This window comes from Canis lupus, chromosome 35, assembly GCF_003254725.2.
Source record: "Canis lupus dingo isolate Sandy chromosome 35, ASM325472v2, whole genome shotgun sequence".
Taxonomy (NCBI): Eukaryota; Metazoa; Chordata; class Mammalia; order Carnivora; family Canidae; genus Canis; species Canis lupus.
Window position 1 is genome coordinate 8,093,228 of NC_064277.1, and position 59,287 is coordinate 8,152,514.

At 39.4% G+C, this 59,287-nt stretch overlaps 2 protein-coding genes across 4 annotated transcripts; one reads left to right on the top strand and one right to left on the bottom strand.

The window, feature by feature from the left end:
• Positions 1–12,930: 12,930 nt before the first annotated feature.
• EEF1E1 (eukaryotic translation elongation factor 1 epsilon 1) lies at positions 12,931–35,812 on the bottom strand. Of its 3 annotated transcripts, none has more exons than XM_025444796.3 (4): positions 35,653–35,812; positions 30,355–30,555; positions 23,959–24,054; positions 12,931–13,211 (listed from the first exon to the last, which is right to left on the bottom strand). In XM_025444796.3, exons 1-4 carry the CDS (start codon positions 35,794–35,796, stop codon positions 13,071–13,073), a joined length of 582 nt encoding a protein of 193 aa, XP_025300581.3. In that variant the 5' UTR covers positions 35,797–35,812; the 3' UTR covers positions 12,931–13,070. The 3 variants fall into 3 exon arrangements, with proteins under 3 accessions (XP_025300581.3, XP_048961988.1, XP_025300596.3); XM_025444811.3 differs by lacking the exon at positions 12,931–13,211 and adding an exon at positions 19,299–19,992; XM_049106031.1 differs by lacking the exon at positions 23,959–24,054.
• Positions 27,677–28,439, top strand: LOC118353352 (rRNA-processing protein FCF1 homolog). The gene has a single exon (XM_035710447.2). It carries the CDS (start codon positions 27,704–27,706, stop codon positions 28,250–28,252), a length of 549 nt encoding a protein of 182 aa, XP_035566340.1. The 5' UTR covers positions 27,677–27,703; the 3' UTR covers positions 28,253–28,439.
• Positions 35,813–59,287: the final 23,475 nt, after the last annotated feature.

Genomic DNA, 59,287 nt, shown 5'->3' on the forward strand with positions numbered 1-59,287 from the left:
AGTGCATGTGATTATGGAAGGGACCGGCCTGCTAGGCTGCTTTGGATTGTGGTCGTGATGTCAGCTTAGGGGCTGCACGCATCTGATTGCTGCTGTTTGTGAAAACTCCATGAAGTTCATCCCGGGATCTCAGCGAGTCTTCGTGTTTGCTCACAGTTCAATGTGTAGCTTCCCAGTGGCTCCTTCACTCCTGTGCTCATCCAGGGGCTCTTTCTAAGGATGATCCAGCCTCCCCCTGTCCCTCCCCTCCTGTTCAGCCCTCACCCTCAAGGGTCTTGCAGTCTAGTGTTGAGGATGGGATGGAAGCCAACACTTTCAATCGGAAGCCTACAAGTGATAGTGTAGAGGAAGGTGCAGTACACGTGCTCGACACACATCTGTCCTCAGAACTGGAACGAAGAGATGTTAGGTTGGGGGAGGAAAAGATGGAACTTGGGGGATTTCTGGCAGAGGAAATAGCAAAGAGGCCTAAAGTAGATGAATGAATGCATGAAGTGCACATTTGGTTAATTGCACATGGTTGAGTCTGGTTTGTGACCCTTCCAGACTCCATTTCATCTCCTTAAGTTTTAGCAGCAATCTCTAGAAAATGTAATTATTTTTAAAGCGGTCATTATTTTCCCCACTTTTAAGTACTTCTCTTATTCACATTTCCTTCTGCACCTGCTAGTTTAAACTTCCTTTCAGCTTGTCTTCTTAGTGCCTTTTTTTTTTTCTTAGTGCCTTTGAAATACTGAAAAACCTGAGAAGGCTCATAATTGTAGAGGGAGGTTAATGCTTCTTCCACAATAACAAGGCTGCTAAGTATGCAGATTCTAGGTTCCACATTGAAAAATTCTGTTTCGGGTGGCCCCGGTGGCTCAGCAGTTAAGCACCTGCCTTCAGCTTCGGGTGTGATCCCACTCTGGGGATCGAGTCCCATGTTGGGCTCCCTGCGAAGAGCCTCCTTCTCCCTCTGCCTGTATCCCTGCCTCTCTGTGTCTCATGAATAAATAAATAAAATCTTTTTAAAAAATCTTTTTAAAAAAAGAACAAAAATTCTGTTTCAGTAGTTGTAGGGTAGCAGCCACCTCCCTGATTATAACTGAAAAAAGAATTCTAAGGGCAGCCTGGGTGGCTCAGTGGTTGAGCATCTGCCTTCAGCCCAGGGTGTAATCCTGGAGACCCAGGATCGAGTCCCACGTCGGACTCCCTGCATGGAGCCTCCTTCTCCCTCGGCCTGTGTCTCTGTCTCTCTCTTTCTCTGTCTCTCATGAACAAATAAAAAATCTTTAAAAATATATCCATTTACAAGACTGTGATGACTAAAGAAGATAATTCCCACTAAGCACTTAATACAATGATTGGCACATAGCAAATGCTCAATGCATGTTATGACTACAATAACCTCCTCCATCTCTTTTTAAGGCCCTGTGTAATCTGTTCTCATTCTTCCGATCCACCTTTATCACCCACCACTAAAATATCTTGTACTTTTTTTTTTTTAAAGATTTTATTTATTTATTTATTAATGAGAGACATACAGAGAGAGAGAGGCAGAGACACAGGCAGAGGAAGAAGCAGGCTCCATACAGGGAGCCCAACATGGGACTTGATCCTGGGTCTCCAAGATCAGGCCCTGGGCTGAAGGCGGCACTAAACTGCTGAGCCACCCGGGCCACCCATCTTGTACTTTTTAAAAGCACTTTACCATTTATAAAATGCTACCACATATGCCATGTCTTTTAATCTTCTCATGAATCTAGTTGAGGTAGCTATCAAAATACCCATTTTGATGAGTGAACTGAGGGTCAGAGAATATGGTAGAGAATCCAAAGGCGACTGCAGTGATTCCTTCCCTACCTGTGTACATATGCAACATGCTGCTCTTCCCATCAATAGGTGGAGTTTGTTTCCCCTCCCCTTGAATCTGCACTGGCTCTGTGACTTGCTTGGACAAATAGAACACGGTGGAAAAGATGTTGTACCAGGCTGAGGCCTTGAGACCCCTGTTAGTTCCTACTTTTGCTCTCTTGTCAGGAAGTCCAGGCTGTCCTTCTGTAGCAAGGCCTCACATGGAGAAGCACTGGAAGGTGAGACACCATGGGTAGAGAGAGGCTGTGTGGGTGAGAACTGATGCACCAGACAGTCAGCACAAGGCTTCCGATGTGTGAGGGAGCCATTCTTGGCTCTTTCCATCCCAGCCATCAGCCTTTTGGAATGGAGTCACACAAACTGCAGTGGAGCTGATACCACCACAGGAAGCCAGACAACTGCCTAATCGACGCATAGGAATGTGAGAGATAATGAATTTTGTGAGAAACCATACATTTTTGAGAAATAATAAGATTTTGAGAAATAATTAATAAATTCACTAAATTGTGTGTGTTTCAATTATGCCCACCTCCCATAGACAGGGTTTACGATGGGTTACAATGATCCACATACTCCTGGAAGATGGTATCGTAGCTATAAAACAGCAGAACCATAGTCAGAGCTCTGGTCTTGAGACACTACAAGGCTGGTGCACTTCAGTGTAGCAAAGCCCAGTCAGCTAGGGGCTCTTTCCACTGTGCCATGACTTGCCAGGCATATTTCTGCTTCCTCTCTTTATAGACACTCCCTTCATTTTCCAAGGAAAATGCTTTCCTTGCCCCCTCTGCCTGTTTACTTCAGTAGACTTTATTTATGTTGTATAATAAAGAATTTGGCTGATCTTTCAGGTTCCTGGTTCCTTGGAGATCACCTCCAAATCTTTGGAATATCTCAAGTGACAGCAGTGTCTTTGTTATTCATGGTGGCCTGGGTTTATGCCAACAAGGTGACTCTCAAGGGCCCTTAGATGGTTTCAAGATGGTACCTGGCCATGCTTGAAGACCAGCGTGTGATTAGAGGGTTGGGGCTCTGAGCCATGTAATATCAAACTGACCTCCTAGGAGAGGAGGGGGACTGGGGACTGAGTCCAGTCACATGGCCAGTAATTCAAGCATCCATGCCTAAGTAATGCAACCTCAAGAGAACCTCCTGGACACAGAAGCTCCAGGGATCTTCCAAGTTGGTAATCTCTCACTGATGTGTCTAGAGGGTGGGGCATACTGAGGATACAGAAGCTTCGTGTTTGGGACCCTCTCAGATCTTACCCCATGCATATACTCATTTGGCTGGCCCCGATTTGTATCCCTTACAATAGAACCATAATAATAAGTATGGTGCTTTCCTGAGTTCTGTGAACCATTCTAATGAATTATTGAACCCGAGAGGGGTAGAGTGGGAACCTCCAAAATTTGTAGACAGCTGGTCAGAAACACAGGTGGCTTGGGAACCTGGAGCTTATGCCTGGTATCTGAAGCAAGGGCAATCTTGTAGAGGATGCTGTCCTTTACCTGTGGGGTCTAAGCTAACTCCTATAGTCAGTGTCAGGGTTGTGTTGCAGTTGAACAAACACCTACATGACATCCATGACTTGCCAGATAATGCTGTAAGTGCTCTTCACATATTAATTCATTTAACCCTCATATCAGTCCTTTCAGGGAGGCATAATTGTTATTATTATCCGCATCTTCAATGAGGATAGAAGATGCTGAGGCACAGAGAGGTTAAATGACTGGTCCCAAGTTAGATGACTGGTGGCAGAAGGAACCCTGATCCCTGTGTGTGTGTTTACATGTAGATGGTGGGTGAGGAGAGAGAGGGGAAGGGAAGTTGGGAAGAGGGAAGAGAGAAGCCATTCTGCCTCCAACAGGCTGTATGGGCTGTGCGTTTTTTTCATTCAAACACATTTGACAAGCATGTAGTGAGCACTTTCTACGTACCAAGTGCAGTGCTAGGAGCCGAGACAGAGTGGTGAGGAAGACTGCTCAGCTTTTTCCCTTCCTCAGTGAGGGTACAGTCTACCAAAGAGAACAATATTAAATCAGGACACAATTACTTTTCTGCAATTGTGTTGCTTACCGTCTGCAGATACATGTCCTAGCTGTTTGATTGTACCATTCTGCGCACCACTGAGTTATGTCCTTCTCTGGGATGGGTAGGTCCATAGCAAGGAGTCAGAGAAGAGCCACATTAGCAGCGCTGTTGCATCTCCAGCTAGGATCAGGATGTTCTTGGACTCTGTGTCATCTTGCAGAAGGTCTAGTGCTATCTCTTGTTGTCTGGATTGATGAGATCTTTCCGTATCCTTAAATAAAACTTTGAGATAATTATGGATTCTCACAGAGCTGCAAGAAATAATACAGAGGGATTCCTTGTACACTTCACCTGGTTTTCCTCCCAATGGTAACATTTTGTAATTGTTACTATCACAAACAGGATATTAACATTGATACAATCCACTAATCTTATCCACTTTTCCCATTTTACTTGTATTTATGGTGTGTGTGTGTGTGTGTATTTAGCTGTATGCAATTTTTTAAAAGATTCATTTATTAGAGGGACACCTGGGTGGCTCAGCGGTTGAGTGTCTGCCTTTGGCTCAGGGCGTGATCCCGGGGTCCTGGGATCGAGTTCCACGTTGGGCTCCCTGCAGGGAGCCTGCTTCTCCCTATGCCTGTGTCTCTGCCTCTCTCTGTGTTTCTCATGAATAAATAAATAAAATCTTAAAAAAAAAAAAAAGATGTGTTAGGAGGGGGAGGGACAACGAGAGAGGGAGAGAATCCCAAGTAAACTCCATGGAGCCTGATGTGGGACTTGAACTCACCACCCTGAGACCATGACCTGAGCTAAATCCAAGAGTCCAAGAGTCAGATGCTCAACAGACTGAGCAACCCTGGTGTCCCTGGCTTTCTACAATTTTATTATACATGAACCTATAGATAGGTTCATGTCTCTATCATCACAGTCAATATATTGAAAAGTTTCAAAGCCATATGGTCCCCAGGATGCCTTTTTGAAGTCACACCTACCTTCCTCTCTGTCCCCATCCCAGCCTGTGGCAACCTATATTATATCCTCCAATTCTAAAGTTCTGTCTTTTCAAAAAATATTGTGAAGCATATACTAGGTACTTCTGTGTTTTTAAGAAGAGCTGTTCTCATATTCTGTTTTTTAAAATAGCTGCTCTCTTCATATTACACCATACAAGATCATTTTCCAGAGACTCAATATCAGACACTTTTAAACTATGGAACTACAAGAGACTTTTTCCAACTATTGTTTTTTTTTGAGAATTAAGACATCTAAATCATGGAAATAATTTAGTAGGAGTAAAGTTCTGACTTCAGGGTAATATTTGCTAAATCCATATTGAAGCTTACAAAAATCAGAAAATAGAAATGAAATGGGCACTTAATTATATACATATTGAGAAAATTGAAATTTATTCCTTGGTATAAGCGCACCAAGGATAAGCATAATTGGGGGAAGGGATTTCCTAAATTTATTTTGGTTTTCATCGTATCCACTTTGTGAGATTTCCTCTGAAACATTTTTTGTTGACATTACTATTTATCCCCTTTTGTCTAACCTATTTTTGAAGCAGATGAAAAAAATTAAAAATAGAAGAAACTAATAAAAGCAAAGGAGAGAAAAAGATTAGAGAGTCTAATGCAGGGCCACCCCAAAGAAGAACTGTGCTCCTCTGATGGGGCCAACCAGTCAAAACATAGACTGCTCCATCACCACCGCTGGTCAAACCTTCAGAGAATTTGACAAAAAATACCAGTTTTTTTTTTAAAGATTTTATTTATTTGACAGAGAGAAAGGGAAAGTGAACACACATGCACAAGCAGGGAAAGCAGCAGCAGGAGAAGGAGAAGCATGTTCCCCACTGGGCAGGAAGCCTGATGCGGGGTTCAATCCCAGGACCCTGAGATCATGGACAGACGCTTAACCGACTGAGCCCCCCAGGTGCCTCCAAGGTACCAGTTGTTGAGTGCTAGAGCTACTCTATGCCTGACTGTCACCCAAGCTTTGGACAGCTGTAGTACAATGGTCCTTATGGCGTGGTCACCAACCAGATCTCTTGAATCACACAAACTCAAATTGGAGCCCAGCAACTTGTGTTTTGAAAAGTACTAGGTGATTTACCATGCATGTGAAAGTCTGAGAACCACTGCTTTAGTGTAATGTCTGTTACACATTCCCCAAACTTCCGACAATGATAGTCAACTCTAGAGTTCTTTTATGGAAGTGACAGGGCTGAAGTCAAATGCTGAAAGCAGTCAGATACTACAAAGCTTATGAGGCCAACCAAATTGTTAAAAATCTCTAAGTGACTGTGGGATAAGAGTGTGTGTGTTGCAGAAGGTCAGGAACAATGAGACAATAGAGGAACGGTAGCCTATGTTATATGAACAGACTAGTTCATGGACTACACCAAAGAAACTTTGGAATTGGTAATCAGATGGCTGGAAGTTTCTGGTCCTGGTCAAAGCAAGCCTCTGGCCTTATTGTTTAGAGCTATGCCTTGTCATATTAGCGGTGTGGCTACTGTATTTCAAGCTTAACTTGGACAGACAGGCCTGCCAGGCACAAATTTCTCAAGCAGATGATGTTAGGGAGGACAAAAATTATCCACGGCGAGACTGTTAGGACAGATGACACTCAGCAGGAATGGCAAGCCAAATCTGCCGGATTCATAATACAATTGGCTAGCCCTGGGGATCAGTCTCTTTGAAGTGGAAGAGACAGCACGAACGAGCCATCACATTAACTCACCAGGCTGGAAAAGATGCAAGGCTTTCATCCTCCCTGAAAAGAAATGAAAGTTTAAAAGATTAAGATATTCCTAAAGGAATCATGATAATGGAAGCAGAAATCCTTGAGACTTAATAGCAAAAATAGCCAACATCTCAAATTCACCTGACTTCCTGTCTAACCTTTTGGCCTCTCTTGTAAGTGAAAGATGAGTTTTGCTAGATTAGGTAGCAGTTGGAATTAGTTTTATTCACCAGCAGTATTGGGAATAAAGGCAGAGCCTGCAGGAATGTGGGCTCCAGCAACAAGTAATCATTATTGCAAAATCAAATTCCCCATCTCATCTCTGATATGCCTGTATGTAACCCTAGAGCTGGGCTTTGAAGTGTTATAAATTCAGCATACAAGACATGGAGCAGTGGGATATAGAGCCCCTTGTGTACCTAAAAGCTCTGCCCAGCAAGAGAGATATATGATGGTAACTTTCTCCCCATTGCTTTTGCAATAAAATTCACCCAGAGCTCCAGGAAGTTAGGAATGTAATTCAGCTTCAATAAATCAAGACTAAAATTAAGATGGCCAGATATGTAGCAGCCTGCTCAGGTGTATGGAGAATTTGAAATTTAGTGCCCTGGTAATGGGTAGGAGCAGATTATCTAATTATGGAGAGAAAGAAGAAATACTGCTCTCTGGGGTAAAAAGCTAAATGCTCTAATCCATTAAACCACCACACCTCTGCCAAAGCTAGATTAATATTAAAGTTCATGTAACGTCTGACTTTTTTTTTTTTTAAGGAATGAAGTTAAATGAAAAAAAAAAATGGAAAAGCTATACTTCACAATAATCCTAATTTGATTACTTGTCAAATAGTTGCGTATTTGATATTTCAGTGTGATGTACCTGTACCTGGTTATAATAGAGTTCTATTCTTTCCCAACAATAGATCTGCTTAAATTTTTATCAATGCATCTTGAGGCTTTTCTTGAAGGACTTTCAGCAGGGCTTTCATGTCATGCCCTGGCAGTAGGTGATCTTCCCATTCATTCTGCTCCTACTTTCCTGCCTTCATCCCTACAGGACACCTTATGTGCTTATCATTGACTGTGCTTAACTATGGCTTCAGATGTAACTGGGTGGAGCCGATGGAGGACCTATGTTTAACAGAGAGTAAAAATGAGAATGCCCACCTATCTGTTAAAAACCTCAGTCCAATAATCTCATTGCTGAATCTGGATTGGGAGGGAGTGGAGTTTTAACCAGAAAGTCAGGTCATGGATGGGTGATTATGTCATCCCTGAATCTATGTTAACTTGCTCTATCATATCACCACAGCATCTACTTGAGATTTACAGCCACACAACTTCATAAAATACTTCATGACATTTTAGACGCTTTGAATATAACTGTGCCTAAAGGCAAATGACGTTTGATATTGCTTCCTGTCCTATTATTTTTGTTTTAAAATCCGTGTTCATCTTAATGAATGAAAAAATTAGACTAAAGAATGTTCCTTCTCTATTTGAAATTTTGTATCTGATCTTGAAAATACCAAGTGGAAGAGGCAGGGCAGTCAGTTCAACCTGTGTGTAAAATATGGTGACAGACCATGTCCCCTTGACTCGAATTGTACAATTTCCATTCATTCCACCCATGGTTTAATTGAGGTATTAATTAGCATGTGGATTGGTCTATGCCCCCATCCTAAATCCTCAATTAATATAACGTGAACGTGTAGTATCTGGCATAGAGCCTGCAAAATAGTAGATATTCAGTAAGTGGCATCTGACTGTTCTTACTTGCTTTCAAACAATGCTGAGTAACAGCAGCCTCCCAAAGAAACTTTACATGGCTTTTCAGAAATTTGGTCACCGGCTATTGGATTGTAAATGTGAGCAATAATGTCATTGTCATTCTCAGGGACAAGCCGTTTCTGATACATAGTAGGTATTAAATATTTGAAGGATTATTGAATGGTCAGTGATGCAGGCTTCTGAGAATCACAGAAAGAAAATGCTAGTAAAGGGGCATTTGCCTTTCAGAAGAAATGGCATGCACAAAGATTGCCCCACTTTCTTTTAGAGTCCTCTCACTGCTCTTTTAGAAAACAAAACAATGAATAGTATGGTCCTTTTTTTGAACAGCTTGAAAGACGTGAGGACCAGAGAGTTTTGAATTGTAAGTAAGAAGATAAATTCATGTTTTACCAAAATCACACCATCTCTGATGGGCCACAATGCACAGGTGCCTCAGGGACAGAAGAGGAAAGACTTAAGAATTAGTTTAACAGTTCAAGTTCATGGGGCCCCTGGGTGGCTCAGTAGTTGAGCATCTGCCTTGGGCTCAGGTCATGATCCCGGGGTCCTGGGATTGAGTCCTGCATTGGGCTCCCTGCAGGGAGCCTGCTTCTCCCACTGCCTGTGTCTCTGTGTGTCTCTCATGGATAAATAAAATCTTAAAAAAAAAAAAAATTGAGTTTATAAAATTGTAGGTCATGAAATCATAACCTTCATAGCAGTTTGTCTGTACTGATCACTTTACCTAGATTGCATCACTGATCATTCAATAATCCCTCGCATATTTTTTTTAGCATCATACAAGGTAGTTTTTATACATTTTCATTGCCAATTAAATCATGAGATCAGGAATTTTTATCTGTTTCATAAAAGAGATGTCATGGGCATGGACTTCTTCAAGGCCTCATAATATATGGAGAGGCTGATGCAGAATTCCATTCCTTAAGAAAAAAAAAAAAAAAAGCTTTACCTAGCTGTAATTCACATATGACAGTTTACCTATTTAAAGTGTACAAGTCAGTGGGCTTTAGCATATTCAGTGTGTATCTCATTTATTTTTGAAGTTATGTACTCATTTGTTTCACCCAATGCTTAAGGCAGCTTTTTTCCTAAGGTTGGTAAAAACTAATTTCTCAAAATGATTTAAGTGGAACCGTACTTGCACACGGTTAGTTTACAGGTTAAGTTTGAGCCAAACTCTGGTCTGAATCCCAGCTCCTGCATCCTGTGTGATCTTGTACATGTTCCTTAACCAATCTGTGTGCTTCAGTTTCATTCATTGCAAAAAAAGGGTAATAATTAAAGGAGTGAACTCACTCACAGTACTTAGAATACTGCCGGATACATATTAAATGCTCAATAAATGTTAGCTATTATTATTAAAAGCACAATAGATCCTCCTGGCAGCTCTTGAGTATTGCAGAATTCTGAAACAGCTTCTGCATCATGTAAATCGTGGTCAGTGAAAAGTATTTACCGTATTCTAATCCTTTGCAAATTGATGATCTATGGAGTGTCAACACTTTACTGATAAAAATTCTTTTATAAACTATTTGGTATTCAGAAGGCATTTTCCCATTTAAATATTACTGTGAGAGGTACCTAGCTGCCTGCCTAGTATCCCATCTTTCCTTCTTTATCATTGACAGAGCACCGATTTCATTCTGGATGACAATATGTGGGCCAACGGATTATGTTTCTGGCCTTCTTCTCAGCTGGGATGGCCAGAGATGTAAACAGATTATTGCTGAATAGGGCTTCCAGAAAAGGTCCTTCGGTTGTCTCAACTGGGAGAAGACATTTTGCCCTTCCTCTCTTCCTCCTTCTCTGGGTCTTGATCATGGACGTGATGTCTGGTGCTCTGGTAGCCATCTTGGACAAGAAGTTGAACTTGAGAAATGGAACGACTCGTTCAGATGGAGCAGAAAGATGGGAGCTGCTGGATGGATGCCTTATACCAATTGTCAACTGTCTTCTTTCACATGAGAGGAAAACAAACCACTTTACTTGATTTTTCTGCTACCAACAGCTGTATGTAATGAATTGAATGAATTGCAATTCATCCTTATACTTTCCTTGGCCATTGCAAAATGGACTTAGTACTATACTTTTTTTTTTTTTTTTTTTAAAGATTTTATTTATCCATTCATGAGAGACAGAGGCAGAGACATAGGCAGAGGGAGAAGCAGGCTCCACACAGGGAGCCCGACATGGGACTCAATCCCGGGTTTCCAGGATCACGCCCTGGGCCGAAGGCAGAGCTAAACCGCTGAGCCACCTGGGCTGCCCTACTATATTCTTTTGACAAACATACGCTGAGCATCTGTGGTTGCATGCCAGCCATTATTTTGAGGGCTGATATGTAAGGGAAGAGTCTCTGTGCTCAAGGAATCAACAGTCTGGTAGAAGAGACAAATCATCATAGTAGTACAATGACATTAAGGGCCAGAATCAGGGATAGGAAGAGATGGGTTGGTCAGGATAGACCTGACTTTCACAAGGACATGACACAGTTGAAGAGTATCAGGTGAGAAGGGAAGGGCATTTCTGGCATAGTAGGACCTGACAAATGAACCATGATGCAATGCAACATTTCCACATTAGATGCTGAGAACATTATCTAGCTGCTGCTTCAGGAGCTAGGTCTTTACATTTCTGCAATACTGTCATCCTGTAAGTTCCAAGTTAGTGACAAGAATTAGCTAGCACATAATAGCACCAGGTAATATCTGTGGAAGCAATACTGTGTACTTGCATAAGGGCAATGACCAGCGGTTGTAAAGATACTTAAACTCACAAGATAGACATGGGGAGAGGGGACATTTGGCAAAGAGGTAGACAGGTGTGTCATCTTACCCTTTCCTAAACCTGACCTAACCTGAAGAAGGAAATGGCTGGAAAGGAAAAGCTTGGTAGTCCATCTGTCATCCATCCTGTCTGTCCTGCTTACCTCCCCCAGCAGTCCTCTGGGCAGAGAAGGAAGTGTTAGGGGAAGGAAGAATTTGCAGCAGTAAAACATGATATGCATGTTGTAGTAGACCCAGCTGGGGCAGTGTTTTTGCATGAAAAGTCAGACTGGGTCTGCCTCTATGACACACATTCTAACTCCCAAGACTAGATTCCTCTGGTCTCAGTGTGCAAATACAAATTTACAGTTTCTCATTTTAAAGGCGGGATTATAAAATTAAATATGCTCCCAAGGGCAATGAATTATGAGATCTAATCCTATAAAAATTGTCCTATTACAAAATAATCACACACAGTTGGTCTCTTAAATCTGACTTAGTTACATAAAATGGGAAGGGGAGGATCTTACAGAGAAAACTTTCCTGATAAACATGGACTCTATGTTAGGCTTTTCCCATATATATTATCTCATTTTATTTTTATAGGTTAAGGAATACGGTTAACTGATTTGCTCAAGGTCATATAGCTAGTGATAAAAGCAGAACTCAACCAAAGGGCTGTATATTTCCCCAATCTGTTTTTTTCACTTGACCTTTGAACTGTATATTATTTAGATTCACCATCAGCATCAAAATAGTCGTATGAAACAGTAAAACACTCAAAGGCTCTTTTTTTTTTTTTAAAGATTTTATTTTTTTGAGAGAGAGTGTGCACTAGAGAGCATGGGAGAGAGAGAGAGAGAGGGCGAGCACATGAGGCAGCATGAACTAAAGGGCGCAGCAGAGAGGGACAAGTTGACTCCCTGCTGAGCAGGGAGCTGGATGCATGACCTGAGCTAAAGGCAGACACTTAACCAACTGAGCCAGCCAGGCACCCCTAAAAGGCTCCATTTTTCTTATTATTTGGAAATATAAGCTCTTTAGCTCTCAATAATCACTTATTTACTCTGTAAGTTGTAAGATGTATAGATTTGCTAATAACACGTCTCTTTGTTCTTTATTGTGTTTCGGCAGCAGCCCTGAGTTGGCTTTTAGTTTAGAAGCCAGTTTAGTTTAGAAAGATCTAGTAATTGTCAAGTCTAAAGCTAGTGGGATAGCAGGAATTTCCCATCTTGTTTTTAGCCACTTCTATTCCAATAAGCCCAACAACAACAAAAGAACCATTAACTCCGCTGAATGTATCTTATTCCAGCTCCCTCCAGGGCAGTTCAGTAGTTAGTTTCACCTCAATGAATACTGACTACAGGAAAGAAAGAAAAAAAAAAAGATTTTTTTCAACCACATTTACTGGCTCACATAAATATTTGAAAACAAATCCATCTGTCTTCCCTTTCTGTATCCTTGGCACAATTTATTATAGTCCTTAATAAACAAATTACTGTAAATATCCATAGGGGAAAATGAATTTTAAAATATGAGATGGAGGTCGATAAACAGCCAAATATGTCAGCTACTGAAAGGACTATTTTTTCCTTAAGATTAAGCCATTGATTTGCAAGTTTTACTAAAATAAATTTCATCTATTAAAAAAAGGTTAATTTATAACTTGATCTTGACTTAAGTTTTGACACTTGAATTTTTACATAAAAGCTGCAAAATTTCAACTAGAGAACAAGTAAAACATTCGGACATAAGTTTATTCCATCAACTTCAGCAAATAAAGAATGACTGTGATTCAATTTACATTGGCTCTCTGGTCCAGAATACACTTTCCATTTTAAATATTTGTGATCACGCTTCTGTATGTCATGGATAGCTTCTAGAGAGAATTAGTATATAGTCTGTTCTTGAGGAAGACAACAACGGACAGATGTTGCCTGATTCCTGGATAATGTTGAATGTGACAAAACCAGCGAGACACATTAAGATATTTCTCCTTTTCTTGAACTGTGAGGTCAACCTAAATAGAGATTAAAAACACACACAACACAGTGCGTAAGAATAATTATCAGTATCATTTGCGTAGAAGATAAACACTCAAGAAAAGCCAACATATTTAGATGGGAGCAAAAAGTTTCAGCCAGTTAGAAGAGCCATTCGTTTAATGCTTTTATGTTCTGTTCAACACCAAACACGCTTTTTAGAGAAGTCTCGGATTTTCAACAAATGCAAAAATTACATTAACCCAGCATCTGGAGGTCCAAACAACACAGGACTTGTGTTTCCTTTGTGCCCCGGGTTCTTGGTTGCGCCGCTCTGAAGAAGGAAGAGGTGGACCAGATGAAGAGTGGTGGGCAGCAAAGCAAGGTGTATTGAGCAAGAGTATAAAGCTCCTGGAGAGGGAGGGGGGCAGAGTAGGCTGCCCCCGGAGTTTCTAAGTTTAGGGGTTTTAATAAGCTCTTCTGCAGAACTATCTTAAGCAATCAGGGTGTGCTGAGTCATGCCAATGGGGGCTTTGGTCACATATCTGTTGACCTATTAGGTTAATGTCCATGTGCTGATGGTCTTTTCTTGTTCACATTTGTGGGCTCAGGTCTGAACTGCCTCTTGCCTGTGATACTGACAAATGCATTTGTGGTTCATTGTCTTATTTTAGGACGTTTTGGAGAAGTCATTTCTGCAAAGGCTGCAGAGCAGAATGTCAGTGCAGTTTTATCTTAGCTGTCCTGACTCCGTATTTTCCTGTTGGGGAGCCTGGCCCCGACTACCTAACTGTCTAACTCCTAATACAAAGAGCTCATTTTTTACTTTTTGGAAAGGAAAATTTTATTTTCCTTTATATTTCAAAAGGAGAAAGGAAGAGAAGAGCTTCCAAAAGGCTAAGACATTGGTTCTTTCTACAACATATTTTAGCAAACGTAAAAGCAAGGTTAGGATCTAACATTCTTAACAAGGCAATTCTATGTAAACTCATATACATACATTTTATAATTATATATATATTTATATATAAACTTTATAATATTTTATAAGGACTTAAACCTGAAATTTATCCCCATTCTTTACTCCCCCCTCAAAAAAAAAACTTACAGTTTTTTATATGTATATAAATAAAACTTCCTTTCTATTAAATTCTGGGGAAAAACTACTCAAGACAATGACTCACTTAATTTCAAGAGATTATTGCCTAACAAGAAGGAAGAGCTGGCTATTTCCAGTGGCACATGCCTCAGATGAACAACAGATCTTCTCAACTGGGTCTGCTAAAAAGCTGAACTCTATCTCCAGTGGATGTTGTAAGTCACACAATTTCCTGTCAAGCTACAAGAATGCCCAGAGATTTGGTTAGAGAAAGGTGCAATAAAAACAGTTGGTACCTATTATTTTACTGGGCTTTAAGTCCAGAGTAGGTGATTCAGAGATTTGGACTAGAATCATAGAGAGCTGTCAGGTAAGAGAGAGCCAGCGGGACAGTAACTACCAGCTATGACCCATGTTTAAAAGTCGTGTAGCTATCTCCTTTTTCGTTTTTTTAATTTTTATTTATTTATGATAGTCAGAGAGAGAGAGAGAGAGAGAGGCAGAGACACAGGCAGAGGGAGAAGCAGGCCCCATGCACCAGGAGCCTGATGTGGGATTCGATCCCGGGTCTCCAGGATCGCGCCCTGGGCCAAAGGCAGGCGCTAAACCACTGTGCCACCCAGGGATCCCCGCTATCTCCTTTTTCTGTTGTTAAAGCAACATTTATTCAACAGACATTGCAAGTCTCTGTAAAACTGACTGGAATTTTTTTTTTTTTTTTTTTTTTTTTGAAATATTTACACAAGGAAGAAAAAACCCCTCCTGTGATTCAAACCCATTAGTAGCCTGCTTGATGGAAGGAGGTTTAGTGAGACAGATGTCCTGTGGCTGGTCAGAATTGAGCGTACTTGTGTCTACAGGCAAATATTCTGCTGTTACTGGGTCAACAAAACTGAAGGACAAACCACCATGGTACGCAAAATGTGTTGCAGAATACAAAATAATATTAATAAAATTCAAAGGTAGACACACAGTATTTTCTCAAAAAATCTGTCATTGAACTCCTATTCCCAGTTCGTGTTTACTATAAGGCAATTTAAAAAGAAAAACTGATGCAAATAATCCTGCTTTCCTTAGATAGGAGGAAAAATTTCCTTTTACCTCTGATAGAAGGATACTATTGTATCAATATCTTATCTTTTAACATTGTCTTTGATGGCCTCAGACATCCAACTCTGCTGGCTCAGTTTACTTAAATTATTAGCAGGAGAGTCTCCTACTTCTGCTACCTAAAAAAATTTTAAGTTTCAGGTTTAAGTTCTTACTTGTAAGTGCTACACATATTATGAAAATATACTCATCTCCTTTAAGGCTGTGTAAGATTGCATCTAGTTATTAGAAATATATTACTCTGTTTCACCTACGCTATTGTTAGTCTATGGCATGGAAATAGAAAATTAACACAGTAGTCAAGAAAACTGATCAAAAACTGGTCTTTTTTGATACAAAAGGTGTTTTTTATTAGAGAATTCATGGCTTTCACATGTGAAGAATTACCTTATGCCTAACTGTCTGGTCTGTACACAGGAGGCAAATAACCATTGCAGAATAAACTGAGTATCAGTTTATATTTCAAAAGGTAAAACACATTTTGTAAAAGAGCTTCATTCTTTTTCTAAATCTTTCCCATATGTGAACTTCACCACTGACTTCAAAAGAAGACGTAAGATTTTTAAAAAGCTCAACCACTAGTAAACATAGCTACAAATCTAATGGGAAATAGGGGCTGAGTTTTCGTCACCCACACACATACATACATACATTCGAAATCAACTTCAGCAAACCTTTCCCAATTATAAGGGAACAGCAAGTTTCACTCTCAAACTGATTTCATGTCAGTTGCTGCAATACAGGATTCATATCTGACCATTTTCTACAATTTACTCTTTTCAAAACTCTTCATTTAAAAGTCTCTATTCAGCCACTTTGTGAGATGTTATTTTTCTGAATGAATTAAAATACACTGAGAAGCATTTCCAGACAATATAGCACTAATGCTTGTTTGATCTTTGTGCAGATTGGTCACTCAGACTCTGGATCTGAGTCAAAGGGCAGTATCTGCTTACTATTCATATTTCAGAGCAGAAGACTGGTTACAATGCTGCTACTTGGCCTATTATTTAAAATAGCAAAAACAACAGTAAGATACAACACACAGCAAAATCGATATTCTCCAATATAAAAATTTCACATTTAGAGTCTTTAGTATAAAGGGTTACGAGTAGACTCATGGCACGAAATAATTTTTTTTTAAATTTTTTGGGGTGTACAAAGTAAGTTAAGGTTTATTTATTTATTTATTTATTTATTTATTTATTTATTAAAATATTTATTTATTCGAGAGAGAGAGAGAGAGAGGGAGAGAGAGAGGGGCAGAGACACAGGCAGAGGGAGAAGCAGGCTCCATGCAGTGAGCCTGACATGGGACCTGATCCTGCTAAACCGCTGGGCCACCGGGGCTGCCCCAAGCTTTATTTATTTTAGAGAGAGCAAGTGAGTGTGGCGGGGACACACACACACACACTCTCTCTCCAGCAGGCTCCCTGCTGGGCATGGAACCTGGATGTAGAGCTCACTCCTAGGACCCTGGGATCATGACCTGAGCTGAAAGCAAGAGTTGGACACTTAACAGACTGAGCCACTAAGGCACAAAATAATTTTTATTCCAAGAGCTTCTAAAGCTTCTTCTAACATTTCCAATTTATTCCAATAATTTTTAACTAGATGATCTATTTCAGAAAATGTAAATCTGTTCATTTTCCCTCAGAAAATTTTGTCAGAAATACACAAGAGTTTTTCCAAAAGGATCAGGTGATCACTTACTCTTCTTTTAGTTTAAATTGGAGCTTGTCCCTTGAATCTGAGAAAATTATGACTGATCTCTATTTGTTATCTCTGCTACATTTTTGGTAGATATTCTATTTCTGACCTTACTGTAAACAAAGAGAAGACAGATTACCATTCCCTACTCCCTCCCCCCAAAAACCTTACAGTTTTTTCTAGAACTTCCCAGATAGGATCCCCTGGGCCCTTTCACTTACAACACTGGTTTTCCAGCATCCCTCTCTACTCGGCTAGTTTCTTTTCCTTTCTTGCAACAGGAGACACAGTGCGACTTTCCAGTCACCATTTCCTGCTTCTTACTGGCCTCCATGCTGCAGCTATGTGTCTGCAGCGATGAAGCTTGGATCTTTCTAACTAATCATCCTTTCTTATTTATATTGGTTCTCTACACCTAGTCTGAACCTTTAAAGCCAAACAGATAATACTCTTAGTCATTAATTTCCCATGGAGACACCACTTTAAGTGACCCATTCTAGATCAGGGTGAGAGGCTGGTCTGCTACCTTCCGGACATTCTTTACGGCTGGTGCTCCTGGACTGCATTGCAGCTGCTTCTTGTACTTTTCTTTCTTTCTAAAAAAACGACATACCTCCACTGGTGTTCCAAACTTCAAAACAAATGTATTTTAGTTGATAACTATCTCAGAGTCAAGCGGCACATCATGCTACAAAGGATTTCAATAATTTTGAGTAACAGCCTGTTCACAGGGACTGCTATCTACGGGTGAAATCACTCTCAGAAAGCAACGAGTCAGTGAGTATGATAATAAACAGCCAGCCACATAACTGGCAATTTCACAAAGGAAGAACAATGTAATATTCTCAAAGAGAATTAAGATAGACCAGATCCGGGGATCCCTGGGTGGCGCAGCGGTTTGGCGCCTGCCTTTGGCCCAGGGCGCGATCCTGGAGACCCGGGATCGAATCCCACGTCGGGCTCCCGGTGCATGGAGCCTGCTTCTCCCTCTGCCTGTGTCTCTGCCTCTCTCTCTCTCTCTCTGTGACTATCATAAATAAATAAAAATTAAAAAAAAAAAAAAAAAGATTTAAAAAAAAAGATAGACCAGATCTGAAAATTAGGAGTAACTTAGCCACAACTAAAATTGGGCTCCAAATGAAACAAAATACTGTGGGATTATCTGATGACTTGAAGGTTCCCTGACTGCTGTCTTGTGCACGGTACTGATTACTTATTAAGTATTTTTTTTTTAAAGATTTTATTAATTTATTGAAAGAGAGACAGAGAGACCATGAGCAGGGAGAAGGTAGAAGGAGAAGCAGAATCCCCACTGAACAAGGAACCTGATGTGGGGCTCGATCCCAGGACTCTGGGATCATGACCTGAGCCAAAGGCAGATGCTTAACTGACTGAGCCACCCAGGCGGCCTGATTACATTTTAAGTATTTAATAGCAGGAACAAATAAATGAAGGAATGCGTGAGGGCAAAAATAAATATACTGCCAAAGCAAACAGAGCACAAGAAACTGTCTGATGAATGTGAGCAGGTAACCAATCTGAGCTTCACATCTACTCTGCCTAAATTTAATACTGAATAATCACCTTTTTCTCATCTGGATATAGTTACACCTAACTCAAGAGGGATGTCATTTAACACCACTGTCCAATTATATCACAGTACAGGTTTGAGTCTGTGAGGAGTTCCTTGAGAAGGTGTTTATTTCTTTGATGTACTTTGCCTGCATATGGACCAGGATAGGAGAGATGCTTTTGTTATGGACTCATTTCTTGAACCCAAAAGGATGGCGAGCTGAATGATTTATGTATTATTATATTCGTTTTTGTTTTGAAAAAAAATAAGCATAATATCTTTCATCATAATATCCTAGTCACTACATGTAAAGAAAACATATATTCCCAAACAGGAAATATAAAAGGGCACGTATCACTAAATATTGTTAATGTGACCTGAGTTTTAACATGTTGCACTGAACAAGACACTTCTAAGACCTGCTTGAAACCCAATGCCCCTCAGGGTACCTAGACTCATAATTAAATAACTTTGTAGCTTGTGATATGAATATTTTGCCTTATAGAATTATGACCTTGTTCACCATGCTGGCCCAGAAATTCCAGACAAGCTCCCTCCTGACTATTTCCTTTCCCTACTGCATGACCTGCATAAGCCAGAAGAGAGAAAAACACAAATACACACTCGGTTTGCAAGAGTTATACTTTATTACTTTTTTTTTTTTTTTTAATTAGATGGGGAAATGCTGTCCTTCTTAATAGGAGTTCAATGTCACAAGAAGCCAGGCCTTGTGAAGGTCCCAACAGGCCTTCACTAGCCGGCTGACAGCATCATACATAGGATTAGAGATGACATTTCTCCTAATGCAAGCTTTAAAACTAAGTAATGCCACATTTAAATGTTTTAAAGATGTCTCCAAGGGTGCCGTTGTTAGATATAAGTTTTTTTTAAGCTCCCCTAGAAAGTAGCCATGCTTTTAACAGTGGACGCTCTAAGTCAGGTTATGGATACCTCCTAGGTGTGTCACCAGGATGAAAATATGTAGATATCATAACAGCAAACTCTTAGTTTGGAGGCTTTTGCATTTTAAAATGAGGTTAAAACGTGCCATGTCACCATTCTACATTCAAAAAAGTGACTAAAATATGTTGAATCTAGAATGGAATAAAAGGAGGCTGGTTCGATCAGATTATATCAGCTCTACTTGAACTGTCTTCACATTCAAATAAGATGATTTTAGAGTTAATCATACTGAAGTATAAAACTAAAGATAGCATTACAATGATCTACAACCTGAAACAGGAAATACAGGAGGGAGAGACTGCAAAGTCCTGCTGATCTCGGTAAGCATTTGGTTGCATGATGCATTGTGCTAAGAGCTGGAGAGCTACAAAGAGAAATATGACACGATTCTCTTCAGTCCTCTTATTTTGCTTCAAATTGTGAGTTATTTATCTCTTCTATGTACAAGGAACATTTGTCCTACTTTATTCTTATTGTACCAGTAATTATGAATAATAATTTTTTTTTAGGATTTTATTTATTTATTCATGAGAGAGAGACACAGACACAGGCAGAGGGAGAAGCAGGCTCCAAGCAGGGAGTCCAACGTGGGACTCGATCAGGTGTCCAGGATCAAGCCCTGGGCTGAAGGCGGCGCTAAACCACTGAGTCACCCAGGCTGCCCATGAATAATTATTAATAACCTTCCTTTTACTGTCAAAAGTATTATTCTGGATGAGAAATCATATGGTCATCCTACTTAAATGCAAGATTTATATTCAAACTTATCATAAGGTTTCTAAAACAATACAAGTTCCCTTAAATAGCCAGACATCTGAATCCTACAGATATTTTTCTGACAATTTCATGATTCTACATTTTACTTTATTTGTTTTTTTAACTTTTCATGTAATATTCTGAGCAGAAATCAGCACTTTGCCTTACTCAGTTCTTTTCATGTGAAACAGTCATCTCTTTGAAGAGATCAAGAGTTGCTTGAAAAGAGGTTTTTATATTTGTTTTATGTCTCTCAAGGACTGTAGTATGGACACATGCAATGAATTCAATAAGGACTGTTGGGCTGAGTGAAGGATCTAACTAGGTGGTTGCATCAATAATGTTATAGAACTGAGCATAATCCTTCAGGGATCCTTTTTTTTTTTAAGATTTTATTATTCATTCATGAGAGACACATAGAGAGAGGCAGAGACACAGGCAGAGGAAGAAGTAGGCTCCCTGCAGGGAGCCCGATGTGGGACTTGATCCCGGGACCCCGGGATCATGACCTGAGCCAAAGGCAGAGGCTCAACCACTGAGCCACCCAGGCATCCCAATCTCTTGGAGATCTTAGAGGAACAATGCTTCATAAGTGGAGTAAATCTAACTAAGGAATTAGAGCTTGTATGGGGGATAAAGAAAAACTATCATACATTATGGTATCCAGCAGCGTGTAAAGGTGTCCCCACATACTGTGCACAAAGTCGATGTTCCTAAGCCTTAATTTCCTTCTCTATAGTAGGAGGATGATACCACTAGCCTCATCTCCTTTAGAGTTATTTATTTTTTTTAATTTTATTTATTTATTCATGAGAGACAGTGAGATAGGCAGAGACACAGGCAGAGGGAGCAGCAGGCTCCATGCAGGGAGCCCGATGTGGGACTTGATCCCGGGTCTCCAGGACCACATCCTGGGCTGAAGGCAGCGCTAAACCACTGAGCCACCCGGGCTGCCCTCCTTTAGAGTTATGAGGTAGAAAGAAAAACTATACATAAAACTGAAAAATCTAGAGAAACCCGTTAATTAGGTTATTCAATGTTTACGGAGGGGAGTGCAGACTATATGCATGTGGGAGGAATTATGTTGGACAGGAGTGTTACACATAGGAATTGCTGCAGTCTCTCGCTCAAGCATCTATCTATCTATCTATCTATCTATCTATCTATCTATCTATCTATCTGTAAAGATTGTATTTATTTATTCACGAGAGACACACAGAGAGAGGCAGAGACATAGGCAGAGGGAGAAGCAGGTTCCCTGCTCATGACTTGGGCCAAAGGCAGATGCTCAACCACTGAGCCACCCAGGCATCTGTAGCAGCTTATGATTTAAAAGAGAAGTTTTCCAAGGATTAGAGTACACAGTGAAACAAGCCAGAGCTGAGGGAGTGTGTGAGGCACAGAGGAATGAGTACTTCAGCACGCTTCAGGAGCCTGAGGGTGCTTCACCAGGAAATCAGTGCCGTAGCTGAGTGATACTTGGTGACATGTGAACAAATCTGGGAGGAAGACAAGGCTGGGCCCAGGGAGCAAAAGAGAAGAGCACAGGCTGAGAGATCAGGGAGTCTGTTGTGGCTGAGAGAGAGGCATGTGGGGAGAACGAGGGCAATGAGGTCGGAGGCAGAGTCAACATGAAGAAGGGGCTCCCATCCTAGACAGCAAAGAGGTACTTGGTTATTCTGAGAAAAGAAGCCACATCATGAGAAAAATCGCTGCAGTGGCAAAGAAGACGGACGAGAGAAGACTGGTGGCAGGAGGCCATTTCAGTAGCCGTGACAGCAGATGACGAATTCTGGAACTAGGGCAGTATCACCCAGGATCACAGGAGGACATGTGTGAGAGGCATCCAGGAGGTGGAAACAAAAGAATCTGATTAACTGGACACACAAGGTGCAGAATACAGAAAAACAGACAGGTCATTTTTTTCCACGGGGAGAAGATGGGTGTTGGGAAGATGTTTTAGGTGCAGAAAGACTTAAGGAAGCACAAGCTGTGGAGCGTTTCAAACTGCCTGGTTTCCAGACCTGGTTTTGCTACTAACTGGGTCATTGGAAGGAAGGTATCAGAGCTCTTTGTGGCTCTCTTACTTCCTTTGCAAATGGGGATGATAGTAATAGCACCTACCTCATAGGGTTGTTATGAGGATTAAATTAATTAACATTTAGGAAGCACAGAGAACACAGCCAGTACCATATAATTGTCTGTAAATAAATTGAAGAATTAATACAATTTAGAGACTGACCATTGGGTACCTGGGTGGCTTGGTCAGCTGGGCTTCTCTTGATTTCATCTCAGGTCTTGATCTCAGGGTGCTGAGATTGAGCCCTGATTTGGGCTCTGCACTCAGCGGGGAACCTGCTTAAGGATTCTCTCTCTCCCTCCCGCAACTCACACTCTCACTCTCTCTAAAATATATAAACAAATTTAAAAAAAATAGAGAGACTGACCAGATAAAAGGAAAAATTGCACATATGGGAAAGAAAGGATACAAAATTGGGGCATAGAGGGGGTAGGAGGGCAGCCTGGGTGGCTCAGCGGTTTAGCACTGCCTTCGGCCCAGGTCATGGCTCTGGAGACCTGGGACTGAGTCCCACATTAGGCATCCTGCATGGAGCCTGCTTCTTCCTCTGCCTGTGTCTCTGCCTTTCTCTCTCTCTCTCTCTCATGATTAAATAAATGAAATCTTAAAAAAAAGGGGGGGGGGCAGGAGGGTGAGTTCAAGTAAGAGGGCAGAGGGAGGAGACAAGACAGATGAGGATGAGTGTTCAGGTGGGGTGGGAGATGAGGGCATTCAAAAGAAAAGTCTCAAATTTCTAGCTCAAACAGGGAGGACTGCTGCATGATAACTGAAGATAAAGGGAGAGGGAAAGACTGGGGTTAAGGAAAGTGCTAGAAGTCTGGAAGTATGCCTGGGAGGAATGAAAGATCTGATCCGTAGGAGAGCCTGGCTGAAACTGAATAGTATAAATTTATAGTGGCACCAATCTGTGGCTTTGGGATTTCTCCAACAGATCTCAGCCTGGATATGGGATTGAAGGCAATTATTAGAAGTGACCAAGAGGTGGGGATTTTCAGGTAAAGGGTGGTGAATGTACGGTGGAGCAAAGCTGAAGACACTAACAAAAGTATCAGAAGTTACACAAAAGGGGATCTAGGTTGGATGGGAAAAAAGTACCTAAGTTTGGAAAATGGGAAGGAATCTAGTTGCTTCAGATAATGGTGGGATTAGTGAGTAAGAGATTAAAAGCTAAGGATTAGAGGCCGCACAGAACATGGGGTACTGGAATTAAGATGTTACAAGGAGTGGGACGTGTTGATGGGGGCCAGGTTATGACAATCAAGTTCAAAGGGCAGCAAGAGAAGTAGTTGTGAACAAGAGTAGAAACAACAGGAAGCAAACAGGAAGCTACTATATTTGATGGATTTGTGGAAGGAATACGTACATAAGTACCTTGTATAAAAATAACTCATTTTTATTTGAGAAGGCAAAAGTGCAAAAATGACTTAAATTTAAGACAAAAAAATCATTCTGAACATTACAGAGGAAAAAACTAATGACTATTTAAATACTCACTATAAAGCGATGAAGTCCGTAGTACAATAGGATATCTGCTAAGGTAAAGTTATATCCTGTAAGGTACACTTTATCTTCAAGATACGAATTAAGATCCTAAAACAAAAACAAATATATAAAATTTTAATTTAAAAAACAGTAATAATTGGGGCCCCTGGGTGGTTTAGCACGTTAAGTATCCAACTCTTGATTTCGGCTCAGGTCATCTGATGAAGCCCCACAGTAGTCTCCACACTCAGTGCAGAGTCGGCTTGAGATTCTCCGTTTCCCTCTGCCCCTCCTTCACCTCCCACTCATGCATACGCACGTATGCATGCTTGCTCTTTCTCTCTCAAATAAATAAATATTTGAAAAAAAAAAAAAAAACCCTACCCAGTAATAATAGAGTTAACTATCATATCATTGGACTTCAAACATTTAGAAGACTATTAGAAAACAAAACACTGACTTAATTTGATAAATTGAATCTGACATTCATAGACTAAGTTTTATTCAAAAGAACAGATAATATGTCAGTCAACTCATTTTTAAAAATAGGGCAAACATTATTAATCTTATTTTATTTTAAAGAAATAAGAAAACTTTAAAAAATGCTATTCAAAATGCTATCTATGACCATTTCAAAGACACCAATTTTGAGGAAGGGGAGATCATTTTGTAAATTATGTTCATGTTAGATTTACTTTTTCTTTTCTTTTCTCTTTTTTTTTTTTTTTTTTAAAGATTTTTATTTATTCATGAAAGACACAGAGAGAGAGGCACAGACATAGGCAGAGGGAGAAGCAGGCTCCATGCAGGGAGCCTGATGTGGGACTTGATCCCGGGTCTCCAGGATCACACCCTGGGCTGAAAGCGGCGCTAAACTGCTGAGCCACCCGGGCTGCCCCAGATTTACTTTTTCCATTAAAATATAAAAAGCTCTTTAACAACTCTCTTAAGAGAATTATAGTTTATTGATTTGCTGCATTTTTTATATATGTATATTTAAAAGTTTTTAATTAATGTTACCATTTAGTCACTTTTAAGTGTATAATTCAGTAAATATCAGGGGTATCCACACTGTTGTGTAACCAGTCTTCAGAATTTTTTCACCTTGCAAAACTAAAACTCTATCCTATTAACACCTCCCCACTTCCCCCTCACCCCAGACCCTGGCAACCACCATTCTTTCTACTTCTATGAATTGACGACTTTAGATACTGCATGTAAGTGGAACCATAGGGCATTTGTCTTTTTGTGACTAGCTTATACTTACCATAATACCCTCAAGGTTCGAATTTTCTTCTCTTTTGAGGCTAAATAATATTCCATTGTTTATATATATACTTTAATCATCTGTAAATGGACGCATGTGTTGTTTCCACTTCTCAGCTACTGTCAATAATATTGATATGGATATGGGTGTACACATATCTCTCTAAGGCCCACTTTGAATTATTTTGGGTATATACCCATAAGTAGAATTATTGAATATATGGTAATTCTATTTTTAATCTTTTGAGGAACCAGCATATTGTTTTTCATAGAGCTGCACCATTTTACACTTTTAACTGGGTTCTTAGTTTTTTTGTTGCTGAGTTGTAAGAGTTCTTTATATATTTTGGATATTAATTATTTATCAGTTACATGCTTTGCAAGTATTTTTTCCCATTCCATGGGTTGCCTTTTCATTCTGTTGATTGTGTCCGTTGATGCACAGAAGTTTTACATTTTGATGTAGTCCAATTTATCCATTTTTATTTTTGTTGCCTATACTTTTGTGTCATACCCAAGAAATCACTGCCAAATCAAACAACGTATTTTTTCCCCTAGGTTTTCTTCTAAGAGTTTTATAAATTTAGCTTTTACATTCAGGACTTCAATCCATTTTGAGTTAATTTCTATATATCATGTAAAGTAACATTCCAACTTCATTCTTTTATAATTGGAGATCCAGTTTTTCCAAAAACTGCAAGACTCCACAGGGTTTTTTCTGTTGTTGTTGTTTTAAATATTTATTTACCTGAGAAAGAGAGAGAATATATATGCACGTGTGGGTGTGCTGAGTGTACAGCCCTGTGCAGAGCTCCATCTCACGACCCATGAGATCATGACCTGAGCCAAATGAAGAATCCCACACTTAACTGACTGAGCCACCCCTGAAGAACTCCAGTTTTAAACACCAAAGCTACAGAAAGTTCTTTGCCATTTGTTCTCCAAACTATAATCATCAATTTTCAAAGGGCAATGTTAAATATACACAAAATAATTGATTTAAAATCTTTAACAACAAAATACTAGTAAGCACGGAGCTCCCTCAGTGCCCAGTAGGTACTTTGGAAGGAAAAAAAGAATTAAAGTACATTAAAAAATGAAATAAAAATCTTAAGAGATCCTAATCTAAATTAGAAGTAAAGTCTGACAGACCAGTATGAATGAACCAATTAGCTTCCTGAGAAAAGAAAAAAATGTAGATTTAAAAAAAGATAGGAGTACTTTGGATTCCTCTCAAAATTAACATGTACTTTAACAGCACAGGAATTCATGCTGCATTCATTACATTACATTAAAATCAAATGAGATAAAAGATTCATATAACTTTTAGACAAAGATTTATAAATCAGTTACATGGATTCCTATCAGATATCCTCAGAGGGCCCTCTAAGGACTAGTTATCCTTAGTGGTCAGTGGTCAATAGTACTTATTCCAGAAAAATTCCGTAAACTGGAGAGAACATTTTGTTTTCTCAAATCACATCCCAAATGCCTGGCAAATGGTAGTTCCCATAAGTAGTAATTATTTGCTGAACTGAATTTAATCTCTTTGAGTATGCCCATGTCTTCATCTAAAGACCGTAATTTTCAAAATGCTATATAAACATGGAACTGCTAGGGGTGTTACAGATGAGGGCATAAAGGAATATGGACAAAAAGGAGACAAATGCAGAAAAATCAAAATAAAGTTCGGGTAGGGAGGGTGAAATGGACTGGCATATAAGAAGCTACCACTTAAATTATATAGTGATCTGTTGAATGTAGATGGTTTCTCTCTAAATGTCTTAAAATGAAACAGCTTGGATAAAGTTTAAGAGTAAAATAAAATTATCTTTGATTTTAAGAAGCATTTTTAAAAAGGTCTAAATAATTTAACATTGCTTTTGTTAAAATAGAATCCATGTGTAAGTTTTAGTAACAGAGACTCTAAGGTTACTGTCTTTAAAACATCTTTATAATTAAGTATATTTTTCTTAGTGATATTCAAATTTTCTCTGCTATATTACAGAATTTCATATATTCAGAATATTCCCAGAATTAACAATGTTCAACTCCTTCGTTTTAAATAAGACTTTCCCGTGCCACTTCCAAACTTTATCAAGTATTCCCCCTCCTCTAGAGTTCTACCTGAGTTTTTTTCCCTAATTAGTATTACATTTTCTAGCAACATTAAAAAAGCAGTATAATAAACTATATATAAGCTATATATCTTCCATCTAGATTCAATATATTAGTGCTCTGCAATGCCTGCCATTTTGAAATTATGTATTACCTTAATTATGAGCCATTTGAGCTTAGAGTCGTGGTTTTAGCCTAAAATGGAACTTTAGAGAGTATGAAGTAAAAATAAGTAATACAAAGATAAATAGCCCAGTATTAAAGGGGTAAAGCATACATACAAGGAAATTTTTAAAAATGATTTAGGATTCCGGAAGAAACAAGGGTGCGGCGTGAACATGGGAAGCAAAAGAAAGCAAGAAAGTATGCGATCATGAAGCGAATGCTTAGTCTCCGAGATCAGAGGCTTAAAGAGAAGGATAGATTAAAACCTAAAAAGAAAGAAAAGAAAGATCTCAGTGCACTCAAGGAAAGAGAAGTCCCCCAACATCCTTCCTGCTTATTCTCCCAATATAACACACAGCTGGGCCCACCTTACCACATCCTGGTTGATACCAACTTTTCCATTAAAGCCAAACTTGACTTAGTACAGTCAATGATGGACTGTCTGTATGCCAAGTGTATCCCTTGTATAACTGACTGTGTAATGGCTGAAACTGAGAAACTGGGGCAAAAGTATCAAGTGGCTCTAAGGATTGCCAAGGATCCGAGATTTGAACAATTGCCATGCACACACAAAGGAACCTATGCAGATGACTGCTTAGTACAGAGAGTAACTCAGCACAAGTGTTACATTGTGGCCACAGTTGACCGGGACCTTAGAAGGATCTGGAAGAGCCCTGGAGTTCCCATCATGTACATTTCTAACCATAGGTACAACATTGAGCGGATGCCAGATGATTATGGAGCCCCTAGGTTCTAATTCTTAAAAGATAGTTTTTCTGTCTTCTTATACCAACTTTTTCTGTTGCCAGTTCATATTAGCAATATGCTATAGTATGAATTATTCTTCTTACCCATTTGCTCTGTTACGAGCTGAGTATGGTTAAATATATTCATTTTTTGATGTTTTGAAATCAGTATTTTATATCATTTTAAGTATTGTTGCATCTTTCTATAAATCAGATGATTGCTTGTAAAAAAAAATAAAATAAAAATAAAAATGATTTAAATCCTGGTACAACTATATGATGCAATACTCACGGGTTCTCAAAAAGATAGTATAAATGAGTACTTTGTGGACACAAAAGATGTTCACAATACAATGTCAATGAAAAAATGCAAGTTACAGTGTCCAACAGGTGCCCACTTGTAAAATAAAAAACACATGTCTATACGGAAAGGAAAAGCATGGAAGATCACAAAGGGAGTTCAATAAGTATTTGATGATTAAATATAAGTGTTATTAGCACTTCTCTTTTAGTGGAACTACTAATGCTTGGAATTTTTTTTCCTTATTTATAGCTCCTAAATTTTTATAATAAATTTTTATTGCCTTTAAGACAAAAACAGCAAAAGGCAAAACAAAACAGAAAACAACCCTTTCTCATCTATGCTCATATGGCAAAAATCACACTGTAGTACATTATGTATAATGTACATTATACATTTGTCTCCCCCACTGCTCTGAGCTCTGCACGGGCAGGGACTGTTACTGTACCACTGGCCCTTAGAACCGCATCTGGCAAATCAGTGCAGGTACAGATAAGCAAACTGGCAGAGCAAGGATGACAACCAAATCATCTGTTCCCTTGTACATTTCAAAAATGGTACTATCTCCAGAGTCTCTTGATTGGAATTACAAATAATATTTACAAAAAAAAAAGAAAAAAAAAAAAAACAACAACAAAAAAAAACAAATAATATTTACATATCCCAAATACAATGTTTTGGTAGAATTACTTCCATGTTCTTAATACCAAATCTCTGAATACAACTTTGAATTTTAAACCTAATTCAGTGAAATCCTGTTCGTATCTTTTAGAACTAAGTACTTTATTACTATCCTTTCTTCTGGAAAATTATGAGAGAGTTATATTTTATTTGGCTGAAATCCTTATATTCCCTTAGAGGAAAGACATGCTTGCTTCCCTCTGGAAAGGCTGCTGAGCATGGCAGAGACCAGTGGGAGCGGTCAATATGGATATTGAGCATGAATAGACCTATAAAGGTACAAGTTCTAAAATTTATTTTCTACCAGTTCTCTTGATAGCTATCAAAAATATAGTTAAAACCATTCTCCCTAGAGTGACAAATGAAATGCTTTCAGTTCTATGAGACCTTCTTGCACAACTTACACTATCAATTTATATGATGATGGGAATAAAATCAGAAAACAGAAGGGATTCCTGCAGTGATGTGTGGTTGTCTGGATGATTTCTAAATTTCCTTCAAATTCTAAGCTTCTATTAAAAATTTGGTTTTAATCTGCTTTATTTTTATGTAAATAATAAATATTATTTGGAATGTTTTTCACTGCTGGTGACTCTGGTTCCATATTCAGCTTATACCTTGTACCAACAGAGCCTTTCATTCTGATTTTGCTTCTTTGGAAAGAAAATACAAATCTTAAAGCAGTAAGTCTCAAGGAAAAAAACATGGGCTTTCTCATTTCTCAGATCAATCTAACAGTTTTTCTCAGTAGCTCTCAAAGATTCTGATTCCCTTCTTGCCTTTGAGAAAGTATTTTACTGCTGAGTGGAGAAACTAAGTATTAAGACATCACATTAAAAAAAAAAAAATCATACAAATAACTGTTGACTGTGTTGAGTGTTAACAACAAGCATATAGAACAAGGACCCATATGTGTTAGGGAGAGAGGTGGTCAAGAACATTTCTGGGGAAGGGGCTGAGATCTAAGGGGGAAGGCGGGCATAGTCCTGTCTCCAGTACAGGTAGTAACAGGTAAAAACTACCCTAAGGCAGAAGGAAACAAGAAGGCCAATGGCTTTGGCTAGTGAATCTCAAGGGGGAGAGCTTCCTGCTACTAATAGTTCATGCATTTTAAAAGAGAAGTCACAGTACCTTCAACAGAGTGCGGATATCATCTTTATTGGAGTGTCCATCTACTCGAGTTACCCTGTATTCCAACCACTGCTGAACGATCGCTTTTTCTTCTGCAGTGCTCCCAAGCAAATATTCTTTGTTGGCCTGCTTGACAAGATGAGCTGCTATAGTTGTCAGTCCTGTTAGACTCGGACCATTGTTTGTCTGAAGAACTGGAATCTTAAGAAAAAGAAGTTCTTCAGATAAATTTAAAACACAAATACCATCATGACCTTAAATTCTTCTTCTTCTTTTTAAAGATTTTATTTATTTGAGAGAAAAAGATAAAATGAGGGAGGGGGTAGGGGGAGAAGGAGAGTCCCCACTAAGCAGGGAGCCTGATGTGGGCTTCTATCCCAGCACCCTGGGATCATGACCTGAGCTGAAGGCAGACGCTTAACTGACTGAGCCACCCAGGTGCCCATGACCCTAAGTTCTAAGTAATCACTAAATCTCTCACTGTCCTTTCAAACACCCTAGGATTCTACTCTAAAACACTAAATCATATTCAAACGAAAATCAGGAAAATAGTAGTTATGTTATTTACAATTTGATAACAGATGTTTGAAGTAAAACCAGTAGTAACATTGCAAAAAATCAATATATTTCTATATAATTTACAACTGTGCGTATACAAGAGGAAAAAAAGGAAATCCTGGAATACTGCATTGATTTTAGTCAAGTTTACCAATACTCTAATTTTAGCAAGACGAACAAACTTAAATCTGACTTCTGTAATAACAAAAGGATGCAATTATAGTAACAGTGACTTAATGTTGATGTAGTTAGAACCACCAAATGAGATCTGGCCTGGTTTTAGTGATATGTGATCTAATGTAATTCACTATCTCGTTAATTAGGTAGATATGGACTGAGACAGTGACTTGGTTGCCATGAACTGCATATCCATCAATTTTGGAATCATTTAGAGTGAAGTCACTATTGGCCAATATTTCATATTTTAAAAAATGTTCCGAAATACAGTTGAGGCCACTGATAGTAGCCCGGGCTCAGGTAATCATCTGAAAAATAATCCTGTTTTTGTTTCCCTTATTAGAACGGCAATACAAAGGTTCGGATTGTAAGAAATTGCCAATTAATTTAAATGTTCTTGATGCACAACCAAGCAAAGCACTATGAGAAATTTAAAAGAATATGGAAGGGATAATCAGACTGGGAGACTGACCAGTTACAAATAATAATATACAATCTAAACGACTCAAACAAACCAAAAAAAGTATTTTCTTGGGAAGACAGATGGTTTTTGCAGTCATTAAATAGTATCTTGTACTTGTAAGATGATTTACACCTTGCAGGGCACTTCCCTGCTCACATCTAGGTCAACAGGACTCTGGGAAGTATAGAGATTAACATTTTACAAATACAAATTCCAAGGTTATCTCCTACATGTTATAGGAATTAATGAAAGGTACTCTGATTTTCTACTTCCTTACCTACTTCCCACTCACTACTTAGCTTAATTTTCACTTTTGCCTTTACACTCAAATGAAGCCTCTACCTCTATGATCACCAATAATACTCTTTCAAAAAAATGCACTGAAAGAAAATAATAAGGAAATCCCCTGGGGGTGTTGGTTCTATTGTTCTATTCCTGGTTGGTTGGTTCTGTGTGAGGTTACCCACCTGTGTTCACTTTGTGGGAACGCATCAAGATTTATTTGCTTTTCTGAAGGTATGTTATACTTATAAAACAAAACAAAAACGGAAAAAGAACTTGCAATCAATGAGTGTGTGAGGGGAAATGACATTTAATTCTAAAGAGAATTATTTGTAAAAATAAATTATCCACAATCCTACACTGATAACTCAAAAACTTCCCAGTTACCTTCTCATTGCATCTTCTAAGTTGGTAATTTTGTCATCATCGTATGGACAAAGAACCAAGGTCACCTGCTTTGTCATGGCAGGATCAGAGTTTAAATAAAGTAAGATTGACTTGAAAGTCCCTTGTCTTTGCTTCATACAGCCTCACGTACACAAATCTTAAGTAGTTGCAATTGTGAGACACATACTTTTTCCATATTCATGTTAGGATGCCATGGTCTTCTAAGCAATCACTGACGATGGCAAATGAGAACTATTACAATGTGCTGATGTACTATAATTTAACGAACCATTCTCCTAAAGCTGGACCTCTGGATTTTTTTCCATTTTTTAAAAAATTTCCTTAAATAATCTCTACACCCAATATGGGGCTCGAACTCATGACCCTGAGAGATCAAGAGTTGCATCCTCTACTGAGCCAGCCAGACTACCCTAGATTGTTTTCAATTATGTAGTCCCCTCCCCTTACCTGTGGGGAATATGTTCCAATACCCCTAGGGGAGGTCTGAAACCATGGATAGTACCAAAACCTATATATACTATGTTTTTTCCCTATACATAAATATGATATGATGATAAAATTGAAGTTCTGAATTAGGTACAGTACGAGATTAACAGCAATAACTAACAATAAAGTATAACAATTATAATATATTGTAATAAAAGTTATGTGAATGTGGTTAGTCTCTCTCAAAATATCCTGTTCTACTCAACTCACACTTCTTGTGATGAAGTAAGACTTCAAAATGCCCATGTAAGCAGATGAAGTCAGGTGAATGACGTAGGCATTGTGACCCAGTGCTAGGCTACTCCTGACCTTCTGACACTATGTCAGAAGGAGGATGATGTTTCTGGGCATAGCTAACCCTGGGTAACTGAAACTGCAGATATATATTTTTTTAATTTTTATTTATTTATGATAGTCACAGAGAGAGAGAGAGAGAGAGGCAGAGACACAGGCAGAGGGAGAAGCCGGCTCCATGCACTGGGAGCCCGACGTGGGATTCGATCCCGGGTCTCCAGGATCGCACCCTGGGCCAAAGGCAGGCGCCAAACCGCTGCGCCACCCAGGGATCCCTGAAACTGCAGATATTGAAACCACGGGTAGAGAGGGTGACTACTATATAGTTGATAATGTTACAGGGAATGCCTTATTGCTTCATGTGGAGAACAAAGACAAAAGAAAAAAAATTGTTTCCTTGTGATTTGCAGCCCATGTTCAAGACAGGCAGAGTGATATTCCTCTAGGAACTCAACTGCCACGATGTTAATACTTTGCTAAGGGCAAAAGCCAACTTTGGCTTAACATTAGCCCGACCTCCAGGATCCTTTAAGTCTTCTTTAATGTATAAAAATCCCTTTTGGAACTTCCTTTATCTCTACCCCCCAAGATATATATGTTGGCAATCATCCTCCAAGAATATGGCCCACTGACATACATCTGAAGGGTCTTAGGGGTTTTACTAGACAGTAGTAAATGACCTTTTCCTAACAATAGCTGACCTCCTCAAGGTCCTGGAAACCTAGCTTCCAAATGCCTTAGAGACCTACACTCTCCCTAACCCCTTCCCAACTTGAAAGTACAAAAATCAGACACTCCTCACAACCCCAGAGCAGCTCTTTCTGCCCACGGTTCTGTCCCTATGCTTTAACAGAGCCACCCTTTTTGCATCAAAGATGCTTCAAGAATTCTTACTTGACCATTCATTCTAGGACCCCAATATTTTCACATCATTGCTGGCTTACTGCCATCAGTGGGCTCCTCCTCCCACCAAATAAATAAATAAATACATAAAAAGACTGAATCTTTTCATATATTCCCATCCCTTTCTCCAAACATATAAATAGAAATTTTTAATAGCTGCCCTTTGCTGAGACCCCCCCCCCAAAAAAAAAAAAAAAGTTTAAATTAAAATAAAATAAGAAACCACACTCTGAATTCCAAAGCCCTCCCAAGAGGGCTCAAACTATAATTTTGGGCTTACTTTGTGTTGTAGCACTTCATGTGGATCTGCTTCTTGCCCCAAACGTCCCAATTTTCCGTAATTTTGGTCTTATATGCTTTAAACACCAGCTTCTCTGTGCATTTTACAAATCTGTTCTTACAATCGAAACGAATTTTCTCCCCCTCATTCTTCAACAACGTTTCCTCTGTTTAGTGTATATTCTATTCTGCCTTAAATTAATTGCCAATGTCGGTTTCTCATACTAGATAAGCTTCCTGAGGGCAAAATTCCTGACTTGGCAACGTTCTCTAAACAAACAAACAAACAAACAAAAAAAACAAAACAATAAAAAAAAAAAAACAGAAACCAAACTGGGGAGCAGCTGGTAAAGGGAAGGAACCAGAATCCGCATGAGGCTGGAGGAAAAACCAAAAGCATGAGGCTTTGTCTCCAAGACCTTTCACGGTTTCAGTTTAACTGATGTGTATTGACTGCTTCTCGCATAAACCAAACGAAGAATGAAAAACTAAGAACAAAAAAAAAGAAACATCACATGGGGAAAAAAAAAAAAAATCTCAAGGGGGCCCAAAAACGCTCTCTCCCCAGAGCAGCCTCCCTACCATCATCCTCCTTTCCTAACGCATTCCATCCACGTCCAACCACCACGTTCACGAAGCGCAAATGCTCTTCGACGCCTGAGAAAGCCGAGTCCAAGAACCTTACCAACTTCAGGCTGTATTAACCTTCCCCTTCGTCCTGCGCACGTCGCACACTGAACTCGAGCAGCTCAGGAAGCAACCTTCCTGGAATCTCCTACAGGCGGGACCAAGGCCAACGATCTGCAGGCTCCGCTCCCACGTAGCACTTTCCACTTACTGCCGTTATTAAAAAAAAAAAGAGCAGCCAGGTGTGTCCTCCTAGGGGGACAACCCGGCTCCCGGAGGAGGGAGAGGGTCGGGCTTCTCCACCGCAGCTGCAAGCGGCCCCCGGTCCCTCCCACCCGGCACGGCGCGCCTCGGAACGCAAGGCCGGGCTGCAGCGAGCGCTGTCACCGGACGCGAATGCGGGGCCTCCACGCTGGTGTCCGGGCCCTGCTCGCCTTCCCCGGACAGGACGACAGTCTCCGCGGTTCAAGGGATGCCCGGGTGGCTCAGTGGTTAGCGCCGCCTCCAGCCCGGGGCGTGACCCTGGAGACCCCGGATCGAGTCCCGCATCCGGCTCCCTGCCTGCATCTCCCTCTGCCTGTGTCTCTGCCTCTCTCTCTCTGTGTCTCTCATGAATAAATAAAATAAAATAAAAAAAAGAAAAGGTCAGGCCAAGCCGGAGCGGGGCGCAGCCAGGGCCGCAGGAGCCCGAGAGACGCCAGCCCGCCCGCCCCGCGGCGCAGACACGTGGGGAGGACAGGACCGCATCCTCCGTCTCCGCCGGCCAGCCCGTCTTCCCTGCGCTCCTGTCCACCGCTTCCCCTCCACTCCCCGCTTCTCACCTGGCGCTCGCCCTGAGCGCTGTATTTGTTCCCCTTACTCAGCCCCAGGGACTTCTCCAACAGCGTCAACTCCGCGGCCGCCGCCATCTTCCGGCAGGAGCTGCTGGCAGGGGCGGGACCAGGACAGCAAGGCTCTCCCCCCATTGGCTGGGAGGGAAGGCCCCGCCCCCTCCCACAAACGTGACCAACTATTGGCTGAACGTAAAGGGGGCGTGGAAAACGCGCCTGAGCGCGGGAGGCGGGACCAAGGTAAGGGGCGGGGCGGGAGGATGGGGGTGAGACAGGTGGGGAGGTGATGATGGCAAACATCTCTGGGAGGGAGCTCCGGGCAGAGCGGGCTTTGGTGTCGCGGTAGACGGGGTCTGCCAACTTCTAGGCTGCCAGAGTTAACGGCTTAGCTGATTTGGCATGCTGGGAAAAATCTGTATGCATAATTGGAGTCGAGATGTACCTTAGCTTGCCTTGGGAACCTGTGAATTTGAACACTCAAATGGAAGAGCAGAGGGTTCACAATCTTATTAGAAGCTTCTAACGGCGTTATTCGTGGGGAGTTTAATTGCGCTGTAACGGTGTATTGGAAAAACTAATTTTTCTTCTTTCCATTTGCAGCTCAATAGTAGCAGTAGCATTATAAATGTAAGGATTGCTATAGAGCACTGGGTACCTTAGATACCATCAAGCAAACCATCTAGCAATTCCCGAGGCCCAAGAAAATCAGCCGCTAATAGTTTTGATGATCTTTATTTGCAGTCCCACAAAGGTAAAGCGATGATGTGGTTTACGTAGCTTTTGGCATGAAAATAAGCAATGCACCTAGCAGTTCTTCCCTGAGCTGTTTTATTCTTATATCTTCAAAGTAGAAAATGAGCAGGTATGTTGAAGCTTGGACTACTTCCAAAAGATTTCTGGAGACTTTTTTTTTTTCCACATTGAAAAGTGAATAAACAAAATGTGTGTTAGTCTGAGAGAAATGGAAAAGAAGGACTGCAAGGTAGCTCATTACTAATTCAGAAATGTAGAGGTTTCGTGGGGGAAGGTTGTCCCTTCCCCACCCTCAAATACTTAATGAGCTAACACTGGCAGCAGAATTAAATGTAAGGAAAAGGAAATTTGGCCAAATCAACATAAACAAAATCCAAAGGAAATTCCAGTGTAAGTAGGTTGCTGTTGCACATTGATTTTCTGTCTTTTCTCCATATAAAGAGAATTGGCCAGCCCTCTGAGAAAATTTACATATATATTTTCAGGGTCTAGGTTCAGTTTCTGCTTATAATAAAACATTTAAAAAAATTCCACAGTTATGTGATATCAGCGGATGGTATATTTAAAATAAGGCTTGACCTAAATGATCTGAACTGTGATTTGAGGTTCAGGGTAAAAAAAAAAAAAAATTTTTTTAAATTTTCTGGTGTTCTTACTTTTGTTGTGGATGTTCATGGCTGGGGGAGAAAATTGGTTAACCACTGCAGTACTTCTGAGATGAAAGGCAAAGGAGGTGGCACTACGTAAAAAGAGGCAAATTTAAACTGGATTTCAGAAACCAGAGATTCTTTTCTCTATTCAGTACTAACTGGTTATGTCGCTGTAGGCAGGCAATTAGCCTAATTAAGACTCAATTTCCCCAAATATAACCACAGTGGGCTTGGATTCTCTCTGGTTCCTTTTGGCGTTGACATCCTGTCTTTCAATATTTAAGGTGAACACATGTATTTCACTTTTTGCCTTAAAGTGATCATTCATTATTGTATACTTTTGCCTTAAAGTGAACATGTGTTTTTGTATGACTGATGCAATTTTGTAATTATAATTTTGAAATGTGATTGCACCACTAAAGTAATTCTGTATGGTTGGCTGGAAAGCCTTTTGTTGTGCCAGTTGTCATACATAAATATCACGGCTTGCTTGTTTTAAACAGAAGTTAGAGGTGGCAATAGAGAGAGGGATCCAGACGTCCCTGTCGTATTCTCTATTCTTAACACCAACAGATGAGAAAGGGATCAGAAGTGCTTCATGTAGACAGGGCAGGCTTCGTGGACACGCACGCTTAGAAGGACCCTGTGCTTGGTTTAATACTGTTGCCATATTGAAATTCATTACTGTTTTGTTTTGTTTTGAGAAAGAGAGAGAGAGAGAGAATGCATGTATGCACACACCTACTTGTATGAGCAGGGGGTGGGGGCAGAGTGAGAGGGAGAGAATCCCAAGCAGCCTCCATGCCTAGCATGTAGCTTCACACAGGACTTGATCTCACAACCCTCAGATCATGACCTGAGCCAAAATCAAGAGTCAGGCCCTTATCCAACTGAGCCACCCAGGTGCTCCCCATTGAAGTTTTTTTTTTTTTTAAGGACCCTGCGTTTTCCTTTTGTAGTGGGCGCCATGACTTTTCTAGCCAGTCATGCCTGTAAAGCTTGTCAACTTTGCTCTTGAGTTTAATAGACTAAGAAGATTCCAAGCATTTGAGATTTTGACATTCTGTGTCTAGTGCTCAAATAGATCTTTAGTAAATGCAGATATATTTCAGAAACTTCAACATGATCTAGCATGGCTGCCTGTGTACCCATTATTTACCTCCTCAGGGAACCCAGAGGGAAACTTAATACTTGCTGAGCACTATTGTGTGTGTGTGTTCGATGCGTTAGCATAACTTATTTATCCTTCAGTTTCTGCAAGAATAATAGGAAGTGTGTGACCCTCCAGGTATGATTTGAGACAGGGCTTTTGGATGCAAACTACAGTATCTACTCTGGTTAATTTAAGCAGAGCTGGGGAATAAAGGAAAATATTTTAGGAAGTTCACAGTAATATTAAGCTGGAGGCTAAAGAAACAATCTCAAACATAGGGTTCAAAGCCAAGTTGGAGAATTGGCCCGTTAGGAAACTTCTACCACTTATATCCTGGCTGCAAAGTACAAACACCAGAAATTAGATCTTATTACAGCTACTCCTGCTACAAGCACCAATGCCACTTCTGCCTCAGGAATATGACCTTCAAATTGTTAGGAAACTTCTTTTTCATCATTACCTGTGGAAGCTGGATGCCTGGGCTACTAGCTTTTCCAGGAGAAATGGCAGGTGCATGCACAGTGGCTTCCTAACATTCTTTACTTCTGGATCAAAGTTCTGATTGTCAGAACTTAGTCACTTGCTTGTGTCCAGTCTGTAAGATAACCCAGGAAATTGAATTTTGTCTTCCATATTCAAGGGGAATTGATTATATATTAATCTCTACTTCCATGCCTAAGTGATCAAAATAATGGAAATGATTGGTCATTCTACAATCTTATCTGCTGTGCACTGTAGGAACAATAGAATAATAAAAAATGTATAACTATCCCAAACTATAACTATTTATATAATTATCAAAAGTGGGGAGATAAGATAAAGGATGTTTGGAAATGAGACTAGCTTGCTGATTGCTCTATTGGTGCTGATTAGAAGAAAAAAAGCCATTATTTTACATTAGGTGCTGAAGAAGCAGGAGGGAAGGAGAAAGAAAAAATTTCTAGCAAATTCCAACATTGTTCATAATAGGCAAGTGATAGGCAGTATCCCAAAAAAGGGAGGATTTGGTTATTATATAAAGGTAACCTCAGAGCAAAAATATAAGCTTTCCTAAACACTAAAAGAAAGAGAGAATGCAAACAAATAAAGCAGACCATGGATGACTGTCTGTCTGTACTGATGGAACTGAGGCCAAGCATATACATTATATTAATAAATATGTAGGTTTAATTCACCTATAAAAGGATTTTATTTTTTTAAAGATTTTATTTGTTTATTAGAAAGAGCATATAAGCAAGGAGGAGGGACAGAGGGAGAGAGAGAGAAGCAGTGTCCTTGCTGAGCAGGGAGCCCAAGCAGGGCTTGATCCCAGGACAGATGCTTAACTGACTGAGCTGCCCAGGCACCCTGATAAGAATTTAAGTATTGGCTAACAAAGTAACACTCACATTCTGTTGTTTACAAGAGCACAAAGGGCACTTTACAATGCTAAAGGCTAAAGGCTACAATATGGGCTAAAGATAGAATAGTAATTAATGCTAATGTTATGTACCAAAAAACGTGACAAAATTTTCACCCAAGCAGAAACAACAGAAAATGCAGGAGAAGCAGAAACTCAGGAGGCTTTGGTATATCTCTCTCAATCTGAGACAAGAGTAAGTGGGGAAAAAAATCAGAAGAATATAGAAAATCCAGAAAGATAAGCAGTAATGTAGAAGATAGACATATGTACAAATCCCTGAATCTTGATACATAAAGGAAACACCTTATTTATTAGTATTCCTATGGCTGCTGTGACAAATTCCTACCCTCTTGAGTAGGAATTCATTCCATTGCATTCTGGAGGCTAGAAGTCCAAAATTCGTTACACCAAAATGAAGATGTTGGCAGGGTGCATCATTCCAATAAAGGCCAGCGTCCTCATATTTCTTTCTGTTACATCTTTAGAAACCCTTGTCCTTTGTGTCAAGTCTCTCTCTGTCCCTCTCTCATAAAGATGCTTGTAATTGCATACAGGGCCCAGTTGGATAAATGAGGATAATCCCTCATCTATAAATCCTTAACTTAATCATACCTGCAAAGACCCTTTTTTATATTCCTTTATAGAGTAGTATATTTCCAGGTTCTAAGCATAAGACCTAATATATTAGGGGTCCATTGTCAGCCTTCTATACCTTCATTTTGAATGCACATGAACATTCATGAAAATTGATTGCATCTTAGGTCATGAAGAAAATAAATAAATTTGAAAAGTAATAAATTCTAAAATTAAAAATAATGAAAACCTAATTTTTTGACCCACAATGCAGTAGAATCAGAAACTAATAAAAATGAAAATTTAAAAAGATGTCTTTTAGAAATGTAAAAACATTTTAATAAGCAACTTTTGGGTCAAAGAGAAACACGGCTGAAATAGAATATTGTGGATCTATGAATGAAGTTCTGAGAGGAAAATTTATACCGTGAAATATTTATATGAATAAAAATGAAAAATAAACTAAAACTGAAATGTAAATAATTTGAAAATAAGCCAAAAGAAAGCACAAGGAAAGAAATGATAAATATAAAAGAAATGTATAAGAAAACAACAATAACAACAGAAGAGTAGAACTTATGAATAAATTCAAATCATAAAAGTTGAAAAATTCACAAAATTAACAAACCACTAGCTACTATATGTAATGAAAAATATGAAAAGGAGAAACCATAAATACACAAAATTAAAAGTGTCAAGAAGGCAATAACCATTATAACAGAATTTTAAAAATCATAGAGATTTATTTTGTATAAGTCTCTGTAAATAAATGTACACTTAGATGAAGTTTCCTAGAAAAAATTTTTTGAATTGTTTTCTAGAAAAATGCAATATAATAAAATTGACACCAGTGAGAAAGAAATCCTAAAGATTCCATTGTAGTTACTATGGAAGAAATAGAGGAAGTAGTAAAAGAGCTGCCTTATAAAAAGGATCAATTCCAGATGTGTTCACAGTGGGATTCTACCGAAATTAAAGATCAGATCATCTTAATGCTCATTAGATTACTCCACAGCAAAGAAGAAAAACTTGAAAATTTGTTTTATGAAGAGCCTAAAGCATTGATCCCTAAACCTGTCAAAGATTTCTCTAAACAGGAAAACTACAGAACAATCTCAGTTATAAATATATGTGTAAAAATGGCAAATAAATATTAGCAAATAGAATCCAATTGCATATTAAAAAATACATCATGAATACATGGAATTCATTCCAAGAATGCTAGGGTGGTCCAAAATTAGGGAATCTGTTAATATAATGCATCATGCTAACATGGCTAATGAGAAAAATCATATAATCATTACTGCAGGCTCAGAAAAACCATTTGACATTTAATACTCATTCACATTAAGAACACTCGATAAAATAGCAATTGATGTACACGTGTGTGTGTGTGTGTGTATGCACGTGTGTGCCAAAATTCCAAGGGTAGAGTTTACTTTTTATTTAATGGGAAAACGTGGGAAGCTTTCTTGTTAAAATCAGGCAAAAAGCAAAAGCACCATCTCCACTATTTAATAACATTGTGTGAGAGAGTTTCAGCCAATGCTCTTAGATAAGAAAAAGTAATTAGAGGCATTCAAATAGAAATGAGAGTTTAAAATCTGTAGAGAATTTGATTTTATATCTTGAAAACTCAAGATAATCAATGGAAGAACTACAAATAATAAGAGAATTTATCAAAGCAGCAGATTATAAGAATGTAAAAAATCAGTAGTTAGAAGTTATAATTAAAGAGAAGATAACATTTGTATTAAATATTTAAAAATGGAGATATAAAAATATAGTAAGTGTTAGTCATATGAATAACAATATAAAAACACAAAGCTGCAAAAGTGCATTGAAAAGTACATGGAGGGGATCCCTGGGTGGCGCAGCGGTTTGGCGCCTGCCTTTGGCCCAGGGCGCGATCCTGGAGACCCGGGGTCGAGTTCCACGTCGGGCTCCCGGTGCATGGAGCCTGCTTCTCCCTCTGCCTGTGTCTCTGCCTCTCTCTCTCTCTGTGTGACTATCATAAATAAATAAAAATTTATTAAAAAAAAGAAAAGTACATGGACAGACATGCTGTATGAATTTATAAATTACTAAATTCCAATAAAAAATAACAGGTAGTTTAAAAAATATATGGAACTGGATAAGAAAAGAATTTATTAGAACAGAGTTCGTTCAGAAAGAACATAAAAATTCCATGGGTGAAAAAAGAGCAATGGAGGGTAGGAGCTGGGAGAGCACTTTAAGATATTAAAACTTTAATTATAAATCCTCTATAATCAAAACAAGATGCTACTGACATATTAAGAGATGGATCAGGGGATCCCTGGGTGGCTCAGTGGTTTAGCGCCTGCCTTTGGCCCAGGGTGTGATCCTGGGGTCCTGGGATCGAGTCTCACATCGGGCTCCCTGCATGGAGCCTGATTCTCCCTCTGCCTGTGTCTCTGCCTCTCTCTCTGTGTCTCTCATGAATAAATAAATAAAATCTTAAAAAAAAAAGAGGTGGATCAAAGGAACAGAATAGAAAATCCAGATATAGACCCAGCTGTATTTGTTAATATGCAATAAAGTCAGCATCTCAAATCAGTGAAGGAAAAGATGGACTTTTTAATAAATGGTATTCAATAGCCCCCCCCACAGATAAATTCCAAAATATATTAGAGATTTTAAGGTATAAAATAAAGCTTACCAGTACTAAAAGAAAATATGAGTAATTTGTACTTACACTATGTTCTCATAATAACACAAAATGTATTATGTACTCATAATAAGAGGAATAAAAATTATAACCACATTGACACCACTTCTTGTCTATCATATTGGCAATAATCCAAAGGGATGAGAACACACTCTATGGTGGGTCATGTGAAGAAATGGGAATTCATACACTTCAGGTGACCGCACAATGATATAATCCCCATGTGAGGAATTGGGTGGGGCCTAGCAAAATTACAAGCATGTTTAGCCTTTGGCCCAGAAATTCCACCTCTAGGATTGATTCCATGGAATACTGATAGAAATATGGCAACAAAAAGATGTGTGTATAAGGCTATTGAATGCCATCTTGTTTATGATAATAAAAATTGTAAACATCCAAATGTCCTGAAATAGGGGACAGAGTACCATGTAGCTCCAAAAATGAATGAAGACCACCTTTACACAGTGGCACAGAATGATCTCCAGAATACATTGTTAAGTGTAAAAAAAGCAAGGTGGATAAAATGTTTATAGTATGTTATCATTCATCTAATGAAGGAGGGGATAGTACAAATATACACACATTATTGCTTCTATGTAAAAAGTGGAATAATAAACCAAAAACTTAAAAAAATTAAGGGGACAGGAATAGAAACTAGACTTTTGTGACTATACTTTTTCTTATAGGTTTGACTTTGGAACCACGTACATATTTTCACATAATTATAAACATATTAAATTCTAAAAAGTTATCCCTAAAAACTGAAAGCAAAATAAAGCAAATGGCACATCAAGTTGGTGGCACAATCACATAGTGTGGAACTTTTTTAAATGACTTTATAACACAGTTATTTAGTTGTACATTCTTAGTGAGATACATTCTAAAGAAAAAAGTTCAATAAAAAATGTCAGATTTATTTATTTTTGTTGGATTAGCATACTGGCAGTGTTGTTATTCTAAGGCATGTGTGCTGTGGCACAAAGCAAAGGAGTAATTATGTGCTGTTGCTAGAAAGTAGGGGTTTTGGTATGGTTGAAAAGAGAAACAGATGTTAAGATAAGCTAAATCAAAACTCCTCAGTTCTGAGTTTGAATCGAAATATCAATATGAGTTCATGATGATTTTATCTTAAAGAAAATGAAAAGTATTTCCTATCTAGCTCTGTTCACTTAAAAGTCTTAGAAATGGGGACAACTCAGTAACACTCAGAGCCAATTGTACCCAGATTCTAGTTTCAAATACGATTTCCACTAAAAGAAATAATGGTTCTTTGGTGAATTGACTGATTCCAGGTCTGGGCTAAGACATGTATAAGATGAGTTTAGGTCATCTTGTCATAGCAGAAAGCAAAGAACTTATCAAAAAGTAATGAGAAAGTGTCAAAGGATGGGATAGGATCATTTGAGTGTCAGAATAATTGCAGTGGATTAAAACACTTTAAATATATTTGAATCTGTGAGCTAATAATGATACTAAAAAACAAAAAAGAATAGACTCAAAGCATTGATCACCTGTGGATAATTCTAGTGATCCAGTTCATTATTTTGAAAAGTGATAAATAATGGGAAAAAAACATTTTTCTTGATTATTCTATTGATATTATATTTCAGGGAAACCAAATACTGTTGAAGGGAAAGTTTCTCTTTATGGAAGTGTTCCAGCTAATAAGTCAAGATAAAACAATAGAATAATAATATTCTATACAATTGGATCTAGGTGATGATTATTATTATCATATAATGGAAATATAGATCTAGGCAATGATTATTAATAATTGTTCACATTACTCATTAACAAGTAGTCTTGACAGTTGATGTAGTCTTGCCAATTGAATTTGAATCTGATTAAGTCTTTTGCTCTAGCAACCAGTTTACAGGAAGTAACGGGGAAAGAGGAACATGTTAACTAGTACCATGGACAAACAATCAGCAAATTCTATCATAGAGAGCTCTAAGGAACAAATGATCTATTTCATTAAATAAATTTAAAAAAATAAAGGAGGGAGGTAAAACTTATAAATTTAAAGAGTTCTAGCGACATATCTAACCAATTGCAATGTATAGATATTTTCTTTTTTTTCCAAAATTTTATTTAAATTTTTGTAGGTTAACATATATAATATAATATTGGTTTCAGGAGTAAAATTTAGTGATTCATCACTTATATATAACACCCAGTGCTCATTGCAACACAACAACACTTCTTAATACCCATCACTCACTTAGCTCATCCCCTGTCCACTCCCCTCCATCAATCCTCAGTTTATTCTCTATCATTAAGTCTTTTACGCTTTGCTTCCTTTTCTTTTTTTCTCCTTCCCTTATGTCCATCTGTTTTGTCTCGTAAATTTCACATATGAGTGAAATCATATGGGATTTGTCTTTCTCTGAGTGATTTATTTAATGTAGCATAATACACTCTAGCTCCATCCACATCATTGCAAATGACAAGATTTCATTCTTTTTGATCGCTGAGTAATATTCCATTATATATATATATATATATATATATATATATATATATATCTCACCTCTTCTTATGCATTCATCAGTTGATGGACATAAGAGCTCTTTACATAATTTAGCTATTGTTGATAATGCTGCTATAAATATTGGGGTTCATATGCCCCCTTTTGTATCCTTTGGATAAATACCTAGTAGTGCTAGGTCGTAGAGTAGTTCTATTTTTAACTTTTTAAGAAAATTACATACTGTTTTCCTCAGTGGCTGCACCAGTTTGCATTCCTACCGACAGTGTAAGAGGGTTCCCCTTTCTCTGCAACCTTGCCAATACCTGCTGTTTCTTGTGTGAGATGACAGGTGTGAGATGGTATCTCATTGTGGTTTTGATATGTATTTCTCTGATGATGAGGGATGTTGAACATCTTTTCATGTGTCTGTTAACCATCTGGATGTCTTCTTTGGAGATAATGTCTATTCGTGTCTTCTGCCCATTTCTTAACTGGATTATTTGGGCTTTTTGGGTGTTGAGGTTGATAAGTCCTTTATAAATTTGAGATACTAATCCTTTATCAGGTATGTGATTTGCAAATATCTTCTCCCATTCCATACATTGCCTTTTAGTTTAGTTATTTCCTTCACTGTGCAGAAGTTTTTTTTTTTTTTTTTATCTTGGTGAGGTCCCAATGGTTCATATTTGCTTTTGTTTCCTTTGCGTCTAGAGATGTGTCTAGTAAGAAGTTACTATGACTGAGGTCAAAAAGGTTACTACATGGGATTTTGATGGTTTCCTGTCTCACACTTAGGTCTTTTGTCCATTTTGAATTTATTTTTGTGTATGGTGTAAGGAAGTGGTCCAGTTTCCTTCTTTGGCATGTGGCTGTCCAATTTTGCAACACCATTTATTGAAGAGACTGTCTTTTTTTTCCATTGGATATTCCATATTTTCCATTGGATATTTCCTACTTGTTGAAGATTAGTTGACTATAAAGTTGTGGGTCCATTTCTAGATTTTCTATTCTGTTCCATTGGTCTATATGTCTGCTCTTGTACCAGTACCACAGTATTTTGATGACTACAGCTTTGGATATAGCTTGAAGTCTGGAATTGTGATGTCTCCAGCTTTGCTTTTCTTTTTCAGCATTGCTAGCTATTTGGGGTCTGTTGTGCTGCCATACAAATTTTAGGACTGTGTGTTCTACTATCTCTATGAAAAATGCTGGTGGTATTTTGATAGAGATTGCATTAAAGTGGAGATTGCTTTGGGTAGAATAGACATTTTAAAAATATTTGTTCTTCCAAATCATGAGCATGGAATGTTTTTCCATTTCTTTGTGTCATCTTCAATTTCTTTCTATAGTTTTCAGAGTACAGGTCTTTTACCTCTTTGGTTAGGTTTATTCCTATTACCTTATGGTTTTTGTTGCAATAGTAAATGGAATTGGTCCTTTGATTTCTCTTTATTCATTATTGGTATATAGAAATGCAACAGATTTCTGTATGTTAGTATCCTGCGACTTTGCTGAATTCATGTATCAGTTCTAGCATTTTTTCGATGGAGTCTTTTTGGGTGTTCTACATCATGTAGTCTGCAAAGAGTGAAAGTTTGACTTCTTCCTTGATGATTTGGATGCCTTTTATTTCTTTTGTTGTCTGATTGCTGAGGATAGGACTTCCACTACTATGTTCAATAAGAATAATGAGACTGAATATCCCTGTCTTGTTCCTGATCTTAGGAGGATGATATATATTAGCTGTGGATCTTTCACATATGGCCTTTATGATATTGAGGTATATTCCCACTCTCCCTGCTTTGTTGAGGGTTTTTATCAAGAATGGATGGTGTATTTTGTCACATGCTTTTTCTACATTTACCAAGAAGATCATATGAATCGTATCCTTTCTTTTATTAATATAGTGAATCACATTGATTGACTTGCAAATATTGAACCACCCCTGAAGCTCAGGAATAAATCCCACTTGATTGTGATGAATGATTCTTTTAATGTACTATTGGATTCAATTTGCTAGTATCTTGTTGAGAACTTTTGCATCCATGTTCATCAGGGATATTGACCTATAATTTTCCTTTTAGTGAGGTCTTAGTCTGGTTTTGGAATCAAGATCATGCTGGCCTCCTAGGATGAATTTAGAAGTTTTCCTTCCATTTCTGTTTTTTGGAATGGTTTGAGAAGAATAATTGTTAAGTCTTCTTTAAATGTCTGATTGAATTTCCCTGGGAAGACATCTGGCCCTGGACTCTTGTTTGTTGGGAGATTTTTGATTATTGATTGAATTTCTCTGCTGGTTATGGGTCTGTTCAAATCTTCTATTTCTTCCTGTTTCATTTGTGGTGGTAGTTTGCATGTGTCTAGGGATTTATACATTCCTTCCAGATTGCCCAGTTTGTTGGCATATAATTTTTCATGATAGTCTCCTTTCTTTTTGATAAGTCTGGCTAGGGGTTTATCAATTTTATTAATTTTTTCAGGGAACCAGCTCTTAGTTTTGTTGATCTGTTCTACTGTTTCTTTAAAATAATTTATTTCTCCTCCAATCTTTTTTACTCTCCCTTCTTCTTTAGGCTTTATTTTTTAAATTTTATTTTATTTTTTAAAAGATTTTATTTATTTATTCATGAGACACATACACACACACACAGAGAGAGAGAGAGAGAGAGAGAGGCAGAGGGAGAAGCAGGCTCCATGCAGGGAGCCTGATGCAGGACTTGATCCTGGGACCCCAGAATTACACCCTGAGCCAAAGGCAGCACTAAACCACTGAGCCACCAGGGCTGCTCTGGATTTAGGCTTTAATTGCTCCTTTGCTAGGTCCTTTAGGTATAAAGTTAGGTTGTGTCTTTGAAGTTTTTCTTGCTTCTTGAGGTAGGCCTGTATTGTTATGTATTTCCCTCTTAGAACTGCCCTTGCTGCACTCTTAAGGTTTTGGACCATTGTGTTTTCATTATAATTTGTTTCCAGGTATTTTTAAAATTTCTTCTTTAATTTCCTGATTGACGCATTCATTCTTTAGTAGGATATTCTTTTATCTCTGTGTATTTGTGGTCTTTCTAAATCTTTTCTTGTGGTTGACTTTCAGTTTCATAGTGTTTTGGTCAGAAAATATGCATGACATGATCTCAATCTTTTTTATTTGTTGAGGCCTGATTCATGACCCAGTCAGTAAGTGATCCATCCTGGAGAATGTCCCGTGTGTACTTGAAAAAATATGTATTCTGCTACTTTAGGATGAAGTATTCTGAATATATCTGTTAAGTCCATCTGGGCCAGTGTGTCATTCAAAGCCATTGTTTCCTTGTTCATTTTCTGCTTAGATGATCTGTCCATTGCTGTAAGTAGGGTGTTAAAGTTCCCTACTAGTATTATATTATCATCAATGAGTTCCTTTATGTTTGTTATTGTTTTATATATTTGCTGCTCCCAAGTTGGAGGCATACATATTTATAATTATTAGATCTTCTTGTTGGATAGACCCCTTTATTATGATATAATGCCCTTCTTCATCTCTTGTTATAGTCTTTGGTTTATTTTTTTTTTAAATTTTTTAAACAGTTTTTGGTTTAAAGTTTAGTTTGTCTGATATAAGAATGGCTACTCCAGTTTTCTTTCCATTAGCATGATAGATTGGTCTCCATCCTGTCACTTTCAATCTGGAGGTGTCTATAGGTCTAAAATTAGTCTCTTGTAAGCAGCATATGTTTTTTAAACCCATTCTGATATCCTATGTCTTTTGCTTGGAGCAAGTTAGTCCATTTACATTCAGAGTAATTATTGATAGATAAGAATTTAGTTCCATTGTATTACTTGCAAAATCACTCTTTCTGGAGATGTTCTCTGCTCCTTTTTAGCCTTTGTTGCTTTTGGTCTTTCTTTCCCACTCAAATGGTCTACTTTAACATTTCTTGCAGGGCTGGTAGTATGCATGAACTCCTTTAGTTTTTGTTTGTCTGGGAAACTCTACCACTCCTTCTATTCTAAATGACAGCTTTGCTGGATAGAGTATACATGGCTGCAAATTTTTTCTATTCAGCATGTTGAATGTATCATACCACTCTCTTCTGGCCTGACAAAGTTCTTTTTTTTCTTTTCTTTTGTTTTTTTGTTTTTTGTTTTTTGTTTTTTTTGGCCTGACAAATTTATGTTAATAAGTCTGCAGCTAGCCTTATGAGTCTTCTCTTGTAAGCTAAGGATTTATTTTCCCTTGATGCTCTTATCTCTGTATTTTGCAAATTTTACTAGGATATGTCTTGGTGTTCACTGGCTTTTACTGATTTTGATGGAGTGTCTGTGCCTCCTGGATTTGGATGTCTGTTTCTTTTCCCAGATTAGGGAAGTTTTCAGCTATAATTTGCTCAAATAATTTCAGCTATAATTTGCTCAAACCTGCCTCCTTGTCCCTTTCTTTTTCTTCTGGGACTCCTGTGATATGAATGTTATTAGACTTTGTGGAGTCACTGAATTCCCTAAGTCTACATTCGTGGTTAAATATTTTTCTTTCCTTCTTCATTATTTTCCCTAATTTAGCTCTGTATCACTTATTTCTTCCTCTGATTCTTCCATCCTTGTGGTCATTACATCCATTCGGTTTTGCATCTCAGTTATAGCATTTTTTATTTAGGCATGACTAGTTTTTAGATCTTTCATCTCTGCAGTAAGGGTCTCTCTTGTTTCTTCTATGCTATTCTTAAGCCCAGCTAGTATTCTTATGATCATTGTTATAAATTCTGGTTCAGGCATGTTACTTATATCTGTTTTGATTAACTCCCTGGCCATGACCTCTTCTTGTTCCTTCTTTTGGGATGGATGAATTCCTGCATCTTGGCATTTGGTCTAGGTTTCTGTCTTTAGTGTGTTAGGAGATCCTGTGCCTGGTTTATTTCCACTAGAGCTGAAGCTTTGCAGCACTCTATGATCAATAGACCTGGTGCATTCAGGGGTTGTGCTGGTCTTCTGGGGGAGGGGTCCACTGCAGCTCTGACTTTTACACACACTTGCCCTAGTAAAAAGTCCCTGCAGAGTGCAGGGAGTGGGTGGGGCTTGGTGTAAGCAGCTCAGCCTCCACTATGTGCAGTGTGCCACTTGCTGAAGTCCATGCTGATGGGGAGGGCGAAAAATGGTGTGAGCCTGGTCTCCTCTCTGGAGAGGGGAGTTTGTGCCCACCTCTGTTCAGGAAGCCCTCACAGAAGAGCTGTGTTCCAGGTTTCTGTCAGATTTCTATCTTGATCCTGTCTGTATCTGTGCCCTTTACCCACCTGGTGGCATAATGCTTCTGTGTTTTATCTCAGGCATGAATCTGGGTTTAAAAACTCCAGATTTTAGGGACTACAACAGTGTGGACCTGCACTTATCTTCTGGGGAAGGGTCTTGCCATGCTGTGACTGGTGTCAGTTTGTCCCAGAAAAGCAGTCGCATAACTATGTAGGGGTTCAGGGTTTATGATAAAGTGCAGCCAAAAGCTGACCTACGGGTTAGCTGTCCTCAGCAGGTGTCTCTGCTGCTATGCTGAAGTATGAGACAACTCAATGGCACCCATAGGATCTTTTGTCCCATGAGAGGCAGTGCCACCTCTCCCAAATGCACTCCAAGAAGGAGAACGGTCTTTCCCAGTGTAACCCAGGGGATCCTAGACCAGGCTGTCTGCTCCAGGCGTCTGCCCTCCTCCACAGAAGCACCATTATTCCCATCAGAATAGGTGAGAATTTCCCTACTATTAGGATTTCCCTACTATTCTACCATCTTAACTCCTTACCTGCAATGTATGGCTATTTTCTTAAGCCCAATTCTAGCAAAAAAACCCTGCTAAATTAAAAAAAAAAAAGTTGGGTTGGCAGCCATGATAATGGTGGATGTCATTTTGTATTATATTTGTATTACGTATTATATTTTGTATTACACTCCATTTTGAATGCCAGGGATATTAAATTACTTGCCCAAATTCACCTGGCTAATAAATACATATGTGAATCACCTGGAGTTTAAAAAAATGCAAGCATGATGCCATATATTCCAGGAGATTCTGATTTGCTTTATTTGGGTTGGGACCAGATATTGGTACTGAAAGAAAACAAAACGAAAAACAAACCCCAGGTGATTTTTTTTTTAAGACTCTATTTATTTATTTTGAGAGAGGGAGGGAGAGAGAGAAAGGAAGAGAGAGAAAGTTTCACGGGGGGGAGGGGCAAAGGCAGAGGGAGAGAGAGAATCTCAAGAAGACTCCACACTGAGGGCAGAGCTTGATCCCACAGGGCTGACTCAGGGGCTTGATCCCACAACTATGAGATCATGACCTGAGCCGAAATGGACCGAGCCACCCAGAAACCTCTAAGTCCAGGTGATTCTAATGTGCAACTGAGGTTGCGACCCCCTTTAGTAGACAGAGGATCTGAGATTTCAACTCAGCTTTCTGTTCACAAACCCATAGAGTTTGAACTTCCTGCTGTCTCCTTTCTCTGTGATTATGATGAGCTGATGCATGTTCTTCACTCAAGAATAAGCATAAGGAAGGGGAAAAAGATATTGTATTTAAAATAATGAATATATTCCTTAGATGATTTACATATTTGATTGGAGATATCTCTGTCAAGACTGCCTCACTCACAATAAAAGTAACTTGAGGATTTGATTTTGTCAGATGGAACACTTCTCTAATCTGCTGTCTTCAATCCACAGTACCTTAGGATACAAATTGAACGTCAAATGAAATTAATTTGGCAAGTGGAACATGAACTGGCTGACTTTCCTTTTTGGAGCAGGCCTGACAGCTTTCTGTATGTTATATTGGCATCTGTTAAAATGAGCTGCATATGCCAGAAACTGTTATTGTATCAGATTGCTCTTAGCTGTGCCTATCAGACAAGTTTCAGTTTTAAGGAGAGTGTAACTTTCTTTTATTTATTTATTTATTTATTTATTTATTTATTTATTTATTTATTTATTTATGAGAGAGAGAGAGAAGCAGAGACATAGAGAGAGAAGCAGGCTCCTCGCAGGGAGCCTGCTCTGGGACTCAATTCCTGGACCCGGGATCACACCCTGAGCCAAAGGTATATGCTCAACCGCTGAGCCACCCAGGCGTCCCAAGAGTGTAACTTTCTATTTCAGAATATATTGGAATTCTGAATCCATGTTCAAATGACATCAACTGTGAGATAAATAGGTGGTAGATGTGCCACATGTGCTGGTTTCTCTTTGTCACAGATAGCTCTCATATTTATGGTTGTCCTCTGTGTTTGTTAAGCCATTACTACATGCCAGGCACTGAACCAAGCACTAGAAACACATGATAAACAATGTGTCCAATATCCATTTTGTCCTCTTCCTTTCTGTCCTCTAGTCTGCAGCTCTAGACATCTATCTAAATTGCCAGTCTATTTTGTCAGTCCCCTGCTAAGGAATGAGAATTTAGTCCAGACTCCTTGGCCCAGCAGCTAAGGTCCTTTATAACTTGACCATCATTGACTTCTTCTGACTCATCTTTTGATCACTTCCTACACAGTGTTGTCTGCTCCAGCTTTGCCTGTCTCCTCACAGTCCTGAAAGGCCCCTTGTGCTCTCTTGCCTTTGATCTCAGCATCTGTGGTTGTCTCCACCAGGAATGCCCCTACCCTCCCACCCTTGCCCTCATCTAGTGCTGGGACTCTGAGCTCTCACGACTGCCTTGGGAATGGTCCCTCCACAAGAAGTACCCACTGCACTGAAACCTCTTTCTTGTCTCTCTGCCCACCACCACAAGCTTAGGGTATAGACTGTGTTCTGTTTACTGCTGAGTCATCAACACTAGACACAAGGCTCAGGACAGAAGTACAGACTCAAATTCATTTGTTGAATGGGAAAAATGAAAGTACAAAGACACAGAATGATGTGGAAAGCTAGGCCAATGGTTCAAAATGATGAACACACAAATAGTGAGGATATGATAGAGTCCTGCCTTTAAGTGCATGTTAAAAACCCAAATGCAAGAAATCCATAGGTGGTCAGTAGGCCAGTGCAAATAAAATGATTCAGAAAACTACAAATCGGGAGTTTGCAAGCAGTTTCCTCAAGGAAAAATCATTTCCTTTCAGTGGCTCCCAATCATTCATTCAATGATCACCTGAACCACCTACTTTGAGCTCAGAAAGTGGCTCTTTATCATCGCATCGGCACCATCTCACTGTCATCCCTGTCATTGGATGATCAGACATTTGTCACTTACTGCTGTGTCCTGACACCGTGCTAAGCTCTTTACTCATGTTAACTTGTGGGTCCTCACAACAACCTTTGAAGCAAATACTATTATGAAACCCTGTTATACAGATGAGAAAATTGAGGCTTGCATGAGGGCCAGAAAATGAATTTTCAAAACATTCAGAGAAGGAAGTAACTTAGAAGAATGAGAGAACACAGTTTCCCCCAGGTTTTCAGGCCTGCCCCTGCTGGATGGGTTCCTTGCAGCCTCATACCTCTCAGACTCAGTGGCAACTCAGTGAAGCTCTAGGCTCTTCATGGGGACACCACTTCATCAGAACTCAGCTAGAGCTCAGCCTGAGAGCCATCCAGGGGTCACTGCCACGCAGTGGTGGCTTGCCCGCCTGCCAGCAGCTGCTGCTGGTGCCAACATTGTTGCTGAGCTGAGAATGTGTTAGGGAAGAGCTGTTGGCACAGCTTCAATCTCAGCCCTGGGGGTGATGATGGCAGATAATCACAGGATTTGTAGCAGCAGAATATCTGCCCAACCTCTCTGGAGGAAGGCCCAAAGGCGAAGCATGTCCTCTGTGCTACCCTTAGAGTCAAGAGTTAGCCTGTGACCAACATACACTGACCCATCCATTGGGACAGGCTAATTCTTTCTCATAAGGGGAGTACAGGCTGTTGGAAGAACATGTGCCCATATAGCTACTTTCTTTCAACCTGTTCTGGGTCACCTTTTCTCTGAAGACTTTCCTTTTTTTTTTTTTAATATATTTTTTTTATTATTATTTTTTTAATTTATTTATGATAGTCACAGAGAGAGAGAGAGAGAGGCAGAGACATAGGCAGAGGGAGAAGCAGGCTCCATGCACCGAGAGCCCGACGTGGGATTCGATCCCGGGTCTCCAGGATTGCGCCCTGGGCCAAAGGCAGGTGCTAAACCGCTGCGCCACCCAGGGATCCCCTCCTTTTTTTTTTTTTTTTAACATTTTATTTATTTATTCATGAGAGGCAGAGACACAGGCAGAGGGAGAAGCAGGCTCCTTGCAGAGAGCCCGATGTGGGACTCGATCTGGATCCCGGGATCATGCCCTGAGCCGAAGGCAGATGCTCAACCACTGAGCCACCCAGGCATCCCTCTCTGAAGATGTTCCTAATCCATCCATACTCCTCCTGACCAAGGCAGAGCTTTTCACTCCCCATTTTGGGTCCCACGGAACCCCAAAGTACTTTTAACAAAGCACTTGCTACACTTCACATCTAGGACTCTTCCAAGTAGATGCTAAGTCACTGGGAATGTGACTGGCACAGAGTTGCCATTCAATTAATATTTCTCAAATGAGCGAACAAAGATTAAATGAATAGTAATCTTAGGAATGAAATCTTAGGGAGACAGAATAGCACTGAAGGAAGAGGATGGGCTTTACAGTAGTCCAAACTGTACGCACCTGCAAGGACTAGCAGTCCACATGCTGCTGTTGAAGGACCTCACTTGTGGCAGATGTGATAGGATTTCTACCCCAAAACTACTTTCCTTCCTTTTCTTCCATACAATAGAGCACACCTTCTATCATCCCTCCAGAATATACACAACTAATGAAACAAAGGTTCGATCACTTTGGCCCCAAATAGGAACCTATTATTTCTTTCATGGTCCTTCTTTGCTAATAATTTTTTAGAATGGATTTTAAAAAGTTATTCTTAGTCTCTTTTGCAAACTTCAGCTCATTTTCTTTCCCTGCAATGTTCACGTGCATATTGGTTGCAGTTGTCCACATAACATGTAATTCCACAGCCTCAGAAGCTTAGCACATATGAATTGATTTCTCACTCACGTCAGTCAAGACAGTCATTTAAGAACTCAGACTCAGCTAGTCTAGTGGCTCCATGATCATTGAAGACCTCAGAATCCTCCTCTGGACCCTTTCAATCCAGACTATAGATGAAAACACAAGAATATCCTATGGGATAGTCTATCTATGCCAAGTGCATGGGCTAGGACTGGAAATGTCGCATGTCACTTCTGTTATGAAGCCTCACCAACTGAGAGGCTGAGTAATGGTATCTGTATATCTTCTGCTTCTTCTATATTTGCTCCCAGGTTGCATACTCCACTCTCTTTAGCTCCACTCTGGGCCCCAGAGACTGACATCACCCTATGGATGGCATTACCCACGATTTCTCATCTCTGGCTTCCAGAAAGGTTCAGTGTGGGAAGCACAGGTAAGGGATTGGATGGCTAGAGTTTGGAGTTTCTATGCCTTGCTCCCTTCTTGCATTTATTTAGCCGTCTGATAAAATCTGACTCCCTATTTGATGTTTGATGGCTGACAGCATTTAGGCTTCCAGCTAACCCTTCCCCACCAGCACACATCTGATACTTTATGTAAGGAAACTCTACACATCTCCTTGAGCCCTCGATGTCAATGGAAAGTTCGAACCTCCTAGATCTAGTTTGGGCCTGGGAACCCTCCTTCATTCTGATGCCCTAGGCATGATGAAGGCTATAACCACTCTTGGCTCTTTGCTTGCTATTCTAGACAGCCTTGCATCTACCTTTCTCTCCCCTGAAGTCCTTTGGGTGTGAGTAATAGACTTCCTTCCAACTCTCATGGTGAGTAAAGAAGCATCATCAGTCAAGATGGCCCATCTTGAGGAGGGGTCCATCCTATGTGTATGGGAGGACAAGAAGATGGGCCACGCTACCTGAGATCAGTTGGCAACCTAGCAATGGTAATGGCTTTTTCTTCTTGCTAGTCCCTGGACACCTCAGCATCCCTTACTGATTTTCTTAATAATTTCCACACTTCTATAAATAATTCTTTCATTAAAGTTTTTTGATTCATCAGAGTTGGGTTCTGTTTCCTGCAAGAATCCTGACTGACAGTAGAAGAGGAAACAGATTTGCTGAACATTTAATCAGCTACTATCACATGATGCTCAGTGCCAACCTTTAGATTTTATCCTTGACTTTCAACATATTTGGATACATATGCTTGCCGACCTAAGTAGATGGGATTTGATTAGGAAATTTAGTAGAGGAGGGTCTTTTCCATGTACTGGACACTAACGTGTCATTTTGCTTTAAAACATTTTTGAAGGTAGGATAGCATTTAGACATGAATTGGAATGAACACTAGCCACCTGAGACTGGACCTTGGTTCACATGGGACAAGGATGTTTCATGTAATTTTTCAGTGCAAGGCCAATCAAGATTGTAAAGGAGCAGCGGTAAAGATCAGCCTGCAAAGCAGACACACTGTTTCCTCCAACTCATCTGGCTGAGGTGCACTTAGATGCCCCTGGCTTAGAATCAGCTGGTGCTGGAAATAGGTCCATGTAATTAAGGAAGGAGACGCCAAAGACGATCAGGAGGACAGATACGTATTCCTACACTGGTCTTGGAATCCCACAGATGACCTGGCTGCTTGTACCTTATTCTCAGTAGCTGCATTTAGATTAACCAACTGAAACTTGTGTTGCTAGACTTTCATATCAAGCATTTTCCAAATTGAGAGGCATTTTTCAAATTCCCTTAAAGTTTGCGAACAAGAATCGCCAGGGAGGCTTTGCCATCTTTGCTCTTGATTTGTGTGCCCTCACTAGCTTCCAGCTCTTTCCAGGCTCTCTGGTGTTAAATTAATAACAAATGATGTGGGGCTGACAGGTAGGTGAAGATGGAGAGTAGCATGATATTAAAAAAAAAAATCTCAATCTGTTATGTAGCACAATGTAAAACACTCTGTCAGGTTTTGCCTGTAGGTATCTTAATTTAACTTAAATATTTTGCTCACATCGTTTTAACCCAGAGGATGGAAACATGGCCCTCAGCATCTCTCTAGCCAACTTTGTAGCGTGTATTAGTGTGATACAGAATACCAAACTTTGCCCATTACTTGGGGTTATTTGAAAATGCACTGAATGAAGCAAAAAGGATAAATATAATTTCTTGATGGGGGAACTGTCTGGTTCTCACTTGAAGTTATAAGGGGTCATATCATTTTCTGACAAGCAGAGGTATCCACCTCTGAGTGCCTCAAAATTATCATTGTGAGTATGTAGGCAATGGTAGACCACCTTGGAAATGATTCTTAGCAAGTCTGCTGAATCTTGGAAGCATAATTTGACAGTGTTTAAATTGCATGCATTCAGTTTGTTTTGTAGATTAAATTTCAATGCAATAGTTCTTTAAAATAAGATTTATGGAAAATTTCAAATATACACCAAGTAGAATAATATAATGAATTTCTCATACTATACCAATACCTCAGTTTCGACAATTAGAACATTTCTTTTGAAGGGAGGTGCTGCCACTGAACATGAATTTAGAAATTGCTGGTTTGGGTGATGTCTCAGGTTCTCATGATTCAATTTTATAGGCAACTTAAGCTTTCCTGTCTTGAAGGGTCTTGGTATAAGTTGAATGAGAAGATTTTGATTTGTGCTCCTCCTGAACTGTTCTCTTGGCCACTGGTCCTCTCATCTCTGCTCCCATCTTTCCCTTGGACATCTACTCATTTCTCTGCTGGATACAATTTTTTGGATACATATTACTTCCTCTTCGCGTACCTGTGGAGGGGTCAAGATAGGCACACCCCACACCTGTTTCTGCTCTCTTCCTCTCTTTTCTTTCACACCACCTGAATACTGAAGGGTCAAGGCACCTACAGGGAATTACAAAAGGAAGAAGGTTAAATTTGACTGGCTTGTTAGTTCAAGACCTGGTCCCTATCCCAGGAATTCCTAATTCCTGAGGAATTATACCCAGGATACCCTCAAGGGTATTTCCAAATCCTAATCTCATTTCTTCCATTCAGAGGTTTATACAATTTCACTAGGGAGTCTGGGGTTGTGACCTGATTCCATTTATCAGCCCCAAGGGAGTCTGGGGTTGAGAGTTTCTGGCTTCTACCTTGAGATGGTGGAACCCATAATTAGGGAAATTCCCAGGATGTAGAGAAGATGTTCAGAGGTGCTAGTTGCCCACATGTGATGAATATGTACTATATTACCTGTATCCTCTTTCACTTTGAGAGCTATCACCTCACTCTTGCCAAAATTATCATAAACCAATGCTCTAATCATGTAGTTTATCTGTGTAAACATCTCCATGGGACTCCCTACTGTTTAGAGAGCCATTCTCTAAATAGCTCAGCTGGGGACGCATCATCAAGTGGCTCCCACCTACCTTCCAGCTGCTTTTTTAACTTTCTCACTTGCTATGTTCTTAAGATGCTGAATTGCTCGCCCTCCTTCCATGAGTGGCACACTTTAATTCCTCCTCAGCTGTGGCAGAGACTCTTAGTATCTTCCAGTGTTCCATCCTTCTTCCTTAGTTATGGAAGCTTTGATTCTCCCCTGGACTCGTGACTGTCCAGAATAAAGACCCCATTGCCCAGTCTCTCAGGCATCCAGGGAAGACCACATTCTGGCAGGCATGATTTATGCTAAAGTGCCACACACAGGAGCTCTCCTTTCTTTGCTGGAAGGCAGATGTGATGGCTTGTGTTGGAAGAACTATCTTGGACCATGAGAAGGAAGCCACACTTGGAGGATGACAGATAAGCAAGATAGAAATCTGATTCACTGATGATCATGGAGATGCCATACCAGCTCCAGATGCCTCTTTGTGATAGAGAAATAAAATCTTGTTTTATTAAGCCAAGTAATGTGTGTGTGTGTGTGTGTGTGTGTGTGTGTGTGTTTTCCTGTCACATGCATTGTGCAACCTAGTCCTAATTATTTGAGGGCCTTTATG

Bases quoted from the DNA above. Each gene is read 5' to 3' on its own strand.
- LOC118353352 (XM_035710447.2), top strand. From the start codon at position 27,704: ATGAAGCGAATGCTTAGTCTCCGAGATCAGAGGCTTAAAGAGAAGGAT.
- EEF1E1 (XM_025444796.3), bottom strand. From the start codon at position 35,796: ATGGGGGGAGAGCCTTGCTGTCCTGGTCCCGCCCCTGCCAGCAGCTCC. The intron at 30,556-35,652 runs GTGAGAAGCGGG...CTTTTTCTTAAG, and splicing joins GCGCTCAGGGCGAGCGCCAG to ATTCCAGTTCTTCAGACAAA. The intron at 13,212-23,958 runs GTGAGTATTTAA...ATCTCTATTTAG, and splicing joins ACGGACTTCATCGCTTTATA to GTTGACCTCACAGTTCAAGA.